The following is a 72,089-nucleotide window of genomic DNA, read 5'->3' as shown; positions in this document are numbered from 1 at the left end:
AATAATTGCCATTATTAGTTTTTAAATGGATATAAATAATTGCATTTAAATGACTGTCCAAAATCTGTTGTATGTAAATGATCAACGTTATTGTTTTTTCATCAGAAAACCCGGTTTCCACGTCTACCTGTATTAGTTTAAATGGCACTTTTGCCACTCGCAGTATGGCGGATGTGCTGACGTATCGTGTCGACTGGGCAACACAGTGAATGCGGCGTCTACCTATATATATCTATGCTCCTACCTTTCTGTCAATCATCAAGCCCCCTATGTTTTTCTGACACTCATTTTGGAAAGCTCTGGTCTAATAACTATAACAAAGCATTACATTCTCAAACAAATTGGTTTCATTAAGTGAATTTCCATCCTTTAATCCATTTTCTTAACTCACTTATCCAAGTCTTGGCTGCAGGCCAGCTAGAGCCTATTCCAGCAAGCATCAGGCACAAGACAGGAACAACATTTGAACTGGTCGTCACTCCATTGTAGGGTCAAATAGCCGTTAATTATAAATCAGTTACTTAAACGACAGGAATCTAAAAGAAGCCCTGAGGCACTGTCCAAGCGCCCTCTCTAGTTAATTCTATGGCTGCAAGTTTATATTCTTCTTTACTTTATTTTTGTATGCTTGTTGTTTTTCAGTTTTTGTTTTCTTGTGTAAAGGTGTCAAAAGTCTTTTTCAGTGTATTTAGGATTTTTTTTTCTTTTAACTTCAAAATTCAAGTTTACAGTTAAACATTTCCCAGTTCTAATTTTTTTAGATATTTCTCAAAAACAAATATTTTTAATTAGGTTATTTTGTGTTTTTTGACTTCAAGATTTCTTAATCATGTTTTCCTTTTAAAAGAAAATGTATTTTCTCCCCGATTGTGATGGACTGGTGCCCTGTCCAGGGTTTATTGCTTATTTGTGCCCTATGCTAACTGGGACTGGCTCCAACACAACGCTGGTCTGGATTAAATGGGTTGGAAAATGACATGATAGTCAAATTCTAGTGTTCAAGAGTCTTTTCCCCTTTTTAATTATATTTGGTTTTAATTGCTTCTTTTGTTAATAAACTTCATTATTCAGATAGTGCTTTCTTTGATTTATTAAGATGTTACCAAGGTGTCTGTTTAAGTGTAATCATACTATTATGTCTATGGACTGGACCTGAGACAGATGAGTTGCTCATTTTTCCATGGGTCATCAAAAGGGGCAGAGTTACATGTAGTTGCCAGCCTTAAACCAAGCTGGTGAAGAGCATGGGAAGGGACAGAAGGACAAAGGCATTTACCTGTAAGCACTTTGGTGGCACTTCTCCACTGCTATAATCCTTTGCCTTGGGTGTGCAGTTGCCACCAAGTCTAGTTAAGCATCCTGGCTCAGAGGAAGATGGTGTTATCTTTGATTCCCAATGAGAATTGTGAGGTACAGCTGGCAGTTTGAACATGTAAGCAGGCAATGGTTGAAGCAGTGTGGGCATAAGCAGCCACATGAAAAGAGCAGTGGAAGAGCAAGGCAGCAGCAACTGTGCCGGAGGACAACCAAAAAAGGAGACAATGATTTCATTTGTGGAATAATCAACAGACCTTTTAAGGGCCACCGACTATAAATGTTGTGTGAGCACTGAATCCTTACCTCTGTCTTCCCACAGAGTCATTACAATACTTTACTATGACTGTGTTGGTCCTCAGACCATTACAATTAAGAAACAGAGCATATTACAGCAACATATGGTACAGGGCATAAGGCAAAAGAGATGCCAGTTTATTAAAAGCCAACTGTAAACACACCATATCTTCTTTTGGTTAAACTGAAAAGGCTCAACTCTATTAATCTTTCTTCATAATTCATCCCATGTAGCCCTGGAATCAGCCAAGGCACTCTTCTCTGGATATTTTCTAGTGCTACTAGGTCCTTTTAGTAGCCGGGAGACCAAAACTGTACCCAATGCTCCAGATGATTATTAATTATTATAAATCTTAAGCATAATCTACTTGCACTCTACACATCATGCAATACAACATAACATCCTTTTAGCCTTCTTCATGGCTTGTAAACACTGTCTGGAAACTGATAGTCTCGAGTCCACTACAACACCTAAATCCCTCTCATAAGGTGTACTTTTGATTTTCATACCTCCCATTGTGTATTCAAACCTAACATTTTTACTTTCTATGCATAATATTTTGCATTTACTTACATTAAATTTCATCTGCCACAAATCATCCGAAGCCTGTATACTGTTCATGTCCCTGTGTAATGATTCAACAGGGCTTCAAATTGTCTGCCAATCTACCTATCTTGTTACCATCTGCAAGCTTAACCAGCTTGTTACTTAAATTCCTATCCAAATAATTTATATACACTAACAATAGCAGTGACCTTTGCTCTAACCCCTGTGGAACACCACTGTTAACATCAGCCAATTTTGATTAGGTTCCACACACCTTAGCCCTCTGCTTCCTTTGTATGAGCCAATTCTGCACCCATCTACAAACATCACCCTGAAATCTCACTTCTTTTGGTTTGATGCCCAGCCCCTCATGTTGCACCTTATCAAATGCTTTCTGAAAGTCCAGATTAATAATATCATATGCTCCACTTTGGCCATACCCTTTTGTTGTTTCCTCATAGAATTCCAGCATGTTAGTAACAATGACCTTCATATTTTGAACACATGCTGACTGTTTAATAATTCTCATGTTATGTGTTGTTCAGTCTTATGCTTAATAATGCAATCTATTATTTTTTTTTGATGCATGTTAATCTTACTGGCCGATAGCTGCTTGAATCTGCCCCATCAACCTTTTTATATATAGATAATATTTGCCATTTTCCAGTCCTTCTGAATTTCCCCTGTGCCCAGTGACTTCCAAAAAATATGTGTTTAGGGTTTACATCTATAATTGCTAAACTGCTTAAGAACTCAAGGGTAAATATAGTCTAGCCCTGGAGATTTGTTTGATTTTAGCCTATTTAATCTAAGCAGTAATTCTCATTCTACAATTTCTATATCACTCAGTACCTCCTTTAGTAGTCCCTTTTACTGCTGGAAGGTTATCTACTTCCTTATTTATGAAGACCTGAGAAAAACGCAAGTTTAAGGCATTTGCTATTTCACTGTCTGTATTTTTAAATTCCTCTTTACTATTTGTGATGCACTGCACTTCCTCCTTGACTGTTCTTTTACTATTAAGACATTAAAAGAATCTTTGGTCATCTTTTGCCTTATCTATATTTCTCTCTAGTTATCTTTTAGCCTCCCTGATATACTTCTTAATGGGGGCCCTCATGTTTTCTTACGCCCTATAATTCACATTGGAGTTAATAGTCTATTATGCCTTAAACAGCTGTGTTTTGCCATGCAGCTTCTTTTTCAACTCTTTATTAAACCACTGTGAAGTTTTTTAAATGTCCTACTAATTCATATTTTAAGTATGCACCTGTCCTGTATTACATGTAAAACTTTTTAAAACCTATTCCCTGCTACTTGAGTGACTCCACACTTAAATGCTTACCCCAGTCCAGTGGTTCTCAAACTGTGGGGTGGCCCCCCCTAGGGCAGGGGTCCTCAAGCACAGTCCTGGAGGGCCGCAGTGGCTGCAGGTTTTTGTTCTAACCTGGTTGCTTAATTAGAAAGCAATTCTTGCCAATAATTTGATTTCATGGCTTGTTAGTGCTTTAACTCTGCCATGTCAGGTAATTCTCATATCCTAGATATTTTTCCCCTTTCTAAGGATAACATCCAAATGATTTGGAGGATAAAATGGATGAGATATTCTCAGTCCTTCACTTTTTTCTCTTCACTTTCCTTCCAAGTATTTAATTAAACCCAATAGTGTATGATAAATACACACCGGTGTAAATAGTAACAAGCTAAATGGAGAAATGCTGGTTTCTTTTGTCATTTGCCTGTTATTGCTAATTAGGAGCAATTAAAAACCAAGAATACAGCTGCTTAAGATTAAATTAAGCAATAAGGTTCAAAATTTTAACGAGTGAGACAACTAAAGTGAAGCAGAAGTGTTACTTGAGCAATAGGTGCTTCTTATTAAGCAGTTCGGTTGGAGCAAAAACCTGCAGCCACTGTGGCCCTCCAGGGCCGTGATTGAGGACCCCTGCCCTAGGGGGGTGGGAAGATGTGAAAAAAAGAAAACAAGAATCAAAAATATGAAAAAAACAGCTGTTGAAACCAAAACAAATGAACTTAAACTACATTCTGATACTAGAACAATAAATATAGAGTTAGATAAATGTTGGTAAAAGTTATCTAGCTATAATAAAATATGCATCACATTTCAAAAAAATGTTAGGGGGGCGCGATTAAAATTGTTATGAAAACTCGGGTCAAAAAAACTTAAAGGTTGAGAAACGCTGCCCCAGTCTATTCTCCTTAGGCTTTGTTGCATCTGTTCAAAATTTACCCTACCAAAGTTAAACTTAATTGTTTTAGTCTTAGCATCCACATTCTTCCGAAACATTAAGAAATCTATCATATTATAGTCACTTGTCCCTACTGGTTCATTCGCCTCTACACCCTTGATTCTATTGTGATTATTACAAAGCACTAAATCTAGACAGGCTTCCCCTCCATGCCATTGCTTAAAAATATGTGTTAAAAAACAGTCACTGATTACTTCTAAAACCTTCTGATCTTGTGCTCCAATATTTGCAAGATTACACCAGTTAATATTCAGGTAGGTAAAGTCCCCTACAACTATAATATTCCCCCATAAATTTGCCATCTTAATATTACTAAAAAGATGTGTGTTGAAATTACTGTCTACATTCAATGGTCTATAACAAACTCCTAAAATAGGACCTCTTTCAGTAATGTTTTCCAGGCTAAGCCAAATGTCCTCACTTAGATGGAGTTCATCATCCAAATGCAGAGAACTTGTGAACTTGGCAGATGAGGATAAAATACACAAAGAAAGGGGATGCTGAAAAGGTGCTCAGTGCTTTTATTAAAATAAATCAAAACAATAGTTTCCAAAAGTGCAGTGCAAAATAATCCATGAAAACGGGTGAGATATGGACATTAAAATGATCAAAGTTCCATAAAAATGAGGTTAAAACAACTGTTAGGTAACTGTCGTGTTACAGGCCTAGTTCCTCTTCTTAAACCAACACCTCCTCTGTGTACCCTGGAAGGAACCTCACAGTGGAGGAGACATTTTGCCGGCAAGTGCAGCTAACCATCCACTATGAGTCTGGGTCCCAACCCAGACCATGGCCCGACAGCAGGGCTCCTGATCTGGACTCAGGCTTAGGTCCTACCTGGAACAAGGCTCCAAAGAGGCTTCCCCTCGGAACCTTTCACTCCCGCTGCCTCCACGGAGAATGTCTATTAGCACTAGTCCTCCAGCACCAGGAAATCACTCAGCTAGAGTGACCCGCTTCACCAACCTCCAAATGCCTGCAGTACACTCAATTCAATCCAGGCTGCCTGTCTCTCTCTCTCGAGCTCGCTCATTCATTCATCCCAGCACTGGATCCCCTGCTCCTCGCTTGCTCACTCGTGCCTTCTTTCTCCATCCTTTAACTTCCTTTCATTTTCCTCTGTTCTCCTTTCCTTATAATTCTCTCCTCCTCTCACTTGCGCTTCCCTTTTTAAAGTGGGGATGTGGCACAGCTGTAACAGTCAGTAACTCCAGGTAACAATTAGGGTCATGGGGGATCCTGCACCTGTGCACTAAGTGTAGGACCATCCGCTCCTTGCTACCACGCCTCCACCTGAAGACGCGACTTTTGTGATTATTTATTTTAAAGACAGTAATCAGCCGCAGACCTCACTCTACCACACTTTATCTGCTTTTCTGTTCTGTCTATTCTTCCTACAAAATATGTATTCGTCTATGTTATACTCATTACAATGCATTTTTATTTTTACACTATTGTTTGTTCTTCCATGTACAAGTCTAAACCTGGCCTGTTCTAAACTCCCTGCCTCCCATACCCTAGTTTAATCAATCCTCTACTAACCTAGTCATAAGCCTCACAAACACATTGGTGCCCCTCTGGTTCAGATATGAGCCGTTTTGGTAGAGCAAGTCCCAATGCCCCATAAACCTATACACATCTACACTACACCAAGATTTGAGCCACGCGTTAAGCCTTCTAATATCCTCAATCTTACCTGGACTAACGAGTGTCAAAAGCAGAACTTCAGAGATCACTACCTTGTCAGTTCTGCTCTTCAGCCTCCTCAGCCTTAAAATTGGACTGACAGACTACCTTTAAAGATGTCATTTGCTTCGACATGGACAATGAACATTGGACTCACCCCTGCTCAGGCCAACAGCCTTTCTAATCTGTATACCTGGAAGGCAACACACCATACAAGACTCTCCGTCTCTGAAGCAAACCTGCACTTCAACCTACCCAATGATTGAGTCCCCAGCTTTCAGTATGTCTCTTTTTCAATGACCTGATTTCGAATTAGGCCACTGGGGCTTCTTATGCCAGCCTACCATCTCAGAATCTTCAGAGATACTGTCCAGCTCTGCAAGGACATGAAAAAGGTTTGACACTTTCTATTCTGTGGTTGATACCCCCAGAATATGTGCACCCTTTACATTACTTCTTGTGACTGTGATCCACCTATCTATACTTATCTTTTCTGGAATATCCTCCCATACCACCTTAGGGGAGCACACTATCTCTCTAAAGGACATCTGGGTCAGGTCTGCCAAGTCTCTACTACAACACGGGCCAGCCAACTCCTCCGGCAGTTCAGCAACCATGAGCTTGAGGTTTTGGATCGGTTGGCATCTCCTGCAGATATAACCCTTATAGAAGAGTGGCTCCTCCAAGCAGTCATCTAAAAAGTCCAACATCCAACATGACTTGCATTGCACTGGCCTCATTATTGAAATTTAAGTTAGGATTACTAAAACTGCCTTAACTTTTCTTCTATTTTATTAAAATTAAATGATTAACTTAAATGGTAAAATAAAAAAATTAAGCCAAAGAAATTAAAGAGCTGCTACATTTATTTTACACCTTCTGGCCCTTAAGCTCCTAATATATTCACCTATTGTATTTCTTTTCTATGAGGTTTAGTTTACGTTTCTCTTTCTGCTCTCTTGCACTCCTCTTACTGTTTACTTAAAAGCTCTCCACTTGCACCATTTGTACTCCTTTGTATTAATGAGCCCTTACGCTGTCACCCTCTTAACTGCTTTACCTTCCTGAACGCTAAGAACTGTTCAATCTAGAACAGGGGTGGCGAACTCCAGGCCTGGAGTGCCACAGTGGCTACAGTTTTTCATTGAAATCCTTTTCCTAATCAGTCACGAGTTTTCACTGCTAATTAACTTTTTCCCCATCACTTTAATAGCCCTGTTAGAAAAGTTCAGCCATTTCTTCATTAAATGACAGCCCAGCAGAAATGAGATGTGAAATGAGCTAACAGATGACCAGCTAAACTGGGGCTTCAAACTCCAACAATTTTACTCCAATCACTTTCTTAATGATAAGCCAATTCTTACTGTTAATTAAACTTGTTATTTAATTCCATGGCTTGTTGTCGCTCTCATTCTGCCACAGTACACATTTGGAAAACTGTTGTTTTTCTGTTCTTCCTAAGAGCACCGTCAAGGTGTTTTGGTGACCTGAGAGATCATCCTAACCAAGACCATCACCTCTCTTTAATTTCAGATATTGTGTGATGGGCACAGGGGAGCTGGTCATGTGGTGGCTTGTTTTGTGTCTCATTATTCTTTGGCTGCTAATTAAAGAAAAGGAAACAACTATGGGGCCTGAGTCAAGTTAATTAAAAGAAGTAATCAGCAGCAAAAACTGGTCTCTAATTAAGAAGATGGTAAAAATGAAAACCTGCAGCCACTGCAGCACTCGAGGCCTGGAGTTCGCCACCCCTGATCTACAGTAGAATAACTTGCTTAGTGAATATCTGCTTCTCAGTAATTTCTTACAGCCACATGTGCTTCATTGCCATCTGGCCATCTGCCATTGCTTGCTGGCTGTCTATGTACTGCTGAACCCTTCTCTTCACCGCTTGGAAGTCAGCTGCTGCCATTCTTATTTTTCCCCACTGTTTGTGTCATTTATAACTATTCGTCACTATGACACTGGTGATTTACTTACAGAGATGCTTTTATCAACTTACTGCTGCTTACTGCCTTGCCTTGCTGACAAAAGTTTGAATACATATAACAACGAACAAGTATAAGTAACAAGTAACAAATAACTTTTCCAAACACACCCCCATACACATACACTTACTGTACCCGTGCAGGCAAAAAAAAAGCAAAAACCCTTCTAAAGGAAAAAAAAGGTTTAACCATTCCCACACGCTCCTTAGTGGCAACTAAAACACAAGTTTTTAGGAGCAAAATGTATTTTTTAATTAACTTTCACACCACATAAAGCAACAACTCTCAGCTGCTGCTATCTTGTTTGCAAAGATGACATCAGTACATCTCGAGTATGCCAGCTCATCCTGAAGTAATCTAGATACGTAGGATTTGGTCATCCTTTCTCAAAGACAACTTTACTTTGTTAAAATTAAAAGTGCTTTCAGAGCTCATATGTTTCTGCAATTTGAGTCTTAAATGACATTATAATATACAATTATCATAATTGTAGATATTAACAATATGTTTCAAAGTGCAACAACACCAGAAGCACATTAACAAAGCAATGCTTCAGAAAACAAATGCAATTTTGTACAGTCCTTTAACTCAAGTCATTTGTTTTCTGCATATTTGAATTTTTGAACATATTTTGATCCCTAAACACTGTGGGAGAATATGACAAATTTTTATCAGTGCTAAAAATGCACCTAATTCAACAAATGGTGTGATGACCAGATTCCTGAAACATTAAAACAACCAAAACAAAGTTTAAGCTATATTTAGAGGCCAGAGAGAAACTTACAAAAAATGTAAAATCAGTGCCACTCCATGACATATATTCACTGATACTGGTCCAATCTTTGAGAAAGTAAGCTAGCATACATGACAAAACTTGAGAAGGGTTGAGGTAGCTTGCAAACCTAGAGAATACACAGTACATCAGTACAAATGGAAACTGTATTTAAAAATCTTTAAAATGGTTAAAAATCTTTCCTGCCTAATTTTCAGATATTTCATAAAAGAAAAACTATGCCTTTCTTTTTCTCTATACTTATGAAAACACTTCACACTACAAAATTGATTGACTCAAATTTACTACGATTGTTAATTTTAATAGCAAGGTCAGCAGTAGCAATTTTTTTTTAAAAAATTAGGATATTACTTTTCAGTTATGTGAAGCACTGCTTTCTGATATTAGGACCAAACCAATGTTATGGTACATTTATGCTTGATTCCTGCTTTGCTATATACTGTTTGGCTGAAATTTGAATAACGGCCTGCTATGAAAGAACTCTCAATGATTGCAATTAATTTCAACATCAATGATTTCTTGCAGTACAAGTGTGATCACGGGGTCTCCAAATGTACATGTTTCAGCAAATGTAAACAATGCCATAGAAATAACATTTCCAAACCTACATAAGCCAAATAAGGATCATGGGTTTCTGTAGTCTATTTGAATGTCCTGAAGTGCAAGGCAGGAACCCACCCTGAATGGGAGGCGATCACAGAGTTCATGCTCCAACACATCTATTCTCACACAGGGCCATTTTTGAGTCCCCAGCTAATGTAACAAGTACTAACCAATTATTACACTATCATTTGTCAAGAAATTACTAGTTGTGTAACACCCATTCTTTGCCGATGTTTCAATCCTGATACAAGTGCACACACAATTAAACTGAGTAACAGATAATAAAGTGTAATTGTGTTTTGGCTAGATAGTACTCTGTTAGGGCAGATCAGTAGCATGGTGGTGCTGGGTGAATCAAATTGTATTAATCTATGAATACAGAATCTGTTTATATAATAGGCTAAGGTGTCTTTTCAACATGTTTTTCAACTAAAATCACTAACGAATTGAAAGTTCATCATTATTAACAATTCCCTTTGCATAGAACTTCTTATTTATCACAGCCATTACATTCTTATTTAATGGATAAATGTCAAATGAAATAGTTACAATATCACCGAAAGTGTGTGTGCACCCTTTCTCACTTCTGCATTATTGCCTATATTATCAAGAGTGCATTTTTCAAATATATATTTTGGTTGTGACTGCATAAAAGTGGAACAAAACATATTTTGTTTTCAATTTTTTACTTACTTAAGAAAGATATGAAATACTTATTATCTCCTGAGAAAAAAATGAATAACCCCCCTTGAACTTGACACCTGGCTGTAACTGCCACCAGATTGTTATTGTTATTATTGATCAGTCTGTGACAGAGCCATGCAGCAATTTTGGCCCAGACCTCCAAACTAACTAACTAATATGGCCACATGGTATAACACATACTAAATGCCTGACCTTGTTCTGTCAAATAAAGTGTGCATTAATGAGTGTATGGCAGGCACTTGTTTAAGTATGTAGGTATATTTAATGAATGAGTAATTAATGCTAGTAACAATCTTAAATTCATAAAATTAATTATAATAAATTGCAAATATTAAAATTGTATTCAGTATGGAAGCAAAAAAAGGTAAATTTCATGTTTTCTTGGGTAAACATGACTAAGTAAAGAAACCTTGAAAGTTTGAACCTTGGAACTGCAATAATTGTACTTTAAGGTACTTCACAGGTCCTCCATATCACCTTGGCACTAGTAATGTGTAAAGCAATTCTTTTTAGTGATTTAATTAATTTCATTCTAATATGCTGTTAGTGTATGCTGCAGTTGAAACGTAGGCTAACAAAGTTGTATTGTTCAAATTGTAATTGTACATTTATAAATGTAGTTGCATAAAAATATTAGCAGTTTCCAGTAGATGGCCCTTTGATGCGTCCTCCAGTCAGTCAATGAAATGAGGTTCAATGTACTGTGTAACATGTGTCTGCAGTTTGTTCCTCCATTCAGTACACAAACTGATTCTTTTGGTGAACTAGTTCAGTGTAGGCTACTGACCTGGGGCCTCATGTATAAACGGTGCGTACGCACAGAAATGTTGCGTAAGAACTTTTCCACGTTCAAATCGCGATGTATAAAACCTACACTTGGCGTAAAGCCACGCACTTTTCCACGGTACCTCATGCCTTGTCGTACGGAAGTTCTCCGCTCGGTTTTGCAAACTGGCGGCACCCAGTGTCAAAGCAGTGCTACCCTTCCTGTGTGATCACTCATTATTTTCATGACGCGGCTTTATAAATACACAGAAACTAACCGCATATTGTTTATTAGTGTAATGCATCTGATTGTAATTAACTCGTAACAATATAATGGTCCAGGGAACAGCCATAGTATTCCAAATACCATAACTGCTCTCACTTCTTCTTCTTCTTCTTCTTCTTCTTTCAGCTCCTCCCGTTAGGATTTGCCACAGCGGATCATCTTTTTCAATATTTCTCTCACTGCACCACTCGGAGTATTTTTATCACTGTATCTGAGTGTGAATCACAGCAGCAGCTGATCGGAAAGAGAATTATCGGTATACAGCTTTAAGGACACGCTGTCTCAGCCACGGCAAAACGTTTTAAAGCCTTTCCTGTACGGACCTCGCGGTTCAGAAACAGTTTAATCCCAAGAACTTTAAATGCACTCAATCAATTGCTCCTTGTAGAACTGTTTGTACTTATAAGTACAATCACCCCACTGTAAACTTGCACTACAGTTATAATATCTCACAACCTGCCACTTTATAAAGCGTATTTACATATGATGACGATATCATTTTTAAGGTGAAATGCAGCAAAATATGTTTGTTAAATTATACACATAAAACTTTAACTTCATTTAAATAATCTATATTCTTCACTGGGAGTGTCGTGAAGGATAGAATAATTAAACATGTACTACGAAGATATTTCAATGTTCTTTAAACGTTTTGAAGAATCGGCGCTAAGCTTACAGATGGCTTAACGTCTATTACAGAGCTGATTGTATGGCGATCGGTTATTTGGGGAAAGAAAAGCACTGACTGCAGTGACGGCTATGCCAATACAGTATATATTGAATATAAAACAGAAAGAGAAAATAACAACACAGCTAAAAACGCAGCGACAAATTTCGACAATAAATTATTTCATCGAAGTGAAACACATGTTTAATAACGTGCTTTAACTCCTATCATCATGAAAATGACATCACGTATACATCTTATTATTTTAGTTATTCAGAGAGCTGTAATATCACGAATGTAATGGATTCTGTGTCCAGTTGGAGGAAAAGAGACAGTTTAAGAAGCAGGTAGTGATTCACACACATAGAGCACATACGAGTAGAAGATCAAATACAAAACAAAGCATTTAACGTGCTACTTTAATTACGATGTGATTTGAGAAACTGGTTAATTAAACGATTTTAAGATGAAGTTTATAATGTTCTACTAAATGACAAAATAAACTACGTGATTAAAGTGGAAATGTCGAGATTGAAGTTGACATTTTGTGCTTTTTCCCCACCGTGTGCCTTTTTTCTCTGTACCCTAATAAGCTTTCATATGACACTCAGACAGTGGGCTTACAACTCTTCTTTTCACGGCAACTTTGATATGTGACTTCTTTTTTATTTCCGGCACTGTGCGATTTTGTGAATGTGAGCTTTCAACTTTCTCCAACACGCTATGTCACTCGATCAACTTCATTTTGTTGATTATACCACGGTTTATTTGAACAAATAGCATGTTTTTCCTTTGCCTCCACTTGGTATTCGCTGAAATTCTTATATTTTCCCCGTGCTTTTCCCATTGTCTTTTCACAGAAGACTTAAGGGCGATTTATATTGATTTGCATATTCAAATAGGCGTAATTCTGGGAGGATTTGGGGCGTTACATAATGCGCGTGCACGAGCGTTAGTTTTCACGCTGATCGGGATTTATGTAACGGAAGAACGTGGAAGTTGGAGTACGCACAGATTCCTGCATCTGGATTTTTCTGTGCGTAAGCACATTTCGGCTTTTGTGCTTACGCCATGTTATAGTGCGAGTTCTACGCACGGCGTTATACATGAGGCCCCAGGTACTCCAACTTCCACGTTTTAAGACTCAACTACGGGTCGCTACAATATATATTGGCGTAGCCGTCACTGCAGTCAGTGTTTTTCTTTACCCAAGTAACCGATCGCCATACAATCAGCTCTGTAATAGACGTTAAGTATGAGGGGCCAAACAGGCCATAAATCATATATTTCTGTGTGTAATCTATTGGTTCACGTGTGAACACTATTGGTTTATGAATATTTACTATCGGTTTGCGTGCATACTTAATTGGTTTGCCTGCGTACAATACTGGTTTCATTCATATGAACTATATTGGTTTGTGCCCGTATATTATCCGTTTGTACGTGTATGTCACTGGTTTGCATATGAACTATATTGATTTGCGTGTGTATATCACTGGTTCCAGTACGTTTGTTATTGGTTTGTGAGTGAACTGCATTGGTTTACACTTGCATGTTATCAGTTTGCGTATGAATTATATTGGCTTGCGTTCTGTGTCGGTCTAACAATGAATTTGCGTATGCACTATATTGGTTTCATGCACGTCTTATACTGGTTTCATGTGGGTAACCTGTCGATTTTGCGCTTGAACTCTATTGGTTGTATGTGTGCACTATATCGGTTTCGCGTATGAAACATATTGGTTATGCGTGCGCACACTATCGCAACTCTGTGTATGAACTATATCGGTTTTGCGTGTGAACTATATTGGTTGTTCACGTGATCTTCAGAGGAAATGGGCGGGGCAAGAAACAGGAACTCAAGGGCCGGTAGAGTCATTGAGACTAAAGAGAAATGTCTAGGAGACGCATCTGCGTTTAAGCGGCACTGTATATTTTTTCCGCACCATACGTTTGCGAAAGGACTTGGTGGTAATTATTACTATTTAACAGAATCTACCCTTGAGTCTGTAATGAACACAAGGCTGAAGTTAGGTACGTATATTCGGTCCCATCTACATGCTTGCTTGCAACCCGCAGTTGTACTTGTTCACACAGTATTTGCAAAATTGTTACTTATTCTAAAGGCAAAATATTCAACATTTACGATTGACGTCTTTATGCAACATAACATTTAGTTACTACTAGTTACATTTATTATGCCCGGTGACCCCGCACCGCACAGACAGGTGAAGTGACTTGCTCAGGGTCACACAGTGTCAGTCTCAGAACTTGAGCCCACGAACAAAGGGTTGAAAGTGCAAAGCCATAACCGCAATGCTTGCACATCTATAACGTGTATATTAATTGACTAAACGTGTCCATTCTATGAAAAGCTAAACATTTAACATTTAAGACCTGCATGGGTCAGTTACATCATATTGGGCCACCTTACCTTTCACAGTTTTGTGAAAAGACAGATGCGTTTTTTAAGATGCAGCGGAGTTTTGCTCTGCCCAGTGGGAGTATCAGGGTGAAACTGACAATGTATTTCCACTTCAAGATCAGATAAATGGGATTTACTGTGATATTTAATGGGCACTGTAAAGTGTTAAATGGCGTTGGGCTACCTTAATTTTCATAGTTTTGTGACATTGGCATATATAAACTTGTCCAGGATAGATTCCTTTGTTAAATTAGAGTTTAACAATTTTGACCCGTGCAGGACCAAAATGTGGAATATTTATTTTTCAAATAATGGATCAGTCTGTAATGATGCCGATTAATGTACACGCTGTAGAGTATTTTGCATCACTGTTATAATAGAATAAGAAGCTGCTTTGCAAAAGCTGTGTGAATAAGTAGCTGACTGCAAGCTTATACTGGGAGTAGCTGGGAGTGAATAAAATGCCAGCCGAATGCGAACCTAACTTCAGCCCTGTGATCATTTCAGAATTAAGGGAAAATACTGGTAAAAAGAATTACCACCAAGCCCTTTCACAAACATACAGTGACGTGCAAAAGTATTCAATCCCTTTAAAAGTCATCCTAATTTTCTGCATGACAAAAGATTTGTCCACATATTTATCCATTTGTTTTTTTTAATGTGAACTCTTGTGTTGTAACAAAACATTATCAAACTCCAAATAACTTAACTAAAGAAAAACTCCAAAGTGATTGTTTGCTTAAGCATTCAAGCTCAACATATTCATACTTTGTCAAGAACCTTTTTGCTGCAGTAACAGCCTTTATTCTTTTGGGGTACATAAATATACCCCAGTTCTGCACATTGCTCAGGCGTGATTCTTCCCTATTCTTCTTGGCATGATTTCTAGGTACCCTCTATGTTGGTGGGATGGTATCTCTGAACAGCAGTTTTCAAACAGTGCCCCAGATTCTCAACAGGGTTAAGATCAGGGCTTTGACTGGGCCATTCAAACATTCACCTGTCTGTTTTTGAGCCATCCCAGTGTCACTTTGGTCTAATGCTTAGGGTCATTGTCATCTTGAAAGCTTTAAATTCATAGTAGACTGGAACGAGTTCACTTGCAATATTGTGTGGTATTTGTGCCCATCAATTGTCCCTTCAACTCTGACAAGATTCTCAGTCCCAGGACATGAAAAACATCCCCGAAGCAAGATGCTGCCACCACCATATTCCACTGTAGGTCTGGTGTTTCTTGTGGCATGGGCAGTGTTTGTTTTATGCCACACATTCTGTACCTCTTTGAAGTCTGAGAAAAAGTTCTATTTTAGTTACATTTGACCATAAACCCTTCTCCCCACATTTAACTGGAAACACGCCATATGTGTTTTTATGTGGACCATCATAAGGAATGGGTTCCTTCTTGCCACCTTCCTGTAGAGGCCTGTTTAATGGAGCGCTCTTGAAATTGTGGACCCCTACACCTTCACTCCAGTTTCAGCCAAAAAGCATTGCAAACATCTTAGAGTGATGTTTGGATTTCTAGTTTCCTCTCTCTCCAGTTGATGTCTAACTCTGATGTTCAGTCTTCAGGGACGGCCTGTTCTAGTAAGAGTCAGGGTGCTGTGATGAACCTTCCACTTTCTGATGATGGATCCAGCAGTGCACAATGGGACATCAGACTCTTGATATTTTTATAATTATTTCCTGCTACCTTGTGCATTTCAATAACTTTATTTCTCACATCAGCAGAATGCTCCTCTCTCTTGATTTTTTCAGTGACTGTCCAGCAAAGACTGGCCCCTACGAAGGGGGCTTTTAATATCCAGAGAGAAAGGAGCACCTCATTATGTTTAATATGACTGTCAAATGTCTGCCACCTTTGTAATTAACTTGTCATTGGTGTAAACCTGGAGCTTCCAAAGCACAACTGCAGAGGTTTAAACACTTATGTAAACACTAACTTTGGAGATTTTCTTCTTCAATTAAATGTCTACATAAAATAGTTTATTTTGACTTTGGAAATGTTTTGTTACAGCATAAGAAAAAATATGGAATGAATAAATATGTGTACAAATATTTTGTCTTGCATAAAATTATGACAACTTTCATGGAGATTGAATACTTTTGCACGTCACAGTATGTTTGTGAAAGGGTTTGGTGGTAATTATTTTTAAGTTAGGTTCACATTCAGCTGCCTTTTTATTCACTTCTAGCTACATCCAGTATAAGTTTACAGTCAGCTACTTATTCACAAGCCTTCTTCTATATTAACAGCAAGGCAAAATATTCTAGTGTGTACATTAATCCGCAAACTGATCCATTATTTGAAAAAATAAATATTTGAGATTTTCAACCAAAACTTGAACAGGTTGAAAATGTTAAACTCAACTTTAACAATGGAATCTGTCCTGGACAAGTTTATATTAGGCACAGTGTTTAAGACTGCACTTTTAAACTGAGTTCGTGGGTTCAAGTCCTGATAATGACACTATGTGACCATAAACAAGTCACTTCACCTGTCTGTCCAGCACTGGGCGAATCTAACCAGTTGTATCTAAATGTTGTATGTTGGATAAAGGCGTTAGTAAATGTAGAATATTTTGCCTTCAGAATGAATAACTGGTTTCAAAAGTTGTGTGAAAACGTACTGTGGCTGGGTTCGAGCAAACATGATCCAGGAAGCAAATAAGAAGACGGCCCAATACGTACCTAACTTCAGCCTTGTGTTCATTACAAACTCAAGGGTAGATTATGTTAAATAGTAATAATTACCACCAAGTCCTTTTGCAGACGTATTGTTCGGAAAAAAATATACAGTGCCGTTTAAACGCAGATGCGTCTCCTAGACATTTCTCTTTACACTCCATGACTCTACTGGCCCCTGAGGTCCTGTTTCTTGCCCCGCCCATTTCCTCTGAAGATCACGTGAACAACCAATATAGTTCACACGCAGAACTGATATAGTTCATACACAGAGTTGCGATAGGGTGCGCACGCATAACCAATATGTTTCATACGCGAAACCGACATAGTGCACGCATACAACCAATAGAGTTCAAGCGCAAAATCGACAGGTTACCCACATGAAACCAATATAAGACGTGCATGAAACCAATATAGTGCATACGCAAATCCATTGTTAGACCGACACAGAACGCAAGCCAATATAATTCATAGGCAAACCGATAACATGCAAGCGTAAACCAATGCAGTTCACTCACAAACCAATAACAAATCGTACTGGAACCAGTGATATACACATGCAAATCAATATAGTTCATATGCAAACCAGTGCTATGCATATACAAACGGATATAGTTCACACACAAACTGATAATATACGGACACGAACCAATATAGTTCATATTGTAGCGACCCGGCAGTCAGCGCTGCCGGAGTGATGCATTGTGGGAAGGTTGTACGTTCACTGATTGTTCTAATGTTTTTCCTGTTGTATTTATTAATTTATTAACTTGTAAATAATGTTGTGTTTGTGTTCAATTAGTGGGGTGGGTTTGGGTCATCGCCGTCCGGGGTTATTTATTTTGTAAAAAGTACCGGTTATGTGAAATGTGTCTTCGTGCATGACCTTGACCATGGCAGTGCAATAATGTTGAGCTTTGTTTACTGGCTATCTGTGAATAAAGAGATACAACAGGACAGAGCTGTTATTCATTGCTATGATTTCATCTCAGCACTTAATGCCGAGACACTCGGAGTCGTGCGGTGTATGGGACACGAGTGCTCGTTACTTAAGAAGCTGGGTACAGCTGCGTGCTGCCGAGACACTCGTAGTCGTGCGGTGTATGGGACACGAGTGCTCGTTACTTAAAGAGCTGGGTACAGCTGCGTGCACAACGCTGGCAATCCGCTAGCCGACAGCTTAGGAGAGGTGCACGGCAGAGATCGGCTTTAAAAACTTCAAGACTCGACCACGGGTCGCTACATTGGTGTCAGAAGTGGGAGACCAGGCTGTTTAGAAGACGCCGTTATGGAACAGAGTCTTGAAGAATTAGAGTGTGCCATCTTAGAGAACAGCGTTACGTTAGAGCGCCTGATCAGCGGAGCTGTGCGGAGAAAAGCGGCAGACCGGCCTGATGGTACCAGTATTCCCCGGACAGTGTTGCGATCTTCTGAGCACGGCCAGAGGGGGCCGTCGGCTGCCGCAGCGATACCCCAGGTTACCAGTCGGACGGTCCGCTTCTCACGGTCACCTGCTAAGCTGCCGCGATACAGCGGATTGACTCCTTTAGAACCATACCTCGCACAAGTGGATCTGGCCGCGATACACAATGAGTGGAACCGCGAGGAAGCTGCGACACACTTGGCCCTTGCCTTGGAGGGTCCCGCACTTCAGGTACTCATTGATCTGTCATCGGAAGAGTGTCGTGATCTTCAGGCTCTCACCGCTGCTCTCACCCGTCGCTTTGGACAAAGAACTTCAGCAGAATGCAGCAGAGACAAGCTGACTAGCCGACGTCGGCATGAAGGTGAGAGTATAGGAGCCTTTGCCGCTGACGTCAGGGTATATACACGAAAAGGTTACCCTACTTTCTCGACAGCAGTGAGGGAAGAACTCGGTCTTCATGCTTTCCGGCGGGGCCTCACACCAGAACGTCTTCGCCAGCATGTCTGTCTATCATCACCCCGAGATTTGAGCGAGGCACTAAAAGAGGCTGAGCGGGTTGAAGACGTACTACAGGCTGAGTCACCGACAAGACGAACGCCACGACCGAGTCGACTAACAAGAGCCGTTGAATGAAGGGCGGAAGGGGACCTGTCTGAGGTAGTGGAGGTCAGCCGCGCCCAATCAACATCAACCCCCCGACAGAGACAACGAGTGGACTGCTGTTTTCGATGCGGAGAACCAGGGCACTTTGCCAGGGATTGCCCTGCCCCAAGTCCGTTGCCTCGCATACAGCATCACGCAGGGAAACGACATCGGGTGAGGCCGTGAGGGGACCCTCGCTCTGTTTTCAGCACCCTCAACAAAGACTGCTTCAAAGTTGGGCGCTGTGGATTTTCCACTGGACTATACCTAGACTGCACTATTGATGGACGGCCATGCCGTGCCTTAGTGGACACGGGTCCACTATTTGTTTGCTAAGAAAAGGAGTGTTGCCAGAAACAGCTAGTCTTCTTCCCGAGGGCTGGACCCCCACAAATAGCGAACTACGCACGGTTACGGGTGAACGGACAGTAATGCCCGGAAAGAAACTGTTATCTGTGTTGGTAGGGACGAGCCAGACCAACCACGAATTCTGGCTTGCAGACATTAAAGACCAGTGCATTATTGGGTTGGACTTGTTGGCCCACTGGGGAGCATGTGTTGATGTGTCTAGGGCCGTCCTCTGCCTAGGTAATGAGACTGTGTCGCTCCAATCGGGCTGGAACCGTCCTGAAAGGGCTGCTGGCTTGGATTTGCCTGGATACCACGGCTCACTGGCTTCCGACCGTTGTTCGGAAGATGCAGAGACTCAAGGGGACCCCAGGAGAATGTTGCAGCTCAGACCAGTGCTTCCCAACGGTTTTCCTCACGCGACCACCCATCAGCTGAGACAGTTGCCGCTGTAGAGGAATTGGGCCGTCAAAGTGGGGAACATCTGAACGCCACAGCAGGAGCAACTTCAACAACTATTGAGAGACTTTGTGGACATTTCTGCAGCTCGAGAGGAGGACTGTACTAGAACGAATTTAGTGAAACACCACATAGACACTGGCCATGCCGCTCCCATTCGTTTGTGCCCACACCGATTGCCTCTTGCGAAGCGTCAAGCTGCCGAGGAAATGATTTGTGAGATGGCAGCCAACGGCGTTATTGAGCCTTCGGACAGCCCCTGGGCTGCACCAATGGTCATGGTACGGAAGAAAACAGGGGGTTGGCGCCTGTGTGGACTTTCGGAGGTTAAACGAAGTCACTCGAAAAGACTCATACCCACTGCCACGCATCGATGATGCATTGGATTATGTGGCTGGATCCTGTTGGTTCAGCACCTTGGACTTGCGCAGTGGGTATTGGCAAGTGGAACTGGCACCAGAGGACCGACACAAAACCGCATTCACCATAGGACAAGGGCTGTGGCAATTCAAGGTGATGCCGTTTGGACTGTGTAACGACCGCCACCTTTGAAAGACTGATGGAGCGGGTCCTAAAAGACATTCCCCGAACCCGATGTGTGGTCTATCTGGACGATCTGTTAATCCATGCCAGAGACTTTGATCAGGCTGTCCACAATTTAAGGGAAGTCTTGACAGCCATTCAGAGCGCGGGTTGCGGTTGAACCCGCAAATGTAACCTCCTCTCCGACAGACTCAGTTTCTGGGACATGTGGTTAGCGAGAGTGGAGTGGCTACCGACCCAGCGAAGGTGACTGCCGTGAGCAACTGGCCCCCACCAGCCAACATCACCGAGCTGCGGAGCTTTCTGGGCTTAGCCTCATACTACCGGAGATTCGTGAGAAACTTTGCAACCATTGCTAGCCCCTTGCACCAGCTGACGAGTAAGGGCCAACAGTTTGGGTGGACGGAGGACTGCGCCCGCTTTTCAACAACTAAAAGCTGCTCTTACCAGTGCACCTGTCCTGGCTTACCCTGACCCCAACCAACCCTTTATTTTGGACACTGACGCTAGTAATGTGGGGGTTGGCGCAGTACTCTCCCAGAGGGGAGACCAGAGAGAGAGTGGTGGCCTACTATAGCTGCAGCCTCAGTCGACCGGAGAAAAATTACTGCGTTACCCGGCGGGAGCTATTGGCAGTGATTCTGGCAGTACGACACTTCAAGCCTTACCTTTTGGGCACTAAGTTTACGATTCGAACTGACCATGCTAGCCTTACATGGCTGTTAAACTTCCGCAACCTGAGGGCCAGGTGGCAAGGTGGATAGAAATACTTCAGGAGTATGATTTGAGGTGCAACACCGACCAGGACGGCAGCATGCAAATGCTGATGCCCTCTCCAGGCGACCATGCATCCTCAACGACTGTCGATATTGCCGTAGGCAAGAAGAAAGGGGTATGGGACCATCATCAGCAGCAGCCGGGCTAGAGGACACTGATGGAGCAGGGGAACCATTCACCATCGACCAGTTACGGCAACTACAGGCAAACGACCCAGTGCTAGAGAAGGTAAGGGGTTGGCTGGAGTCCCAGGAATGCCCCGATTGGCAAACCGTGTCTTCCCAAGGGCCTGAACTCAAGTTGTTACATTCTCAGTGGGGCAGCCTGGAGTTGCACGATGGTGTGATCTACAGAAGATGGCAGGCACCAAGGGGGGGAACTGACCGTTTGCAACTTCTGGTTCCCCAGGCTTTACGTACAACGGTCCTCCGTTGGGTTCATGGAGCAGCTGGATCTGGGCACTTTGGAAATGCAAAGACAGTGCGTCGGCTGCGGCAGCGATTCTATTGGCCGGATGTCGACAAGATGCGGAGATGCACGTCCACTGCTGTGACGTTTGTACGGCGCAGAAAGGACCTGGCCAACGCTCTCACGCACCACTACAACAGTATCTTGTCGGGGCTCCCATGGAGAGGATTGGGGTAGATGTACTGGGTCCTTTCCCTATCACCGAGGCCGGAAATCGTTTTGTTTTGGTGGCGATGGACTACTTTACTAAATGGCCGGAGGCATATGCCATTCCAGATCAAAGTGCCTCCACAGCCGCTCAAAAATTGCTGGATGAGATGTTCACTTTCGATTGAGGTGCGAATGAACTGCACAGCGATCAAGGGCGGAACTTCGAGAGCCGTTTGTTTAAAGAGGTGTGTCAGCGGCTGGGGTGAAGAAGACCAACCACTCCCTTCACCCTCAAAGCGATGGACTGGTCGAACGGTTTAACCGCACCCAACTTGCATCCTCACTAGTCAACACCAGAGAGACTGGGATCAACATTTGCCTCTGGTCTTGTGGGCGTATAGGACGGCCGTTCAGGAATCGAGTCAGTGCACACCGGCAGGGCTGATGTTCGGAAGAGAGATGCGCACGCCGGTGGACTTGGTGTTTGGCTCGCCCCCTGAGCCTGAGCTTGTTGGCGGTCACGAAACGGACTATTTCCGACGATTAAAAGAGCGGCTGGACACCGTGCATCAACTGGCCAGGGAGGCCCTAGCGGGAGCTGGAGCCCATCAGAAACGGGCATATGACATTCGGGCTCATGGTCCAACTTTCAAGCAAGGGGACAAAGTGTGGGTCTTTTGCCCACAAAGGAAATGGGGGTTGTCCCCAAAACTGACACACCATTGGCAGGGACTGGGAGAAATTCTGGACATGATTTCGGAAGTTGTTTTTCGAGTCCGAATGCCTGGAGGGGCAGACGGGTGGTGCTACATAAAGATCGTTTAGCACCATACCACCCATTGGCCCCAGCACCAGAAGGAATTGGAATTCAAAGTGGCTCTCCAACCTCCACACTCGGTGTCGAGACAGACATTGAAAGTCTCCGGACTGAACCTGACACGAGTAGTGGCGAGTCAAGCAGGCCAAAGCGTGTTCATCGCCGACCGGGATATTTATTAGACTTTGAATGTAACGACTAGGGTTGTGAGGACACTAACCCCTCTTGGGAGGGGGCTATGTAGCGACCCGGCAGTCAGCGCTGCCAGAGTGATGCATTGTGGGAAGGTTGTACGTTCACTGATTGTTCTAATGTTTTTCCTGTTGTATTTATTAATTTATTAACTTGTAAATAATGTTGTGTTTGTGTTCAATTAGTGGGGTGGGTTTGGGTCATCGCCGTCCGGGGTTATTTATTTAGTAAAAAGTACCGGTTATGTGAAATGTGTCTTCGTGCATGACCTTGACCATGGCAGTGCAATAATGTCAAGCTTTGTTTACTGGCTATCTGTGAATAAAGAGATACAACAGGACAGAGCTGTTATTCATTGCTAAGATTTCATCTAAGCAATTAATGCCGAGATACTCGGAGTCGTGCGGTGTATGGGACACGAGTGCTCGTTACTTAAGAAGCTGGGTACAGCTGCGTGCTGCCGAGACACTCGTAGTCGTGCGGTGTATGGGACACGAGTGCTCGTTACTTAAAGAGCTGGGTACAGCTGCGTGCACAACGCTGGCAATCCGCTAGCCGACAGCTTGGGAGAGGTGCACGGCAGAGATCGGCTTTAAAAACTTCAAGACTCGACCATGGGTCGCTACAATATGAATGAAACCAGTATTGTACGCACGCAAACCAATTAAGTATGCATGCAAACCGATAGTAAATATTCATAAACCAATAGTGTTCACACGTAAACCAATAGATTACACACAGAAATATATGATTTATGGCCTGTTTGGCCCCTCATACAATGCCGGAGGCAGAGGAAAACACTAAAGTCAGATTATTCCTTTATCTTATTGGAGAGAGCAGCAGAGAATTGTGTCAGGCGCTGACCAGTGATGTAAGACCTGATGAGTTGACCATGAGCTTGATGATACGTAAATTTGATGAACGTTACAACCTGAAAATGTAAAGAGGTACAGATTTTTTTCAAGAAATCAGGCAAGGGGAGAAAATATAGACGACTATGTCACAGATCTGAGAGTGTTAGCAGGCACATGCAATTTCGTGGAGATTAAAAGTTCCCTTATACGTGACCGAATTGTGTGCGGAACCAGTGATGCAAGTTTAAAGAGGTGCATACAAATATGCAGAGCCACAGAACTGTCGAAGGAGAACAGCAGAACAGTCACACGGGGTTCCCTATTCTATACTTCTCCCGGTGCGTCTCTCTAAACCCTCCATGCGGGAACATTATCATAAGGCTTAACAATCCTATTGTTACACCTTCTACGTGCACCCAACCGTCCTTATTACTGAGTCTTCCTTGCTGTACCACTGGCTGCTTCTGTCCATTCACCTTCCCAGCTCTTTATTTAAACAGTTTTCCTTCTCACTTTTCCGCTCCTTCACTGTCTTCTCCTTTTTCGTTCAAAATACGCACCTCCTTGCCTTTAGCGATTTGGGTGGTGAACACTTCGATGAATGAAACCTGTTATCTTTACAACGGTTGACAAACACGGAATGTAACTTGAACACAACAAGTCCTCCAAATATGAACCTGATTGAAAGACATAATGATAATCAAATCCTTGATGACAGCAACACTCATAACAGTGACAAAACAATTACATTGACATTCAACAAGTTTCCATCCAGTTTTTTGCGACGTTTTGTTATCGACAAACAGAATATACTTAAAAAAATGTGCGAAATTTGCTGTCTCCAGCCTGTTTCCATCCAACTGGCTTTTTATCGATTAAATGGTGTGCGTGATGACGTCATGCCCTGCAAAACGAACTGTTGCATAAGTTTTGTTGTATCGCAAAAAAAAATCTGCCCTTGAGCCGTTTTTTATACATAATTTTGTGTATGTCGCAAATTATCTACCTTTTGTTTTCCACGTTACACCCCCTCCACTAAACAAAGAAACAAAGAAATGGAGAGATTATTCAGGCAGTTTTTTGAAATTTGCCAGCTTACTGTTATTTCAGTTTCACAAATAATTGGAATTGTACATAATATCCGAAGACGACAGCAGAATGAAGCAGTTGCTTGTCCAATAGCCCTAGAGCTCGAAGAAAGTACCCTAGTGCGACGAAACCCACAGGTATGGGAAACACGACGGAAGGTGGTGGAGAGACACTTCACAGAAAATCTCTGGCTGCAACATTTTAGAATGACACGGCCGATGTGTGAGATGTTGTGTGGATTCATCAGTCCTGATGTTGCGCCCATCACAGGTTGTCACCGACCACCTGTTCCAACCCCAAAGCGGATTGCCATCGCCCTTTACAAGCTGGCAACCTGCACCGAGTATAGAGTAGTTGGAGAAACTTTCGGGTTAGTAAACCTACCGTCCATCGATGTGTATATGCTGTGTGCACCGCTATTAAAGAAAAATTAATGCGGCGTTATATCAGACTTCCGACTGTAGCGGAGGCCAATGCATACCGCAATTCCTTGGTGCATTTTGTGCCACAGATTTACGGTGCGCTGGATGGCACGCATGTGCCTATTCTTCCCCTGCCGGAAGGCTACCGCGATTACATTAATCGCAAAGGGTGGCCATCTATTGTTCTCCAGGCCCTTGTTGATGACAGGTGCATGAAACGAGACATTTGCGTTGGCACTCCTGGAAGTGCTCATGATGCAGCTGTGTTTGCAGCATCGGATCTGTACAGGTGAGCCTACCTTTCAACATCCCTTCTCAGTGCGATAACAACTGAATTAGTACTGTAAGCTGCTTCCCTTAAGGTTTTTAATTAAAACTGAAATTTGAATTAATACAAAATAACGACATTCAATCAAAAAAAAACTAAAGTTAATATTAATGAGAGAATTTCTCATATATGCTAAAACATCTGCCATTTAATAATAAGAAAAAGATGTTTAGATAATGAAACACACGGTTTATTAAATATTTTGACTGGCACAGTAAATTACCTTTGCGGTTTTTGTATTATTTAGACATCCTGAGAGACACCCCCAGGCTACAGTTGATGTGGAGGGAGTTCAGGTACCCCTTTTAGTAGCAGGAGACCCAGCCTATCCGCTACTGCATTGTCTCATCACGAGAAATAACGAGTCTCTTCATCAGACCATGCGAACCGCTCCGCCATTCTCGTTTTGATTGCACATGATGAAAATGTGCGACACATTTATTTGCGTTAAAGCCCTTTTTTTCCGACAAAAAGTGTTTCCAATGTAGTTTTCGCGACATCTGAAGTATCGATATGGAATTTATGTGCTAAAGTTAAACGGAAAAATATTATGTCGACATGTACAACATTTTATCGATAATTAGCATTTCCATCAGCTAAAATTTGAAGCGCTAAATATTTTTTCGCAAAAACTCCTTGGATGGAAACCTGGTTAATGTTATTTTTAAAATGTTTCCTTTTCTTTTTCATAACTTCTTTAAGACACTACTTCTCCGCTGCGAAGCGCGGGTATTTTGCTAGTAACTTAATATTGTGGAGCTTACACAGCATTTTATGAACTGATCATTTCGAGAGGAAAACAAAACGTGCTTTGGCAGAACGAATTAATCTCCCCACAGCGGCAAACAAGATAGGATGGGGCAACAAACTCCAAGCTGCCCACATCCAACTATGAAAAAAGCATATAACAATACATGGGCAGGTCTGAATTTCTAACCCCATGTGTGTATGTGAACGCTGCTCTGAGCCAGGAAACCACCCACCTCAGGAGCCTTACACTTTGTTCAGACTTGATAATTGTACTCGGAATTTTCAGAAGCATAATTTTGATAAGCACAAGAGTAATTTCCAGAAGCAAGCGTAATTTTGAGTAGCGCAAGTGTAATTTTCAGAAGCAAGTGCAATTCTGAGAAGCACAAGCATAATTCACATGCGTGAAATGTAAATTTATTGTAAATTATTATGAGCTATTTTTGATAGCGACCTTACACCATAATTATCAGGCACAATTATTTAAAATGTATTGATGATAAACAAATATTCATTTTCACCTGACAGTTCGGTGCAGATTTTGAAACCTGTTGATGCCATGCGTAGTTCAAACAAAGCTCAATGAATAAGGATTCGAAACACCAAGCTGACATGCGCAGTGGAAATGAAGAAGTGGGTTAAATCCATAAGCTGACATGCACAGTGAAAATCCTCGTGACTCCACCCAGCATGTTTAGAACCAGTAAGCTGACATCCACAGTGGAAATGACCCCCACTCCACACTGAGTGGTTTAAAGCAATAAGTTAATATGCGCAGTGGAAATTGAAATGATGCATTGAGTGTGGTCTGAAGCACTGAACTGACATGCTCAATGGGAATGAAGTGTGGTTTGAAACACTGAGCAGACATGCACACTAGGAATAAAGTGTGGAGTGCGGTTTGAAACATTAAAGCTCTGAGCTGACATGCACATTGGAAATAAAGCGGGAAGTGTGGTTCAAAACATTGAGCAGACGTGTGCAGTATGAGTGAAATGTGGTGCACGGTTCAAAGCACTGAGCTGACATATACAATTCAAAGGGCACTTTGTGAAGCCTCGACACATCTGAAGCCTTTGCACTGTACATTGTTGTAAGTATACCAAACATTTGACACTTAACCCTCTAGTAATACTTTGTAATTAGTATTGACAATACACACTTCTGTTGATATAGTTCAGTGACAGATTCAAATGAAAATTCAGGTAGTGGCTGACATTTCATCATTGTGATTGTGGCTTGCTGTGATCCCCTTTGTTTGATACATAGTGTCAATGATATATTATATTATATGTTATATGTAAGTGAGGACTGGCCTTGGTATGGTAGGCTGGTGTAGGAAATGCGGTGAGATAGAGCCTTAAAGGCAGGAGACAAGATCAGATGTCTGGCTGCTACTATCTCCTCAGCTGTGTAATGTTTACTGCTATAAACTCTCCCTTTCAGGTGGTATATAGGTAATACATCACTCCAAAGCTTGAACTAAGAAAAGTCTTTAATCCCTTTTGCCGGGGTCTGGAAACAAAGTAAATAGACAAGCTAAGTTGCTGTGTTGCAAACAAGCATAAAATATAACACATCACCACAACTAAGTTTAACAAACACATTGAACCTCTTTAAACCATATTTAATAGAAATTACTTTACCACAGTGCCACACAGCATTAATGGTATGGGTGATATTGGAGAAAAGAAAACAACATGCAAAAAGTAAAACAGGAAATGGAAAGGCAGAAAAAAATTTGAATTGTAACCTGGAAGTAAGTAAAGAAAAAATTTGAAAAGTCATCCCAAAGGTCTACTGTTAGAGGTCACCATTTTCCTAGCAGAGGACTTTTTGAGAAAGCTGTCCACAAGTTTGGAACACAAATTTGTAGTTCAAGAAGGAAGTCTTTGCAATTCGTGTTTGCCAGCGTCTTCACCATCTTCAGGAGCTGGAAGCCTTACTAGCCTTACTTGACCTTTTACCTGACTCTTCACCATGAGTATGTGACCATCAGGACCTGGGTAAGTTTTAAATATTCTACCACTTTGCCATGATGGTCTTGGAGCTGTGCATCCATAATCAAAACTACCACTCCAGTCTTAAACTCATCACAGTTAGCTTGCCATTTCTAACAGATCTGAAATCCAGGTAAGTAATGTTTGCTGAAATTACTCTAGACGTGATCGGCTAAAATCTGACTGTAGTGCCATTGCCATCACCCCAAAAAGTCATCTTGAGAGTAAACTACCTGTGGCAGTGAAGTGTTTCACCACCCCATGACCAACATATTTGGAGTTATTGGGTCTGGATCCACTATGTCTGAGGATACATAACCAAGGGGACTGGAGTTTAGGATACCCTCAACTTCTATAAGAACAGTATCTAATAGAGTCTGAGTTACAATGTTGTTTCCAAAAACAACTCGTAGAGCACATTTCATTGACTGAATTTCCCATTCCCAGGTCCCCCCAAAATGTGGACTGCTTGGTGGGTTAAACTGAAATTTTACTTGCTGTTTAGCGAGTTGTTCCTGCAATGAGAGTACCATGGCTGCAACAGCTTCTCTTAACTCAGCTTCTCATCCTCGGAAATTTGTACCTCTGTCTGATAAAAGTTCAGCAGGCTGACCTCTTCTTGACACAAACTATGGAAAGCCATAAGGAATGCATCTGTATCTAAATTTTCAATTAAATCTAAATGAACACAACAAGTAGTCATGCATTTTAATATAATCCCCCAGCGTTTTTCCATCCCTTGGCCAATCAACACTGTAAAGTGGCCAAAACAGTCAAACAGTGGGCCAAAATTTGCTGGCTGAATTGGCACCATCAGAAGGGGAAAATCTGAGCCTATTAGAAACAGAAGATATACCGATCCATTTTAAGCAAAGGTAAATCTCAGAGATGCAAGTAGCGCTTCTTTAGCTCATGAATAGGATATGAGCATTCTGACAATCACAGACTGTTGGCAGTGAAAGCCTGCTGAATTGCAAACTTTTTGTTGGGTTCATCCACTGAGGAAACTTCAAAGTTTACTTTACTTCCCAGAACCCAGATAATGTGCTGACAGACTGTTCTTAAAGTCATTTCTTCTGGGCTTTGTAGTAACTTTAATGTACTAACTGCCAAAGTCATGATAATGGTCCTCTTTGACCCATCATCCAGGACAGCAATGGTCTGAACTGATTTCCCAGCATGGTGCACTAGAACTGTCACAACTTTAAGCAGTACTTATTTGTCCAGATTAATGTATATACCATCAGACGTTACTGCAGCCATGAGCACATCCTGACTTTTGATCTGTTGACCAAATAAAATGCTGACTGTGGTGATGTCAATGACGTCATGGAGCTAGCGCGCCTCAAAATCATGTGACAGACGCATTTAAAACATGTCTCAAAGTGGCAAATTGAACACCAGTGACTCGAAAGTCCACAACGATATTGGCACGTCAGTATCAAGCAGCCCATCGCTAGTTAAGATGGTGGCTCCAGATTGTAGCGGAGTGTAATATAAAATGTAGCACGCACAGAGCATGCCTCAAAAAGATTTGTTCCTAAATGTCATTGTACCAGTACGTTAGTTCAGGCATGTACAAAAGAACTAGCTTGTTTGTTCATTGCAGGTCACTACTACTTGGCACACCCCCTTGGAGGCAAACCCCACAGACTAAAAATCCTCGGCCGATAGAAAATGAACATGACAACTACCACAGTAATTGACTGGGCTAGTAGTAATAGTAAGAAAAATAATAAGAGATAAGCAATGTTGTACGACCAGAGTGCATTTCAAAATTCAAATGAAGAAGTGTTAAGATTGCATTAGCTTCTTGTCACAGGCATTGCTTATGTAAATACATGAAAGAGAGGAGATGAGTTTAATCAATTGTACATTCATGTTCATTTATGACTGGGGGCACCTGCTTGCTTAAGTAAAACAATAAGACATACATGTCCCTATCCTAAGACAGGCTAATATAGAGTAGCTCTTCCAGTGATACACCTTGGGTCTGCTTTATTTGGCCTCCAGTCTTTTGGAAAACCCACCTTGTGATACATATACTATTACACAGTGGATTCAGAAAGACCCTTTTATTTTCTGCACACTTTGTGTTGCAGATTTAATTTTAAATGATACATTTGCTATGTTTGCCCATGCACTCTACACTAAATAACCCAATGACAAAGTGAAAAAGTTTTCCAAAAGGTTTCCAATTAATTTAAAATTCAAAAATGAATGTCTCTCATCCTTTTGAGTATTCATTATTTTGTAGAAGCAATAACAGCTTCAAGTCTTTTTGGACAATTCTCTGCAAGCTTTTCACGGATGAATTTGGGGAGTTTATCCCATTCTTCCTGGTAGATCCTCTCAAGTTGTATTAGATTAAACTCAAAGCAACTGTAAACTGCCATATCCAAGTATCTTCATATGTTCTGTGGAGTTTCAGTTGGAGCTCTTTTGGGGCCATTCAAAGACATTCAGAGACTAGTCTCAAACACACTCTAGTCTTCACTTGACTGTATTATTCGGGTCATTGTTGTGATGAAAGTTAACCGTTGCCAAAGTCTGAGGTTGCGTGAACTCTGGAGCAGGCTTTCTTTAAGAACCTCTCCGTATTTGGTTGCATTCATCCTTCCCTCAATTCTGATCAGTCTCCCTGTCCCTGCTGCTGAGAACCAACCCCCAAGGCATAATGCCACCACCACCATGCTACACCATCCCCAACATCTAATTTATGTGCAGTTTTTCACCTTTGGCTCTCACCTTCTTTTGAATCAGTTGGAACATATCTTTAACCTGGGCTTATTATAACAGGGTACTGGGACATACCCTAACCGTGCTCAGCCCACAGCCATTGACCACACCAGCACACTATGATGTAGCTGTTACTCTGCATAGTCTATTTAAGCTTGTACCCTCCATATCCTCCTAGACCTTATATTAATGTTGGCCTGGGAGACTTACAGGTCACTGGACTTTTCTGAACTGTAGTACCTCTCTCACATGGGTAACCATAACTTCTTCACCCAAGGCACTGATCAGGAGTCTCAGCTTGTTCTTATTCCCATACAGTGCTCTGCTCCTCAGGCTCTATGGCAGGCCTACCCACCTGTAGAAGCGAGGATTGATCCTTCTGTTAAAACCCTCATCACTGGATAGTGGAAACTCATACATGAGCAAGAGACAAAAAATTATGGGCAAAATTACATGCTGGTATGTCCAGGATTTAAATTCAACACAACTTAACTGCTGCTGTCAGCCATGCCTCCAGCTCCTGGTTTGTGACCTTGATGGATGCAGTATCCTTCAGAATGCACTTGAATGTCTTTCTAAAACTCTTAATGGGTTTTTAAGTAATTGATGGAATCTAGATGCCTCCCAGAGAGAAAGAGAACCCATCAGCCTCCTTGTTTCTCTTCAGTACCAGGGATCTGGACTTTACAGGCTTAAAACTCATCCAAGCCTATGTTATAAACCTCTGATGTTCCATCATCAAATGTTTTTTCATACTCATGTAATGAGATGGTAGTAAATCCTACTTATGCAAATCTCAAGCTTCCAGTCCTGAACTTCAGGGTTCAAGTGAAGTCTTAACTTGTACAGTAAGGATTACATTTAAGCATGTGCAGTAGCTCACTGGTTTTACTCAGATAAAGTATAAGCTGAGACGACTTGAGTAAAGTACAGCTTACATTTTCACCACTATCTGCAATTAATCTAATTATAATATTGTGTGACTTATACTACATCTAGGAATAGACTTTCTTTGAGAAAAAAATTCTTAACAAGAATTAACATTGATTGATATATAAAATAATGGTTTTACTTTGAAGTAATTTGCATAAATACTGTATTCTTGACATTCCATTGTTTCCTCAAAGTAGCACTGTGTCTAATAGACACAATATTTAAAGAAAATAAATTTTGAAAAGCTATGTTACTTCAGAGTACCCATCCATCCATTTTCAAACCCACTATGCCCTCAGTAGGGTCACAGGAACAATCACTGGACAGGTTGCCAGTCCATTGCATTGTGAATACACTCACACAGACACACACTTAGAGTTAATTTAGGATATTCAATTTACTGTACCTACCTTGCATGTCTTTGGACTGTGAAAGGAAACTGCAGCACCCAAAGGAAACCCTTGAAGATGTGGTGAGAAAATGGAAGCTCCACATAGGGAGAGCCTGGGACATGAACTCCTGCCTCCTTGTTGTATGGTACCCACTAGAATGTAGTTACATAATCAATTCTCATTTTCTTTACGTAATTCTGCATATTTAATAATCAACTAATAATTGTTGACACTGTTGCTAATTATGACAGCAGAACTGTACAAATTGAGAGAAAATGAAACAATTTTTCTAACTGATAACCAAAATGTGTTAACATAGCATACTAATGGTTTGGTTGCATGCAAGCCAGATTAGGGGGAATACCCCCATTTTTAGGGTAAACAAGGGTGTTAATAGACTAATGTACTTTTCACATTGCCCTATCCTCAAATGACTGAATAAACTATCATCCAATAATATAAAGCACCTCAAAGCTCATGTGTAATTGGTCAGGCTCAGTATATGTTTAGAGTGGAATTTATATGTTATGAGAAGTTTATATGCAGTATATTCATTAAACTTAAATATTATTAAAATATATATTAGCATTGTTTATCAAGTCAAATGTTTTAACCTGTTTTGGATAACAAAAAGTACCCATCATTTAATAATATCCTTCGTTTAGTGCAAAAGATGGCATTATTTTACAGATGGTACATCATAATGCACCTTGAAAGCTGAAAGGGGTATTTCATTAAAATAATTAACCTTAGCAGATGGATAATTACGCTTCTTTGAATATGCAAATCAATATAAATAGCCCCTAAGCTCAGTTTTCTGTGAAGAGGCAATGGCAAAAGCACGAGGGAAAATAGAATTTCAGTGAATACCAAGTAGAGGCAAGGAAACCATAGTATTTGTTGGTTTAAACAGTGGTATAAACAACAAAAGGAAGTTAATCGAGTGACATAGCGTGTCGGAGAAACTCGAAAGCTCAAGTTCACAAAGTCGCACAGTGCCCGAAATAAAAATGAAGTTGTCAGATATCAAAGTCACTGTGAAAAGGTGAGTCGTAGCCCACCATCTGAGTGTCATATGAAAGCTTATTAGGGTACAGAGAAAAAAAAAGGCACACAGTGGGAAAAAAGCATGAAATGTCAATTTTAATCTCAAAATTTCCACTTTAATCACGTAGTTTATTTTGTCATTAAAGTAGAACATCATAAACTTCATCTTAAAATTTTTTAATTTATTAGTTTCTCAAATTCCATCGTAACTAAAGTAGCATGTTAAATGCTTTGTTTTGTATTTGATCTTCTACGTGCTTCCGGGCTTTCTCTTCCTCACAGGACACAGAAGCCATTACATTTGTGATATTACAGCTCTCAGAATAACTAAAATACTGAGATGTGTATGTGATATTTTCATGATGATAGGAGTTAAAGCATGTCATTAAACATGGGTACACAGTGCCGCAGTGATTGTTCATGTCTCACGCAAGAAAAATACTTTATTGTAGCAGTACTGTCTCTTTCAAACATACTAACCTCCAATTCCTGTCCTTACTTTCATTACTCCAAATACCCAATCGACACACAATCAGCTCTGTAATAGACGTTAAGCTTATCTGTAAGCTTAGAATGCCAATTCTTCAAAACATTTAAGGAACATTGAAATATCTTCAGTATACGTGTTTAATCTATCTATCTATCTATCTATCTATCTATCTATCTATCTATCTATCTATCTATCTATCCATCCAGTGTTGCGCCAGCCCAAGCAAATATTCACCGCGAGGCAGGAACAATCCGTGAACGGATGCTGTGGCACAGTATCCTCACATGTTTAATTATTAACAATATAGATTATTTAAATGAAGTTAAAGTTTTATCTGTATAATACAACAAACATATTTTGCTGCATTTCATCTTAAAAATGATATCGTCATCATATGTAAATACACACTTTATAAAGTGGCTCAGGTTGTGCAATATTATAACTGTATCGCAAGTTTACAGTGAAGTAATTGTACTTATAAGTACAAACAGTTCTTCTTGGAGCACTTGATGTACTGATTGAATGCATTTGGAGTTCTTGGGATGAAACTGTTTCTGAACCGCGAGGAAAGGCTCTGAAGCGTTTGCCGTATGACAACAGTTCAATAGACAGCAAGGCTGAGGCAGTGTGTGCTTAATGCCAAATACCGATAATTCTCTTTCCGATCAGCTGTTGTACAGCTGTGATTCACACTCAGATACAATTATATAAATACTCCAAGTGGTGCAGTGAGAGTATTATGGAAAAAGGGAGCAGCTGAAAGAAGAAGAAGAAAGAGGTGCAGTGAGAGTAACAATGCTAAGGCAGCTATGGTATTTGGAATAGTTTGACCATTCTGTGGACCATTATATTGTTACAGGTTAATTACAATCAGATGCATTAAACTAATAAACAATATGCACTTAATTTCAGTGTCTTTATAAAGCCACATCAGGGATGTGCATATAAAAAAGAAGGAAAACCACACAGGAACAGTAGCACTGCTTTGACGATGGGTGCTGCCAGTTTGCAAAACCGAGCGCAGAACTTGCGTACAACAGGGTGTGAGCTACCATGGAAATGTGCGTGGCTTTACGGCAAGTTTAGGTTTTATACATCGCGATTTGAACGTGGGAACGTTCTTACGCAACATTTTTGTGCATACGCACCGTTTATACATGAGGCCCGAGGTGTCTCATTTACACAACTTTCCATGGATTTAAGTGTGAAAAAATGTGTACATCACAAACAAATACAATTTATAAAAACCTGGCATACACACATTTCTCCTCAGTTTACCTTAATAAATCACAATCATTTTCTAAACATACATACATGAATGTGCCTAGAACTCCAGTTGGTTGTCACCATAAAGCAACCACATATGGACTATACTAATGAATCTCATATATATTCAATCACAATGCTGAAGAACTTCATTGGCTTTTGAGCATCCTCACTCCTGATGCATCAAGACACTGTCACCTGTATTTCAAGAGTGTCCATCCATCCATCCTCTTCTGCTTATTCAAGATCGGGTCATGGGGGCAGCAGCTTAAGCAAAGATACCCAGACTTCCCTCTCCCTGACCACTTTTTCTAGCTCTTCTGGGGGAATCCCAAGGCGTTCCCAGGCCAGCCAAGAGACATAGTCCCTCCAGCGTGTCCAGGGTCTTCCCCGGGGCTTCCTCCCGGTTAGACGTGCACGGAACACCTCACCAGGGAGGCGTCCAGGAGGCATCCTGATCAGATTCCTGAGCCACCTCATGTGACTCCTCTCAATGCAGAGAAGCAGCGGCACTACTGTGAGGCCCTCCCGGATGACTGAAGTTCTCATCCTATCTTTAAGGGAAAGCCCAGACACCCTGCAGATGAAACTAATTTCAGCCGCTTGTATTCGCAATCTCATTCTTTCGGTCACTACCCATAGCTCATGACCATAGATGAGAGTAGGAACATAGATCAACTGGTAAATTGAGAGCTTTGCCTTATGGCTCAGCTTCTTTTTCACCATGGCAGACCAATGCAGAGCCCGCATCATTGCGGATGCCGCACCAATCCGCCTGTCAATCTCATGCGCCATTCTTCCCTCACTCGTGAACAAGACCCCGAGATATTTGAAGTCCTCCACTTGGGGCAGGATCTCACTCCCAACCCTGACAGGGCACTCCACCCTTTTCCAGCTGAGGAGCATTCCCATCCCAGCCGCTTCACACTCAGCTGTAAACCGATCCAGAGAGAGCTGAAGATCATGGCCTGATGAAGCAAACAGGACAGCATCATCTGCAAAAAGCAGTGACCCAATCCTGAGTCCACCAAACTGGACCCCCTCGACACCCTGGCTGCGCCTAGAAATTCTGTCCATAAAATTTAAGAACAGAATCGGTGACAAGGAACTCCCTGGTGGAGTCCAACTCTCACTGGAAACAGGTTTGACTTACTGCCGGCAATGTGGACCAAGCTCTGACAACAATCGTACAGGGATCGAACAGCCTTTATCAGGGGGTCCGGTACCCCATACTCTCGGAGTATGCCCCACAGGATTCTTCGAGGAACACAGTCGAACGCCTTTTCCAAGTCCACAAAACACATGTAGACTGGTTGGGCAAACTCCCATACACCCTCCAGGACCCTGCTAACAGTGTAGAGCTGGTCCACTGTTCCGCGACCATGACGATAAACAAACTGTTCCTCCTGAATCCGAGGTTCGACTACCTGACCGACCCTCCTCTCCAGGACCCCTGAATAGACTCCCAGGGAGGCTGAGAAGTGTGATCCTTCTGTAGTTGGAACACACCCTCTGGTCTCCCTTCTTAAAGAGGGGGACCACCACCCCAGTCTGCCAATCCAGAGGCACTGTCCTTGATATCCATGCGATGGCCAAGACAGTTCTACAACATCCAGAGCCTTGAGGAACTCCGGACGTATCTCATCCACCCCCAGGGCCCTGCCAACAAGGAGTTTATTGACCACCTCAGTGACCGCAGTCACAGATATGGGGGAGCCCACCTCCGAGTCCCCAGGCTCTGCTTTCTCATTTGAAGGCATGTTAGTGGGATTGAGGAGGTCTTTGAAGTACTCCCCCCACCGACCCAAAACATCCCGAGTCGAAGTCAACATCGCACCATATACAGTGCTGACACTGACCTGCTTTCCCCTCCTGAGACGCTGGATGGTGGACCAGAATCTTCTTGAAGCCATCCGAAAGTCGTTCTCCATGGCCTTCCCAAACTCCTCCCATACCTGAGTTTTTGCCTCTGCAGCTACCAAATCCGCATTCCGCTTGGCCTGCCGGTACCTATCAGCTGCCTCCAGAGTCCCACAGGACAAAAGGGTCCTGTAGGACTCCTTCTTCAGCTTGATGGCATCCCTCAGCGCCCGTATCCACCAACGGGTTCGGGGATTGCCGCTACAACAGGCAGCGACCAAGTTACAGCCACAGCTTCGGTCAGCCACTTCAACAATAAAGGCATGAAACATGGCCCATTCAGATTCAATGTCCCTACATCCCTCGGGATGTGGTCGAAGTTCTGCCGGAGGTGAGAGTTGAAGTTACTTCTGACAGGGGACTTTGCCAGACTTTCCCAGCAGACCCTCATAGCACGTTTGGGCCTACCAGCCTACCAGGCCTGACCGGCATCCTCCCCCACCATTGAAGCCAACTCACCACCAGGTGGGGATCAGTTGACAGCTCCGCCCCGCTCTTTACCTGAGTTTCCAAGACATGTGGTCGCAGGTCCAACGACACAACTACAAAGTCGATCATCGAACTGAGGCCTAGGGTGTTCTGCTGCCAAGTGTATAAATAAACACCCTTATTTCAAGAGTGTATGCTACACTAATCAAATGAGCATGCATGAGGATGGGCGGCATTATCAAACCTCTCTATTCTGTTCTGCAGGTTGTGGAAATGTGTAAGGTACCAGTTTTTGAGTGAAAGGCCATTATCACCTGGTACAGCAATTGTAGGATTGCTGTTACAATGAATAGTACAGCACAATTGATAAACTGTGGGTTCAGCCATTTACTTTGCCAATAAGCCACACATGTATACAGCAGCATTATGATTGCCAAGCCTACTTTGCATAAAAATAAATAATCATGGGTTTATCAAGGCTACTGAGCCACAGTGTTTGTCATGTTCTTTTTAACAGCCTGAGTAAACCTATTGATAGTAGTAAAGAGAGAAAGGAGTCTTTTCCCCCAATACACAGTAAAAGCTTATTCTAAAATATTATCGATTAGGTCCTGCCAGGTTTTAAAAAGCTTTGAACAGATTCTGTAAGTGAGAATTGATCTTTTCCAATTTCAAATAGGTATATAACATCAGTTACCCACTGGGTTAGGATTCTTCCAGTTGAGCAACACATGTCTATGTGCTAGTAGTGAAGTAAAGGCAATTATAGTTTGTTTGTCCTTCTCCACTTTAAGTTCATCTGGGAGTACACCAAACACAGCTGTTAATGGGTTAGGAGTGATTGTGACTACAAGGCTTTCTTATAGTAATTTAAAAAATTTTGTTCAGAAAAATGTTCATTTGGTACATGCCCAAAACATGTGGCCTAGTGAAGCTGGAGCTCGACTGCAACATTTTTAGGTTAGGTCTTGCCCTGAAAACATTTTGGACAATTATAAGCGAGATAGATGTGATCGATAAAAGATTTTAAGTTGAATAATTGAATGCTTTGCACTTATAAAGCTAGAGTGAATTCTATGTGTGGCTGCCTTCCAATCCGTTTCTGAAATATTGAGTAAGACATCCTTTGCCCACTATAATCTGGGATGTTTAAAAGGAAGGGACTTTAAAATGTTTTTATACTGTATACTATAGAAATGCTGTCAGACTACCCAAGACTGATCAGTATCTCTTCTGGAATAGAAATAGGTGTGAGGTGAAGAAAATTGTGCATATTTCGCTTAGCAAAGTTTCTAATTTGGAGATAGTGGAAAAATTTTGTTGATGGCTCTAAATTTGGAGTGTATGGATCATAGAATGTAAAGACATTATTTATTTACAAATCTCTAAATGATTTATTTGAATGGATTTTTTTTTCCCAAACATTAAAAACTGTGTAAGGTTGAAAAGGTGGTTATCATGTATAGGTGCCACAGATAAAATATTCTCTAAATTAAAGTGCTTCCTACATTGGTTCCATATTCTGAGTGAATTAAGGACAATTGGGTTGTTAGTATATTGACAATTGTATTTACTAGAGTACAAAGCAAGGAATATAAATAAGTACTACAGGATTTAATTTCTATTGCAGACCAAGCTAGTGTGTGTTCATATATTTGTGTCAGTGTCCAGGTTTTTTTAGCTTGTATGTTTTCTGACCAGTAATGAAATTGAAAATTAGGGTCGCCTTTTGAATGCATGGGTTTTTCGAATTCCAAATAAATGAGGTTATGATTGATTGACTGAAAAATGATTAACATCATTATTCAGAAGTGAGATTGGTATGTATGATGCACATTGTAATAAGTTCTTATTTTCATTAGGAAAAATGATAATTAATGCTTGGCAAAAAGTTTGAGGTAGATTTTTTAGTATCTGGTTTATATAGCTGTTGCTAATAAAGAGAGGAGCTAATTTAACAGAATTTTTTATAAAGTTAAGCAGGCTAGCAATCAGGACCTGGTGCTTTCCCACTATGAAGTGAGTTTATAGTCTCTTGTAATTCTGATAGTGTCAGAGCTTTATCCAGTTCCTCTGCACTGTATCTAGCTGTGGTATCCATAATATATAAAAAAAAAGCTTTAGGATGTATCTTGTGTTATTTAAATTAAGTAGAATATAAGGATATACAGTAGTCTGTAAATGTGTGAATTATATTTTAATGGCCAATTATTCTATCTCTGTCTGTGTTTGTGATTACTGATATTACATTGCAAACTTCTTGCTTATGGATTAGTTGTGCTAAGATCTTGTTAGCATTCTCTTTGTGTTCATAGTAATGATGTTCTTGGTTTCTAATTTATTTTTGTGGGAAAGATATGAGATAATCTGTCTTTTTAAAAATGCCTTCAGAGTTTCCCAGAGTATTCATGCAGAAACCTCATATGATGCATTTGTCTCTAAAAAAGTGAATTTTCTTGGATATAAATTCTGTAAAGTTCTCATCTGCTATTAACAGGGGGTTAAGACACCAGCTGTGAAATGAGTTGTGGGGCATAGTGATGTGAGCTCCATGATCAGAGGGGCATGGTCAGAGTTAACAATAGCATAGTATTTGCCAGATTTGATCGTGGACAAGAGATTGTTATCAATAAAGAAATAATCAATTCTTGAGTAACAATGATGTACTGGTGAGAAGAAGGAATATACTCTTAAGTATGAATTTAGTAATCTCAATGAGTCTGATAAGTTATGATGAATTAAAAACTGTGTGATTATTTTGGCAATGTTAGATGTTGTCACCCCTGTAGCTGAAGACCTGTCCAGGTCTGGATTTAAAACACAATTAGTGCCTCCAGCCATTATAATTTTGTGAGTGTTCAAGATAAGAATGGATGCAAACACATTTTGGATGAAGTCTCCATCATCCACATTGGGTGGATAAATATTTCTCAAAATCACTTTACAATTAAATAAATTAAACCTAACCATCACATGTTGTAGCCATTCAGGAACTGATACTACATCTGATACTACAAATTAAATTGTTTTGTGAATTAAGATTCCCACACCTCTAGTTATTCCAATACAAGTGCAGTAAATTTCTCCAATTAGTTGAAGTTGATTATGTTAGAAAATTGAGACTACTGCAAGTTGCCTTTTATGTTGGCAAGAACTTGTTATGTTTTGTGTATGTACAGCCAATCCATATGAAAATTGAATGCAGTGTCTCATTGATTGGTTAATGCCTTCAAGCACAGTGTGATGCAGCTGAAGTTTGGCTGAAATATTCCTGATCTGTTGGCCAGTTCCCTAAAAAGTGACAACAGGTAGCCTGTATAAACTCTTGAAAAACCAGAAAAGCTCTTCAGTTCCAATACACAGCATTAACGTAATTAAAAGGCAACTAAAATATAGTCTCTACATCATATTCATCACTTTAATGCACATAATAGCAGATCACTAATATGAATTACTATGCAAGTGAGTCATCATTTAGCTGGTTTGGCTTAATTTTCCTACTTGATCAAAGGTGTCTTCATCTACCAGTTCTCTGAAATATTGTATACATATTAGTGATAGTTGTCATAAATATATGCACATTCTCATTCCAAATTTTCTTTTAATAAATCCTGAGTTTTGCATGGTGTGGGCGCTGTTGTCTCTTAAAACCAACAGACAGACACGCAGGACACTAGGTAAAAGCACTAAGAAGTTGCTTTTATTCTTTTGTCAGTGCTCTCCCAGCAGCAAAACCATCATAGACAATCAAATAAACCCAATAAGACCAATATTCTTCTCTCTTTTTCTCCTCCACACCTCCCAGCAAGCTTCATCCACCTCTACCTAACTCTGGCTCACTTGCTAGATCTTCAGCAGTCCTTTAAATAGTGCCCAGCCTGGAAGTTTTTCTGTCCATATGACTTGCCAGCACTTCTGGGTCAGATGAAGAACTCAAATTCTTTAATCAGCCCGGAAGTACTTCTGGGCTATAAGGAAAGCATGACTCCCCAGGTCCTTTCACAGCACTCCCTGGTGGCACACACAGCACCCAACAGGGCTGATAAACTGAATTCCAAGTCCCAGGATGCTCTGTGGGAATCCGGGGCACCACTGCACTCCAGGGGAACTAATATCTAGCGTTTTGGGGGAATTCAGTGTCCACAAGTAGCAGCCTTCTCCCATCCTTCCATTTCAGGGGCGTTCCAGCTGGGCTCAGCTGCCGGCTGTCTCTCACAATGGAAAGATGCATCCACACAAAAAGTGGAGCAAATTCTGACCCCAGATCCTACATCTCAGCCTTGAGACACTTCAGCAACTCCTCAAAAGTGCCAAACAGGTTAATTGCAGGTCTTTGTGGCACCTTGCTAAATCGGACAATAGATCATATCTTTGTTCCTTTCCTGACACCAAGGTAGTGCCAGTGCTGAGAGTCAGAATGGACCCTTTCACTCTTTACATAACTGTTTTAGGTGGCTTGCTATCCTTAAATGGACTTTTGGCTGGTGCTGCACTAGACAGAATTCTGTTTGCATCTTTGCAGCCTTTCCATTTTTATAGATACACCTGCCACTAGCTATGAAGCTGCTTATTTGCATGATTATAATGCAAGGTATTACTATGCTTGACTTCTCCCTGGCAGAGTCAACTTGTGAGTCCCATTATAGTATGAAAACTGAAACTGCAGTGACGTTGCACAATAATCAGTATGTTTATGCTTAAGATTTATAGGGTCATTATTATCTCCTGTCCAGAGCACAGTAACATTTCTAGTTGCAAAACAAGGTGACTGGAAATGTATTATAAAGCTACAACCTGTGTAGAGATCTCCCACCTTGAAATGTAACGTGTAAGCTGGTATCTAGTATTTTTGCATTTGACTATTGCATACTAATACAAATGGCATGACACTGCTCTCTATTTTAATTGATCTGCTTCTGGGCTATTTTAAGGAGATAAATTCCAAGTTCAATACGTGGCATACCGAAATGGGAAGGAAGAAACACGATTAAAGTGAACATTACGAGTGGATTGCATGCTCTTGTTTTGATTTTGATTTCTCGTTTCATTAAAATATTCAGTTGTTTATTGAGTTCAATATTTGGAAAAACAAACATCAGCCAGTTTGTTTTGTTTACTTTCATTCAGTGCATCTGCGCTTTTCAGCTTCATCCTTGATAGATATGTGTGGCTGATAGTATTCATGTTAAAACTTAATCTTAACAAAATTAAGATTCCTACTGTTAATGCATTTTAAAATCTAAAACAACGTGTTTCTACCCTCATTCTACAAATTCAAAATCTCAAAACTATAAAATTTTATTTTTTCAATGTAATACAGTATAAGAACAATCTAGCTTCTAGCTTAGCAGTGGAGCTTGAGAAACAGAATGGTCACCTGTCTATCCATTGTCTAAGCCAAATATTAAGTTCAGTGTCATGGGGAGCTGGAGCCTATCCCAGTGACACTGAGCACAAAGCAGGAACCAATCCTGGATGGTAACTAAAAGCAGACCTCACTCACACTGCAGCCACATACACTATCAGTCAAAAGTTTTAGAACATCTCAGTTTTTCTTTAAATTTAATCAGTTGAAATGCAATGAATGACTTCAAATAGTGAAAAGGTAAGCAGTTAACTGCCAGAGGTTTAAATTTAAAGTTTAGGTTAGTAAAAACTGAAAAAAGTAAACAACTAACAGGTTTCAACCTTAAGATGTTCTGCAGCAATTAAAGTAAATTGCAAATTGAAGCAAATAAAATAAAATTGCAAATTTATTTATTTATTTCAATTTTATTGATTTTATTGTAGTCGTTGTTGTAGCCATACAAATAGGTCCATTTTTACAAAAAATAGGATTGAAAACAAATCAACCCCCACAACTGAGAAAGAAAGCATGGCCAACTGAGTAAAACTTAAAGCTTGTACAGTAAATATGTATAAATTGATGAGTTTAATAGGCGGGTAAAGATAAATGGAGAAGTAAAAGAAATGTGAAGAGAATTACTTCCTCAGTGCTTTAAGTGCTTATTCTAAAATATTATAGATTAGGTTTTGAAAAAGTTCTGCACAGATCCTCTAAATGAGAATTTGATTTTTTCCAATTTCAAACAGTATAAAACATCAGTTACCCACTGACTTAAAAGAGGAGAGTTAGGATTCTTCCAGTTTAGCAAAATAAGTCTGCGTGCCAATAGTGTAGTGAAGGCAATCACAGTTTGTTTGTCCTTCTCCGCTTTAAGCCCATCTGGAAGAACACCAAACACAGCTGTTGATGGGTTAGGAGGGATTGTGACACCAAGGCAGTCTGAAAGGCACTCAAAAATTTTTGTCCAGAATGATGTTAATTTAGTGCAGGCCCAAAACATGTGACCCAGTGAGGCCAGAACTTGATTGCAGCATTCGCAGGTTGGATCTTGCCCTGGAAACATTTTGGACAGTTTTAAGCGAGACAGATGTGCTCGATATATAATTTTGAGTTGAATAATTGTATGCTTTGCACATATGGAGCTCGAGTGAATTCTCTGCATTGCTACCTCGAAACTGAGCAATATGTTTTTCAGCATGGAGGAAGGTGCGAGATGAGGAAAATCAGGTAGGTTCTGTTTAACAAAGTTTCTAATTTGAAAATAGTTAAAGAAATATGTTGCTGGAAAGTTACATTTGGAATGTAATTGTTCATAGGATGCAAAGATGTTGTCTATAAAAAGGTCTCTAAGTGATTTAATTCGAAAACTTTTCCAGATATTAAAAACTGCATATGTTTGCGAGGGTTGAAAAAGGTGGTTCTCATGCAGAGGTGCCTCAGATAAAATATTCTCAATCCTAAACTGATTTCTACATTGGTTCCATATTCTGAGTGAGTGAAGCACAATTGGGTTATTAGTATATTGGTGATAACTTGCATTTATTGGGGCACAAAGCAGGGAATATAAAGAAGTACTGCAGGATTTTACTTCTATTGTGGACCAAGCCTATGTATGTTCATCTATTTGTGCCCAGGTTTTTATAAATTGCATGTTTCCTGCCCAGTAACAAAACTAAAAGTTAGGTTTAGCCATGCCACTTTCTTCCTTTGGTCTTTGTTGGGTTGCTCTTTTTATACGTGGATGTTTTGAGTTACAAATAAATGAGGTTATGGTTGAATCTAATTGCTTAAAAAATTATTTATTGATGTATACTGGAATGTTTTGAAATAAAATTTGGTTGATAAAGAGCTTTATGTTTGTTTGTAATATTTACTCCTAGGTATTTAAACTGATCTGCAATGATAAAAGGGAAGGTGTCCAATCTAATATTGTCCATCCATCCATCCATTTTCCAACCCTCTGAATCCGAATACAGGGTCACGGGGGTCTGCTGGAGCCAATCCCAGCCAACACAGGGCACAAGGCAGGAACCAATCCTGGGCAGGGTGCCAACCCACCGCAGATCTAATATTGTATGCTTGAGAATTCACTGGAAAGAGCACAATTTTATTCAGATTAATTCTGAGACCAGAGATCTTTTGACATTCTGTGAGTGCTTTTAAGACTGCAGGCACAGTTTTTTGTGGATCTGATATATACAGTACCATATCATCTGCATGTAGAGAAATTTTCTGTTCCAGTCTTTCTCTTATAATCCCCTTTATCTCATAAGCATTTCGACAGTGAACTGCCAGTGGCTCAATGGCGATTACAAAGAGCAGTGGTGACAAAGGGGCATCCTTGTCTGGTACCACGTTCAATTTTAAAGTAGTCTGAACAGATGTTGTTAATACAAACTGAAGCTTCTGAATTGGTATACAGTAGTTTGATCCATGAACAAATATTCGGCCCAAACCCAAATTTCTCTAATGTAGTGAAAAGGTAGTTCCATTCAATCATGTCAAATGCTTTTTCTGCATCCAACAATAATATTATCTCTGGGGTGTTTGACTTTGCTGGTGAATATATTACATTAAACAAGCGTCGAAGATTGGAAGCTAAGTGTCGACCTTTAATAAATCCAGTTTGATCTTGTGATATTACCGAAGGCAGCACTTTCTCCATCCTTCTAGCCATGATTTTTGAGAATATCTTAACATCATTATTCAGAAGTGAAATTGGTCTGTATAATGCACATTGTAATAAGTCCTTGTTTTGTTTAGGAAAGATGGTGATTAATGCTTGACAAAACGTTTGAGGTAGAATTTGATAGTCTCTGGCTTCTGCAAAAATTGCAAATTTAAGCAAACAACTTGCAAAGGTGTCCCAAACTCAGCTGAGTTTTTTATAATGCTATTTTAAATGCATTCTTTTTTAAAGAGGATACTTACAGATATTTGTAAGAGGAAGTTTAATTTTTATCACTAAAATGATTACAGATCAGATTATCAGTGGAAGAACTTGAACAGCAGGTTGCCCCAGGTTATTTTGAAACATTTTTATTATAATCAACTGTATTGTTTGCATTTTTTTGTGTGTATGATGTAGGGGTGTCATGGTGGCACAATGGTAGAGCTGCTGCCTTGCAGTAAAGAGACCTGGGTTCGCTTACTGGGTCCTCCCTGTATTGAGTTTGCATGTTCTCCCCATGTCTGCATGGGTGTGCTCTGGTTTCCTCCCAGAGTCCAAAGACATGGAAGTTAGGTGCATTGGTGATCCTTAATTGTCCCTGTGGTGGGCTGGCCCCTGCCCGGGCTTTGTTCCTGCCGTACGCCCTGTGTTGGCTGGGATTGGCTCCAGCACACCCCAGTGACCCTCTTTTTGGATATAGCGGGTTGGATGATGGATGGATGGATGATGTATATTCCTGGAATGTTTTGTTGAGAACTGATTATGAAATGTAAGGTATTTTATTGATATGACCTTAATTTGTATTATGATTTAAAAGTTTTGTGTAAATGACTAGCTATTCTGCCTCATACTCCTAGGTTTAAATTCCTGCAAGGTTACTGCCTGTGTAGAGTGAGCATGTTTCCCCATGTTTGATTTGATTTTGATATCCTGTGTGTGCTTTCCTCAATAATTCTAAAAACAACTAAATTATTTGACTGAGAACTCTAAAGCTGACTCTTCCCACACTGGCTCCTGCCTTGTGCCTGGTGCTGCCAGGATGGGCTTGGGCTCCTGTGAACATAAACTGGATTTAATAAGTTTGATAATAGGTTAAGACGGCTTGGTGGTGCAGTGGGTAGCGCCGCTGCCTCGCAGTTCGGAGACCCGGGTTCGCTTCCTGGGTCCTCCCTGCGTGGAGTTTGCATGTTCTCCCTGTGTATGTGTGGGTTTCCTCCCACAGTCCAAAGAAATGTAGATTAGGTGTATTGGCGATTCTAAATTGTCCCTAGTGTGCTTGGTGTTTGTGTGCACGCCCTGTGGTGGGCTGGCACCCTGCCGGGGTTTGTTTCCTGCCTTGCGCCCTGGGATTGGCTCCAGCAGACCCCGTGACCCTGTAGTTAGGATATAGCGGGTTGGATAATGGATGGATGTATAATAGGTTAATCTGTGAAAACAAATAATGACTGAATTCAGAAGTAAGAATGTGACTAAATCAAAAACATATAGACAATTTAATTTTTCATAACAGGCCTAATGGGCTTCAATTTATAGTACCTCTTGGTTTAGTAGAACATACTTCATACATAACGTTAGTATGCATTCTGAAAGCTGCACCTGAAAAATTAATGAAAGAGGTTTTATGTATGCCATTAATCAAAAGATGATGTGCCAGGTGTCACCTCCCAGGGACATAGGGTGTTCACTGGCAAATGGCAGGAAACACCATAAATGGGCTGAGAGCATGAAGTTTGGCACTGAAACTGGAACTCAAGTTTGTAATTACTGTAAGAAGTGCCACCACACTGCCTTTGCCATAATGAACTTCAGAAGAAGAGTGGTCTCATTGAGCAGCAATGCCATCTGATATACCTGTAGAAGTTTGAACTTAGGGACCCCATCAAAATCATTTAAAGACTTGAGGAATTTGTGTCCTGCTAGACTTGCATGGCATAAAGCCTGCTAGGTTGGATCCTTCTGTGAAGAAGGATTACTGGCAGCTCATTAATTTGAGTCCATTAATTTTAATGCTAGTTGTAAATGTAATCCAGCTAAAGTGTACAAAGATACAACCCATATATGAAACACACTTAAAAGGAGGTCTTTGAGAAAACAAATCATCTTTGCATTCTACAGATAACATATATTGATAAAACAGTCTTTTTAAAACGATAAGTTTGACACCATTGATGTAGCTTGATTTTTAGTAATTTTACAGCTATTTTATAATTATTTTTAGTCTTCTGGTCTGATTGGACATTTGTTGTGGTTCCTTAGTGAGTTGCAGCCCCTTGGTTAAGAACCATTAGCTTACAGTTGGCACCACAGCCTCACTGCTCCAAAGTCCAGGATCAAAATCCAGGCTTGACTCAGTTTGGAGTTTTCACTGTAAAGCCTTATTAAATCAAAAAATGTGCATGATAAGTTCATTTTTGATTCCATGGTGAAATTATTTGGTGCTTGTCTTGTACACAATGCTGATGGTAAAGTCTTTGGCTCCCGTGACTTTAAATTTTAGTAATGAGTACAGACAAGAATGATTAGGTAACCTTATCACCGAAATATATTTTATAAGGAAATATAATAAATACAGCACAAATATGCAAAGCTATTGCATTCCTCACATTTGTATGCAATCTTTTCACCTGTGAAATGGTAAGGTAAATAATGCAAATAAATGAAAAATCAGAAGATATGGCAGGAAACAATGACACCAGCTAATGTGAAAATGCATACATAAAATTAGATGGGTTATCTGAAAATTGAAGAAGGGAGGAAATAGAATGCATGTGCATCTGTATTATAGTATGTTCTGCCCCAAATAGCCTTATTATGCATATAGATCAATTAATTTAAACTTTATTATATAGCATATAGACATGTTTATTTGTAATTCTGCATTTAGCATTGATTTGACTAAAGAGAGACAGCTACAAATAAGATTCAAAATTAATTTATCTGTTTGTGTTTTCTCTTCTCACCCAAAACTAGGCCGCATCTTAAAAGCTTCATGAAGTGGCTGCACAGCTCCCTTTGATCTGCAAACTGCTTGTCATTAGGCTTCCTGCAGGAAATATCCAATTATTGTTCCCTCACCTTCATGAAAAATGAATGCTTCAGTGCCTTTATCTGCTTCATTCCCAAAAGATTCCTGCAGCCGATAAGTCAAAGCAAGTGCTTGGTGTTTTTTGGCGCTCTGTTCATATTTTTTTTTCTGTTGCATTTCCTGATTACTAGCCAGGATGGCACCATCTTTACTGCACACAATCTTATCTGGAAATTGTCATTTGGAGAAAGGGAAGATCTACCTGGGAACAAGAGTGGTAACATCTCTACTCCACAATCCATTAACATTCTTATCTGGAAATGGCCATTTGGACAAAGGGAAGATGTACCTGTGAATGTATGTGCCAGCCGCTATGGCTTCCATGATTGCTACCTGACAGATAACCAGTCTGCCTTTAACTAGTCTGATGTTGTGGTCTTCCATCATAATGACATTGGTCCTTCTATAGAAACATTACCTATGAAGAAGTGGCGACCCCACCTACAGAAATGGTTTTGGTTTTCTATGGAGTCTCCAAGCCACAACAGAAAGATCAACCAGCTAAATGGAATCTTTAATTGGACAATGAGCTATAGGCAAGATTCAGATATTTTTGTACCCTATGGACAGCTTATACCAAATGTTGGCCATCCTTATACCATTCCCAAAAAGATCTCTTGCTTGGCTACGTGGGTGGTCAGCAATTATATGGAACACCACAAAAGGACTGCCATTTCCCACGATTTACAAAAATACATTACAATTGACATATATGGCAGGGCTAATGGAAAACCGTTGAACCAGGATAGCCTCCTACAAACTATTTCCCAGTATCCCTTCTATCTAGCATTTGAGTTAATTCCATACATCGGGACTATATATACCTGAAAAGCTATGGAGAAATTCCTTTATGTCAGGCTCAGTGCCTGTAGTCTTGGGGCCACCACGAAGCAACTATGAAAAGTTTATACCCGCAGGGTCATTCATTCATGTGGATGACTTCCCAAGCACCCAAGAACTGGCAGAATACCTCAAGACAGTGGCAAACAATGAGACTCTTTATAAGCAATACTTTGAGTGGAAAAAACAATTCACAGTCAAGTTGTGGAATGACTGGACGGAGTTGTTTTGTCAAATCTGTAAAAAGTATAAAACCCTGCCCCAGAGGAAAGTCTATGACAACTTTGAAGAGTGGATGAATAGCTAATGGTGCTTTGTAAAGTTACAATTAGGGGATTTCAAATAATTTCCAATATAAGTCAGAATGTGTAAGATGATCATTATTTAGGTGATAAATTATTGAAACATGTACATTTTCAGGATAAATTCATTATTTTTTATTATGATCATTTAGATGTTGCTTTCTATACCTATGTTTTGTTTCTGTGGATTATTTGATGGTACTTGTACCAGACTAAGGACAGATTAGTAGATTCATTGAACCAATAACAGGTTAAATGGCAGGGACTAGTCAAAGGACCTATATAATAAAATGTATTTCTTGTAATTTGTCATGTACTTGAAGGTAATAGAGTAGTGAGTGAGAGACAGGGCTACACTAGTTCATATAATATCCAAAATGAGAGTGGATGGAATGGGCATTTCAGAATTCATTCCCTGATCTAATTGTATCCCAAAGTGTCATGCACATGCACCATTTTAGAATAGTTTTAAACCCAAATGAAATATGATTAAACCAAACACTTAGGACAATACTAGTTTAATTTCAAAAACATGATAGTAAAGTTAACTTAATATAGTTGCCTTTTCAGTTACCAGATTGCAATCCAAATCAACCTCAACACCAGTCACAAATGTCTGTAATTTGAGATGCAATGAGGTATCTTGGATTGCAAGGCAACAGAACACAAAATTGACATAGGAGAGTTTCCTTATCCTACCCTTTTCATCTTTACTAGTTTTCATGTCCAGAAGAACTCAGGTTCAGAAAAGGGACCAACTAGTTATTAGATGGGCATACCCTGTAAAGTGACTGTTCATTATTGATGTTTCATACAAAAGATTCTACACTTTAACTCTGCTTCAAAAAAGACCCCATTTTAGAACTGACACTACTTCTGAATTTTATACAATGACATATTCACTCTAAAATGTTACATTTCCTTTTAAGTATTTTGAAATTTCGAATAAATATATGAACATAGGTCAGCAGAGACCTGGGTTCACTCCCCAGGCCCTCCTTGTGTGGAGTGCATGTTCTCCCCGTGTCTGGATGGGTTTCCTCCTGGTGCTCCGGTTTCCTCCCACAGTCCAAAGACATGCAGCTTAGGTGCATTGGCGATCCTAAATTGTCCCTGCGTGTGCTTGGTGTGTGGGTGTGTGTGCCCTGTGGTGGGTTGGCGCCCTGCCGGGGTTTGTTTCCTGCCTTGCGCCCTGTACTGGCTAGGATTGGCTCCAGCAGACCCCCATAGTTAGGATATAGCAGGTTGGATAATGGATGGATGGATATATGAACATATCACTTAGTTATTAAATTAAATGTTACAGGGAGCACTGTCAAAAACAAATAAATCAAATATAGCCATGGGCATAATACTCAATTGTAAAACAATCTAATCAACAAATTTAGAAATAATACTTGAACCAACATTTAGACTTAACTGATGACTGATACAAATGCTAAGTATTCATCCTATGATTTAAGCCTATGGATGCTGGTGAAGATTGCACTTATTTAGAAGATCAATAACAGCTGGAATGAAAGAATAATTGAACTAGTTGCTTTTTATCCCTGAAACCTTGAACCTTTGACCTGATGGCAAAAACTGAAATTCAGAATGTAATGGGTGAGTCCAGTCGGGCAAAATAGATTCTTCTTTCTCTAATATTTGCTTGTTAAACAGGTCTGTCAGTTGAGACCTTGTTATTTTACTGGTCCATTTAAAAATTTGTTGTATTAAGACTTCCAAACCAGGCACAGCAGAACATATGTAAATACAGACTCGATACAAAGTTTATAAAATTGTGACATAATGGAAGGACTCACTCCTTATACAGTAGAGGTGCTGCTGCCCCTTTGTGGTTTCTGTGTTTTCCTAAATAGATGTTTCTGATTCTATAATTGTTCCAATATACTGTATATACACAGCTTTGAAAGAACATAGCCTTGAGGGGTTCCTGTGAATGAGGATAGCATGTCAGATAGAGAACCATTGATTTTCACTCTTTGTCTTTTAGAAAGTCAATTGCCCATTAGTCTGCTATGATGATCTGCTATTAGTCTTTTTGCAAGAATGTGGGGCTGGATAATGTTAAAAGTTGAAGACAATACTACAAACAAGACCCTCTCGTGAGTTTTGGTGCCCTTCAGGTGCTTGTACAGTATAACAAATGAGGCAACGTGACAATGGCATCCTTAGTGCCTCTGTTAGATTGGCAGGCAAACTGAAATGGACTTAATAAACTTTTAGTTTCCTCTTTATCAGTTTTTCAAATGATTTCATAGCCAGTGACGTCAGAGTCATTTATGTTTTTAGTTACCAGAATTACTGTAGCCTGTTTCCATAGCTGTTCTAATGACAGACTAAAAGTAAACTAAAACACGCAGTAGAGCTGCACAGGATTTCTATAGCCTACCACTATGAAGGTCTGGTCCAGGACTTATTTGTTTTCAGATTTTCTAAAGACATTTTCTACATCCTTTTAAACAAAAATCTTTCTCTTATCTGAAATCATTTGCTTCAGGTTTTGTGTGGTTAAGTAAAATCAAACTGCTCAGATCTTAGTTAGTATTCATTAAAGAGATGGAGTTAAAACCAGAAAACCTTACATGGTTATTATTTTTTCATTGATAATGACCAGCTAAGGATTTAATGCCTGACCAAACCGAGCTGAAATTTTGTGTGAACAATTTCGATTCAATTTTATCCTTATAAAAAAAATATAGCTTTTTAAATATCAAGTCTTAATTTCCTAAGTGTAGGATGTGTTTCATTAATATTGTCTTGTCTAAAATCTCTTTTCTTTTTATATAATGATATTACCAATTTGCTGACTCAGTTATCTTATCAGTTTGTTGTTAGGATAGACTTTTGCATATTTAGTTGAGAGAAGCACACTGAACAAAAAAATCTATACAAATCCAGTAAAAAGCACTGCAGCAATAGATGCCAACCAAAAACCTTAAAATGACAATCATTTGATATATTTAAAAAAACATCAAGTACCTGTAAGTCAAAGTAATTTCTATTAGATCACTAAATGACTGTTAATTCATATTCCTTGCATTCACAAGATAAATGTTTGTTAAAAAACGTTTTCACATATTAATAAGTTTTATGATTTTTTTATAGTGTATAATTTTGTGCTTATTTTTTAATGCTTTTTTTTCTGTAATGCTACTTGAATTACCAAATATAACTACGTTTACAGATGTAAAAAGAGAGGATATCTTTGTATTTTATAATGATAAACAAAAACTTGTTAAATAAAGAAAACATTAAATTGAATTTCAATGCTGTTTTTGTCTGTGAAAAAAAAATATGTACATGTGTATGTATATACTGCAATTATTATACTGTCTGATAACATCAGCAGGCAATATTCCAATTTGTGCCCAGAAAACATCCTTGCAGAATATGAACAGAATGTTCACTCCAGATCTTTGCGTGGATTCAAGTGTGAAATTTTATGCCTGTCAAAATAAAAAAAAAAAAAAACAGGAACATGTGTATGCAAAAAAAAAAAAAACAGATTTATAATGCCCATTTCTACACAACTTACCATTTATAAATTACAATCAAGCTGTAAATGTGCATTCATGAACATGCCTTAGTGCTAATTCACATTGATGATACCTCACTTCGGTACTACACACTAACCACACACACCACTAACCTTTTTTCATATATTTTTTTATTCACAACTACTGTATATAAGTATAAAATTACAAATATAAATACAATAATGAAAACTGAAACCTGAAAGAAGTATAAATTATCTGATAAACTGACTTTACAGCAGAAAATAAATACACTAGAATCAAGAAAAACTATTGTTTGCTTTATATTTAAAAAACTTTAGACCCATTTCTAATCAGCCTTTTAAAGTAAAATTATAGAAGAAGAGTTTTTTTCAGCAATTAAATGATTAGTTGAATTTTTGGAGATTTAGTCAGATGTTTTCTCGTGGCTAGAGTGCAGCATTTGACTACCTAAACCACAGAATATTCATAAATCTTCTTAGACAATGGGTGGGATCTTCATGTAGTGCCTTACTTTAGTTCCTGTCTTATTTAACATGTAGAAAATTCTTTATTGTGGTAATTGTATTTTGTGAATCACTTATATTGGTTATGGGGTGTTATATATGGAGAATTATTTTAGGTCTCCTATTATTTTCAACGTGCAAGTATCTGTTAAGCCAGATTATCCCTAAACACAAGGGGCCTCATGTATAACGCCGTGCGTAGAACTCGCACTATAACATAGCGTAAGCACAAAAGCTGAAATGTGCTTACGCACAGAAAAATCCAGATGCAGGAATCTGTGCGTACTCCAACTTCCACGTTCTTCCGCTACATAAATCCCGATCAGCGTGAAAACTAACGCTCGTGCACACGCCTTATGTCCTGCCTCAACACCTCCCAGAATTACGCCTCTTTGAATATGCAAATCAATATAAATCGCCCTTAAGCGCAGCCTTCTGTGAAAAGACAATGGGAAAAGCACGGGGAAATATAAGAATTTCAGCGAATACCAAGTGGAGGCAAAGGAAAAACATACTATGTGTTCAAATAAACCGTAGTATAATCAACAAAATAAAGTTGATCGAGTGACATAGCGTGTTGGAGAAACTTGAAAGCTCACATTCACAGATCGCACAGTGCCGGAAATAAAAAAGAAGTCACATATCAAAGTCGCCGTGAAAGCCGAGTTGTAAGCCCACTGTCTGAGTGTCATATGAAAGTTTATTAGGGTACATAGAAAAAAGGCACACAGTGGGGAAAAAGCACGAAATGTCAACTTCAATCTCGACATTTCCACTTTAATCACGTATTTTATTTTGTCATTTAGTAGAACATTATAAACTTCATCTTAAAATCGTTTAATTAACCAGTTTCTCAAATGACATCGTAATTAAAGTAGCACGTTAAATGCTTTGTTTTGTATTTGATTTTCTATGTGCTCTATGTGTGTGAATCACTACGTGCTTCTTAAACTGGCTCTCTTCCTCCAACTAGACACAGAATCCATTACATTTGTGATATTACAGCTCTCTGAATAACTAAAATACTGAGATGTATACGTGATGTCATTATCATGATGATAGGAGCTAAAGCACATTATTAAACATGTGTTTCATGAGCCTCGTGCTCATGACAAGCATTTATCTTTTGTCGAAATTTGTCGCTGCGTTTTTAGCTGTGTTGTTATTTTCTCTTTCTGTTTTATATTCAATATATATTGGCGTGGCCGCCCCAAGAGTCCTTGCTTTTCTTTCCCCAAGTAATCGATCGCCATAAAATCAGCTCTGTAATAGACGTTAAGCCATCTGTAAGCTTAGCGCCGATTCTTCAAAACGTTTAAAGAACATTGAAATATCTTCGTAGTACATGTTTAATTATTCTATCCTTCACGACACTCCCAGTGAAGAATATAGATTATTTAAATGAAGTTAAAGTTTTATGTGTATAATTTAACAAACATATTTTGCTGCATTTCACCTTAAAAATGATATCGTCATCATATGTAAATACGCGCTTTATAAAGTGGCGCAGGTTGTGAGATATTATAACTGTAGTGCAAGTTTACAGTGAGGTGATTGTACTTATAAGTACAAACAGTTCTACAAGGAGCAATTGATTGAGTGCATTTAAAGTTCTTGGGATTAAACTGTTTCTGAACCGCGAGGTCAGTACAGGAAAGGCTTTGAAACGTTTTGCAGTGGCTGAGACAGCGTGTCCTTAAAGCTGTCTACCGATAATTCTCTTTCCGATCAGCTGCTGCTGTGATTCACACTCAGATACAGTGATATAAATTCTCCGAGTCGTGCAGTGAGAGTAATATTGAAAAAGATGATCCGCTGTGGCAACTCCTAACGGGAGGAGCTGAAAGAAGAAGGAAAAGTGAGAGTAACAACGCTAAAGCAGTTATGGCATTTGGAATGCTATGGCTGTTCCCTGGACCATTATATTGTTACGAGTTAATTACAATCAGATGCATTACACTAATAAACAATATGCGGTTAGTTTCTGTGTATTTATAAAGCCGCGTCATGAAAATAATGAGTAATCACACAAGAACAGTATCTTTGCTTTGACGCTGGGTGCCGCCAGTTTGCAAAACCGAGTGGAGAACTTGCGTACGACAAGGCATGAGGTACCGTGGAAAAGTGCGTGGCTTTACGCCAAGTGTAGGTTTTATACATCGCGATTTGAACGTGGAAAAGTTCTTACGCAACGTTTTTGTGCGTACGCACCGTTTATACATGAGGCCCAAGGTGAACTACCACAGATATGCAGATGACATACAGTTTTACTTATCAATAGCACCTGATCACACTGAAGCTTTGAGCTCTCTGACCGAATGTCTGTCTTGTATTTCTGACTGGATGAATACTACTTTTCTCAAGCTTAATAAAGAAAAACAGAAATCTTAGTTGTTAGCAAAAATTAAAATAGTGAAGGTCTTAGAAATAAACTTGATGCCCTAGCATTTAAAGTCAAGGCCAAAAAAAAAATAGAATTAGGTGCAATCATGGACTCTGAACTAAACTTTAAGTTGCACATTAACTATATTATCAGGACTGCATTTTTCATTTAAGGAACATTTCAAAAGTTAGACCTCTTATAAAATTTTCCAGATCCTGAGAAATTAACACTTTTGTCTTAATTTGACGAAAGTACTGTAATGCACTCCTAACAGGACCACCTAAGAAAGACATCAGTCATTTGCAATTAGTTCAGAATGCATCAGCAAGAATCTTAACGGGAAAAAGAAAATCTGAGCACATTTCACCAGTTCTCTCATTATTACATTAGTTACACATGTCCTTTAGAATTGATTTCAAAATATTTTTATTAGTATCGTCACACACAATCACTTGGGTGCTATTTTAAAGGCTCTAAAAAGGTAAACAATACCATCCTGTCCAGGAGGGCTTACCATCGTTAATACATTCTCCTTCCTTATTCTTTCTTGAGGCTTTAAGAATGAAGGACCACTTATGTCACCTCATCCAGAACCCCCCACTTCCTGCCCTCCAACATAAAAAGAGCCATGCCATCATTAGTCCCTGTTCATTCTGGACCTGAAGACTGTCCTGAACATTAAAACCCTTCATCTTTGTTTTCTACAACTGTGGCTCTGCTTTTTGCACCCTTCTTTGTTATTTATTTTTGCCTGTTTTTCATTAGACCTACATTAAACGGCTTTGTCACTTGACTCCTCAAATATTTGTGGTCATGAACCCATGTCTTTATCTTAAGGTATATAAATCATGCGCCTTCCTATATATTGGAGATCCTATCCTGTTACATTTTCAGTCATAACCTTGGATCTTGTAAAAGTGGGTATGCATCAAAAATATCCATCCATTATCCAATCTGCTATATCCTAACTACAGAGTCACAGGGGTCTACTGGAGCCAATCCCAGCCAACACAGGGCAGGAAACAAACCCTGGGCAGGGTGCCAGCACACCACAGGGCACACACACACACACTAGGGACAATTTAGAATCGCCAATGCACCTAACCTGTCTGTCTTTGGACTGTGGGAGGAAACTGGAGCACCCAGAGGAAACCCACACAGAGAATATGCAAACTGCATGCAGGGAGAACTCAGGAAACGAACCCGGGTCTCCTAACTGCAAGGTAGCAGCGCTACCCACTGTGCCACTATGCTGCCCACACCAAAAGTATGGAATATTTAACTGACAAAGAGATATGCCAGACTAATATCATGGGACATTTTTTAAAAAACATATAAAAACCCACTTTTTAAATTTGTATTCTTAATATCTGCATTTTATCTCATCTTTTAACAGATTATACGTGCACAGAATTATATTCTTCATTGATTTGCAACTATTATTAATTTCTACTTTTCTCTGCTTTCTTTTCTGGATTTTAACACCATCACCAGATGATCAAAGTGCCGTAAAGCTACCTGTGATATTGAAACATAAGTGAATACCCCAGCTGCATCAAATCCCCTAGGATGAAACCTAAAGAATAATAAGGAACTATTTTAGTACATTAACGTTAGGTAGAATTCCCAGTGGCTCTGAGCAGCTTTGTGGGCACAAGACCCCATACAGATTTTGTTTTTTTCTCCAGCATCATGCCCCACCGGGAATTTTTTCTTTATTTTTTCCATCCTGCCTGACCATTAGACCATAGTATTGGATATATCTTTAGTGACTTAAAGAGGAATATATTTAATAAGACTCCACTTTTTCTAATACTTGTGTACAGTATCTATGTTATATGTGTATTAAGTAATACTTAACTACTCTTTTTGGTATTTCACTCCCAGTCTTATTTTTTATCAGTCTAATTAGTTTTTTTCTTGTAACTATTTCTTTGACATCTTGTAAAGCACTTTGAGATACATCATTTGTATGAAAATGTACTATAGAAGTAAATGTAAAATCAATAAGTTCATTATTCAGCCTGCTTAATTTCAGGTATTTTTAAACCTATTTGTATATCCAATACATTTACATAGGCTGTCACCAAAGCAATTATATCAAGACACCTTGGAAAGAATAGTTTTGGCGTGGTACAAAGCGAACCCTAGAGTGGTCTTTGTGAGGTTTGAATGTAATCCGAGACCAGGCTGATTTAGCTGTGAAGTACATTATGGGAAATATTTATTTAATATGTGTGGTTGCAATGAAGCACTATATATGCCAGTAATTAGGAAATCTCAGCATAAAAAAATTTCTCTAGTGATAAGTAAATCCTTTTGAATTTGCTTAACCATGAGTTCAGCAAAAGCACAGAAATGTTTATGGATTTTGGCAAACTCATTGAAATACTTTTTTAAGTCAATATGGTAGGAGAAACTGAATTAATTTTGAATGGATTAAAATGGTGCAGTTGTCTATTAAGTATCCCTGAGGGCTACAGAAGCATCTGCTAACTATACTAGACCAATTATTGTGGGCGAAAATTTGACCTGAGCTGTGAAGCTGCAATACTAACCACTGCACCATCATGCCTCCTGGAGAAAATATTATACACTGAATCCACGATTCTGAGTCCTTTACCTCTAACTCACCCACAGAAACTGTGATGCAAGGGATCAGCATTATATACTGTACTCAGAGGTGCTGTCTCTGCCACTACATAGTGAGAAGCGTAACATCTTAAATCAACAGTGAAGAGGCAATGCACAATTAACTTATATGAGTTCCCTGTGTGACTGATGATCAAACTCTCTAATACCTGTATTACACTGCAGGAGAGATGTGCCTAGGTGGTCATTCTCTCAATGAGATTGCATGCCTGGCACTATGCAGATACTTGAGGCACAAAATGTACTGCATGTTAAACAAACACTCCAAAATGAACATTATCAACAAATATTTACAGGCCTAAAAACAGTACACATTATTTAAGATTAAATAGAGGTGACATTCATATAGAAGGCTACTAGAGAGCAAATATGCAACATCATATATACAGTGACATTATATTCATATGATAACGTTTATAACGTGCACTTATAATGTTCCTTGCATCACCCATTGACGACAGGCACTTATAGCACGACGATGGGCTCAGATTCACATTCGCTTAATTAGCTTTCATTCTATTCCATCCATAACCTTTGCTATTATAAAAATAACTTTGCAAACTAAAATAAATTTTCAACCTTTTCCCCCTTAGAAGAGATGTGGAGCAAAAGAATATTGGTGAATGAAAACTCCAACACTCTCCCATTAATATTACAACTTGATAAGAGCCAAATGTTATAATTCTCCCACAGAGAACACAAATACTTCCAGAAGTGGCAAACAAAAACAAACAAAAAGAGAAAACAGAGTGGTGTGGTGGATATTACTTACAGAGCCATGTTCTATGGAGGCTCTGTAGAAATTATAAAGTACAGATTTGTTTGTCTCTATATTTGTTGTACCCTTCCCATTAATGGATGGCAAAGCAGTGTCCTCCAGAGAACATCTTACAGACAGCCTAGCAAGCAGAAATCAATGAAGAATTCCACATTTTGGACTAGTAAATTCCAAATTATTTTAGAAATAAAATCAAAATAAATTAGAACAGTTAGGCTCCACATTCCCTTTCCCAATTATATAATATTGTTCAAATATGTGAAGTCTTAAAATTTAAATCATTTACAAAAGAAATGTGTATTTCACTATGTACTTATCACTTAACTTATTTATTTCAAAGGTTATTTAGATCACCAGAAATTATCTTAAAATACATTTGTTATTATTCTTTAAGCTAATTAAATTGATGCATACTGTACATTTCTACCTATGGCTTCATTATTTTAACAAAGTGTCCGGAATTTTTCAGTGGGATATCATATTGTAGGAAATTAAACTAAACCTCCCATTAGCTATGTAGTCATTCAAAGATAAACATTCTATAATATTTATCTAAAATAAAATCTTTCTCCATTATATCTTTGTTCTTTAATACTGCTTGAATTCACCTCTTGCTCTGTTATAAGAGCTGTATATGTGCCTACTAACAAGTCTTACTAGGTGCATGACAGAACATTACATCAGTAAGTTTCTTGAACCATCCCCTGGAGCATTCCACCTGTTTACTTGACCATTTCAGCACTCTCTTTATGACATTTTTAAAACAAATGTTTACATATTTCAATGTGCACTGCAAATCAAAATACTTAACTACTGTTATCTTTAAATTATTTTCTCACACCTACTAAAAATGAAACCACTCCCAGGGAAACAATTTATATTTTAATGATATCTTGCCAAAACAAATATATAAGAGAGCACATATGACTTTTCACAAATGACATTAATAGCTACTTAAATACTTTAGGTGTTACCATGCCTTGATGGAAAGAAGAACATACCCTTCCAACCCTAAGCCTAACCCTACCCTTAACCCTGAAAAGGAGGAATAAATCCATTTATAAATACTACCCAAGGAGAACCACACTAAGTTCACATTTTGCATGTATAAAATTTAAAATACTCATTAGTCACTTTCTCATCCATTCAACAGACTATTAACAAATCTTGCCAATTGCTTACTTTGGGCCAGAGTTACAACTGCCTTTGCAAGAATCAAAATGTAAACTTTTATGACTCATTACCCATCGCAAAACCTCTCCGTACCACCCCAAGACAGAAGGATTAGTAAAGTAATTCAACCAGACACTGCTTGTCATATTTGCCTTTCAGGAAGTACCGTAGGTCTTGTTTTAATTTTTCCATGGGAGACAGTCCTGAACTCTGCTCAATTTCATCTGGGAGGGATGAGAGGAGGAAAAATTGCTCTTCTTACAAAACATTCTCAATTTTGTTGTGATGTTACATGACCACTTCGCAGAGCGTGAAGGAGTACCTCAAAGCTGCTCAGTGATCCCAGGCCTGGCTGTATAATTGCAGCACCCACCTGTACGAGTTCTGCCTGGAAAAAAGGTTATGGTCCTAGTCCCCACATCTCACTCAAAACCCCTAGCCGATTGGTAGGGCTCCTTTAATGTCTGTGTAAGGGAAGGGCTAGTGGACTACGTGATTTTCCAATCCAACTGGAGTCTGAAATAGTACATGTATCGTGTAAACCTAATGAAGCCGTGGTGAGAACACAACAACAGTAATGCTACAGCTGCTCCTGCGCCAAATTAAGCTAAACTTCAAGAACACCCTTATGTTTTAGCATAGAAAAGTGCTAGGGGCTGTAACAGCCTCGTCCATAGGGCAGTAGACCCCAAGCTAATTGTTGATTGCCCATGATATAGCTACACTTCCAGGGATCATGGTTAGGGAATGGCCGTACCAACGGCCATAAGCCAAAAGGGCAGAGGTGGAGCTAGAGGTGCAACAGAGGCTGGATCTCAGCATAATAGAGACCAGCCACAGCAAGCAAGTTGGCACTTCTGTAACGACTTCTGTTAGATAAACCAGGTCTCTTGCTTTGATGCCTACTCCATGCCCAGGTCGGAAGACCTGCTGGAACACCTCGGGGGTGCCTGGTACCTTTCCTTCGAAATGTCCAAGGGTCATTGGCAGATTCCCCTGACAGACTTGGCAAAAAAAAGCATGTTTAGCACCCCTATTGGCCACTGGCAGTACTGTGCCCTACCATTTTGACTGTGAGGAGCCCCAGTAACCTTACAGTGTCTGGTGAACAGTGTGCATTGTCCCTATAATGCCTATAATGATACCTGCTGCATGTCCCTGATGGCTCTTACAAAGAAGAAAGCTATCAATACAGTAGTATGGACCCCAGAAACTGAGGCTGCTTTTGTACATAAAATCAGTCCTTATTTCAGCCCTGGGGCCTCATGTATAACGCCGTGCGTAGAACTCGCACCATAACATGGCGTAAGCACAAAAGCCGAAATGTGCTTACGCAAAGAAAAATCCAGATGCAGGAATCTGTGCGCACTCCAACTTCCACGTTCTTCCGCTACATAAATCCCGATCAGCGTAAAACTAACGCTCGTGCACGCGCTTTATGTAACGCCCCAACTCCTCCCAGAATTACGCCTCTTTGAATATGCAAAATAATATAAATCGCCCTTAAGCGCAGCCTTCTGTGAAAAGACAATGGGAAAAGCACGGGGGAAATATAAGAATTTCAGCGAATACCAAGTGGAGGCAAAGGAAATACATACTATTTGTTCAAATAAACCGTGGTATAATCAACAAAAGGAAGTTGATCGAGTGACATAGTGTGTTGGAGAAACTTGAAAGCTCACGTTCACAAAATCGCACAGTGCCGGAAATAAAAAAGAAGTCACATATCAAAGTCGCCGTGAAAAGCCGAGTTGTAGCCCACTGTCTGAGTGTCATATGAAAGCTTATTAGGGTACAGAGAAAAAAAGGCACACAGTGGGGAAAAAGCACGAAATGTCAACTTCAATCTCAACATTTCCACTTTAATCACGTAGTTTATTTTGTCATTAAAGTAGAACATCATAAACTTCATCTTAAAATCGTTTAATTAACCAGTTTCTCAAATCACATCGTAATTAAAGTAGCATGTTAAATGCTTTGTTTTGTATTTGATCTTCTATGTGCTCTGTGCGTGTGAATCATTACTTGCTTCTTAAACCGGCTCTCTTCCTCCAACTGGACACAGAATCCATTACATTCGTGATATTACAGCTCTCTGAATAACTAAAATACTGAGATGTATACTTGATGTAATTTTCATGATAGGAGTTAAAGCACGTTATTAAACATGTGTTTCACTTCAATGAAATAATTTATTGCAGCAGTACTCAGGGGCGGCTTGTGGTGGCACTGGGCAGAGGAAGAATCGGTGGCTCCTTCGCCCGCCAATGTCATGCACGGTGGATGGCCACGTCCGTTGCAAACACTGCATAGCCGCCTTGTGCTCATGACACAAGCATTTAACTTTTGCCGAAATTTGTCGCTGCGTTTTTTGCTGTGTTGTTATTTTCTCTTTCTGTTTTATATTCAATATATATTGCCGTAGCTGTCACTGCAGTCAGTGCTTTTCTTTCCCCATGTAACCAATCGCCATACAATCAGCTCTGTAATAGACGTTAAGCCATCTGTAAGCTTAGCGCCGATTCTTCAAAACGTTTAAAGAACATTGAAATATCTTCGTAGTACATGTTTAATTATTCTATCCTTAACGACACTCCCAGTGAAGAATATAGATTATTTAAATGAAGTTAAAGTTTTATCTGTATAAATTAACAAACATATTTTGCTGCATTTCACCTTAAAAATGATATCGTCATCATATGTAAATACGCGCTTTATAAAGTGGCTCAGGTTGTGAGATATTATAACTGTAGTGCAAGTTTACAGTGGGGTGATTGTACTTATAAGTACAAACAGTTCTACAAGGAGCACTTGATTGACTGCATTTAAAGTTCTTGGGATTAAACTGTTTCTGAACCGCGAGGTCTGTACAGGAAAGGCTTTAAAACATTTTGCTGTGGCTGAGACAGCGTGTCCTTGAAGCTGTATACCGATAATTCTCTTTCCGATCAGCTGCTGCTGTGATTCACACTCAGATACAGTGATATAAATACTCCGAGTGGTGCAGTGAGAGTAATATGGAAAAAGATGATCCGCTGTGGCAACTCCTAACGGGAGGAGCTGAAAGAAGAAGAAGAAAAATAAGAAGAAGAGGAAGGTGCAGTGAGAGTAACAACGCTAAAGCAGTTATGGCATTTGGAATACTATGGCTGTTCCCTGGACCATTATATTGTTACAAGTTAATTACAATCAGATGCATTACACTAATAAACAATATGCGGTTAGTTTCGGTGTATTTATAAAGCCGCGTCATGAAAATAATGAGTAATCACACAGGAACAGTACCATTGCTTTGACGCTGGGTGCCGCCAGTCTGCAAAACCGAGCGGAGAACTTGCGTACGACAAGGCATGAGGTAACGTGGAAAAGTGCGTGGCTTTACGCCAAGTGTAGGTTTTATACATCGCGATTTGAACGTGGAAAAGTTCTTACGCAACATTTCTGTGTGTACGCACCATTTATACATGAGGCCCCTGGTCTTTTTTAAAGTCTGAGAATGTGTGGACTGATAATTTAGAGTTAGGGTTAGTCTGCAAAGTTACTCTGAGCAAATCTTACATGCCAGAAAACCTTAAATGATGCTTAGCTATTACTGTGAATAAATATGTGAAAGAAAGAGTGAATTAGAACATATGAGTCTAGCATAAAGCTTTCTCAACAGTATTTAGAGTATTTTAAATTTGAGAACTGAACCCTACAACCTAAGTATTTGTAACTTTTTTTATAACAATCAACACTTGGAATGTTTATTCGAATAAATGTCATCTGTTCACAATAGTTATCCAACACTGACCCACTTGATGCAAATTTGTACTAAACGCTCAGTTTAATGGGTGTTGGGGGAAGATGAACTGTGCAGCTGATCAAGCATCGATCAGGAGATGAAGATCCTCAATTTCACAATGATATCTTCACATTTTTAAAAGAATTATGTAGTCAAATACATAGCTGATTCCCTTTGTCGCAGGAAGGTATTCTTACCAAACTAAGACTCTTTGATCCAAAATCTATAACAGATATAACCTCACAAATAGACAGGCCATCTATGGTCCTTCCCACTCTGCACTTTCCATCACTAAGATGAGGAAAGGCTTTAGGTGAACTAGGAGAATAGTGGAGAACACCACACTTTGCTCAAGAAACTGCCAGCCACTTAGATGGTTTGAAAACACTGTCTTTTTGGAATGGTCCTAAGCAAGGATTGCATGATAATCAGAAAAAAAATCTTGACTTTTATTTAACTTCCTTTGTCACCTGCTGGCATTGTCACGCTCTTCAATGATTGATTTAAAAGTCTTTTATCATTTGAATCAAAGTAGAGGAACAGGATGAATTCCAACACCGTAGCCAACAGACTGATAGCAATAGAGGACGTTAATTATATAGATGCTTCCTGCTAAACTTATAAGTAGCAAAAACTGCCATCAAGAGGTTAAAAAAGCATGCCATATATGATATTGCGAGAAACTCCAAACGTACAAACAGGAAAATTAAGCTGAAGTTGTTGACTTCAGTGAGGATGAGTCCTGTTTGATATTCTGCTCCTGAATGTGTCATTTACTGCTAAGCAGGGATATGATTTAGTTTTTTGATTCTTTGATTTATTTGGTAGACATGTGCTGCTGTTGTACTTAATCAGAAATTTCCCAGTAAACCATATTAAACATGTTCATGTTTTTTTGTGCTTTTTTGTTTACATGTTCATGTTTTTCTATGCTTTTTTGTTTACATGGTCTTTGTTTTTCCTCAAAGTTAAGGTGGAAACACTGGCTTTATATAGAGCATACAAACAAACCTGGTATGTTTAAACTGGTAGTAGCTGTAAGCCCATTGCCTTCGGCACATTTAATTCTGTTCAGCCTCTCTCATTACATGGTAGAAACCTTCTGACTTGAACATGCATGCAGCAACTGCGATTTACGCAAACATTCACTGCAATGATCAAGCAAAAATTCCCTGCAATGCTTATGTTACTATTATGTTTACAGATGACAATATGTTGTACAAGAAAAAAGTAGATGACAGCTCTCGACTTCAGATGTGTTAGCTAAGTATACTGTCTCTGTCCAGGTTTTGCTGGGTAGTGTCTATTTTTATACCATCCCTGACTGTTATTCCTTCTACTCAGTGCTGACATTAATAGAATGGTGTAGCCATAACACACAATGGAGCATTTTGTTGCTCTTATTGATGGTAACTCCTCACTGCTGTCCAAAAGGTACTGAGTATTCTTTATTTTTGCCTTGTTGCTGCAGCGTTGGGTAACTATAGTTTACAATTAAATTTTCCAATGAAGCAGCTATCCCTGCACATCTCACTTTATGCCAGAAGCTTTCTTTGCCTTGTCTCTACTCAATCTATACCACCTGTCTAATTTTATCCTCATTTTACTAGATGGGTTCACAAACTGAAGTTAGATACCTTTCTACAGGCAACAGGTAAAAATATTGTTTCTTTCAAAGCACCAATCATTTAAAATTTAAAAAAATACCTTTTTTCTTCTGAATGCTATTTCTTAACTGGTATTTCTAATGAAGAAACCTTTTGCTCTTCAGTAAATATTTCCAGCCTTCCTTACTTTCTCGTACATGTTGGACAGAGAAAGTATCGTAATTGCAAAAAAATTTGACTTTGAGATTTTTATGAATCTCCATGTTTCATGCACATCTGAATGCATTTTGACCATTTTTGCAATTATGTCTGTGTGTATGTGTGTGTGCGTGCGTGCGTGTGTGTGTGTGTGTGTGTGTGTGTGGATAAGTAAGAAAACATGATAACTTGAGAACGCTTTGAGCTAGTTAAATGAAATTTGGCACATGAGTGTTATATCAAATTGTTAGTTTTCTATCAACTTTTGGGCAACATATGTCAACCGGAAGTGGTACTTTACCTGAACACATTTCGGTATTTTTCACTGGTACATAGTTTAGATAAACAATTAATTGAAATGTTGTATAGTGGTTTTTCATATGAAATTGCATTATAAGAAGAGAAAAATAATTGAAATTTTAAATTGTCATTAGTTAGGGTAAGAAACACATGGATACAGAATTTCACCTTAATCGGATAAGTGGAAATCATATCTTAACAGGTATCAGCACTATTACATATGCATTACTACCATTATATAAATAGAGATAAATAATTTAAATTTTGCATGATCATTGCTTATCGTCAGATATAAAATTTGACCTTGATCAGGTACTGGAAGTGGTATATTACTGATCACAAAAAACAATCAGATTTGAAATTTCAATTTGATCAGATTAACGGAAGTAGTTCTTTGCCATATATACTTGCATTATTAACAAAGATAAGTGATTTAAATTTTGTAAGAAATACACAGATATGAATTTTCATTATAATCAGACAACCGGAAGTGGTATCTGCTTTACCTGAACAAGTATAAAGACAGTTAAGTGGAGAACAATCCAGATTTGTTATGCTTTTTGTGAAATTCTTTACAAAAGGCTGGCATATTGACACTCATCAATGCACCTTAACAAAATAACTAACTATAATTAGTGTATGGAAGTATACCGATATTTGGTATGAATCATTGTGACACATATGATATAATAAAATTTTATTGCCTCGTAGGATTGACGTTTTTATGGGCATCAAATTTGTGTCTACCTTTTTTACCCAGAACTAGAGATTTTCTAGAATTTACCCCACCACTTTGATCAACATTTCAATATTCTTTCTTGACAATTGATTCTGTGATGTTGCTGAAGCAGGTTTATCTGGTAAACAAATGATCACATTTTGACATTTAGATACTTGTTACTGTCTTTCTTCAGGCAAATTGTGTTCCACAATTGTTTTGAGCTGTGTCAGTCAGTCAGTCATTATCCAACCCGCTATATCCTAACACATTGTCAGGGGGGTCTGCTGGAGCCAATCCCAGCCAACACAGGGCGCAAGGCAGGAACAAATCCTGGGCAGGGTGCCAGCCAAATGCAGGGCACACACACATATGCCAAGCAAACATCCATCCATCCATCCATCCATTATCCAACCCACTATATCCTAACTACAGGGTCACAAGGGTCTGCTGGAGCCAATCCCAGCCAACATAGGGCACAAGGTAGGAAACAAACCCCGGGCAGGGAGCCAGCCCACCGCAGAGTGTGCACACACACGCACACACACACACCCACACACCAGGGACAATTTAGAATCGCCAATGCACCTAACCTGCATGTCTTTGGTCTGTGGGAGGAAACCCACACAGACACTGGGAGAACATGCAAACTCCATGCAGGGAGGACCCGGGAATTGAACCTAGATCTCCTTACTGCAAGGTATTAGCACTGTGCCACTGTGCCCCCTGTTTTGAGCTGTGGTTTTTTGAAATTTACTTTTTGCTTTTTTTGGTTTTATGCTTAAAATAGAATACTTTTAGTGATTTAATAGTGTTTGTGAAATTTTCTTTATTCTGCTGGTTCTGAATTTCCACAAAACGTTATTAATTCATTGGTGAAATTATGCAACTTAGTGTTAATAAGTATTTGTGTTCAATGCTTATCACATATGATTGGCTACATATGAACACTAACAGCTGGAAAATTTGTTTTTAATTGTAACACATTAGGTTTCAACAAAATTAATTTGTTTAATTGGTAAATACGGTGGTTATTTGAACTAATTTAATACATTCTATTAAAATGAATGAAATAATTGTTTTATAATTTTTCTGGTAAGACATTTTGAATAAATTTTTAATTAAAGTATAGATTTCTTTCAAATTTAAAATTTTGAAATTTACATACCGCACCTTTCTGATTTGGGCTACACATTTACTTCTTTCTCCTTATATTTAATTGCATGGATTGTATTTCATATATGTTTTGATCTTTCATGAATTTTGTACTGTTTGTGAATTAACTGACATTTCTTCTCGTTTTCCATATTTTTTGGAGTGCCTGAACTTTTCTTATTACCTACATTACATTTTTTTATTTGAAAATGACACTTAAAAAGCAAGCAGCATTTCAAAGTCAGAATAAAAGGTAATCAGTTGCATACACATTTACGCTCTGATTTTTCATATAAACAGAATGAAAGAGTTAAAGACAGGTCTAAAATAATATATAATTTTGGGAATACTGTATCCAATTATTCATATTATTTATTAACAGTTTATTAACTACGTTGCACATATTATTATTTTTAACTTTTATTTAATTTATCAACAATGCAAAGAAATTACATGGTACAAACACACAATAACACCATAATTGGAAATGTATCTATTCAGGTAAAAGAAATATCAAATAAACTTGAAATTTGAATAGGTACATGTTTTGTTTCACAAGTTGACATTTTCAAAAAATGATTATATAATCTCTACCTATACAAGAAAGTTGAGTGAAGAACACTCCAGATTTTTCATTTCACGTGAACTTTTATTCTAGTTATACTACTGGTCAAAGTTTTAGAACACATCCGTTTTTCCAGCTTTTCTTCAAATTTGATTAGTAGAAATGCAATGAATGACCTCAAATGGTGAAAAGGTAAGCAGTACCTTAAGGTTAGGTTATCAAAAACTTAAAAAAAGGAAATTCAGACTATTGCAAATGGGCCTTCTACAAGAGCTAATAGGTTACAACCTGCAGATGTTCTGCAACAATTAAAGTAAATTAAACTTTGCAGGTTGAAGTAAGCCATTTGTACAGGTCTCCCAACATTTGTCGATTACTTAAAAACCCTCTGTTTGTCTTAAAACAGAGTTAGAACAGACTGTGTGACTACACTCTGTGAAGTACTACTTGGGCAATATTGCACTGTAGAAAGCTGTAAATTCCAGTGATAACGGCAAGAAAATGACAATTAACAAATGAAATGAGAAAGAGCATTATTTCTCGTAGAAGTATAAAGCTTCAATTTATAGAAATTGCAAAAACAAAAAAAAAAATCAAAAGTGTCAATGAGTATGGTATTCTACATAATCCAAAGGCAATCTGAAACTTAAATAAACTCTGATAGGAAGAGATCTGGCAGACCCAAAGTCACCATCCAATCAGAGTCCATCCAATCAAGTTAGTAAAAACTGAAAAAAATGATTTTTCAGAATATTACAAATGGGCATTCTTCAGGGAACAACTAACAGATTAGGATGTTAATTAAGCAGTAGTATTAAGCCTTGCAAGTTGAAGCAAACAATTGGAACAGGTGTCCCAACTTCTGTTGATTACTTAAAAACTATCTGTAAATAAATATTATGGCTTTCAACATGATTTGGGGTTATAACCAGCTATTTACAAAAAACACTCAAACCATCCCTATAGAGGTGCTAGCACATTGTAGGGAACAATCAACCATTCTTGCTCATACAGGGTCAATAAGCCAAATTTTATGGTCATATATTGCAAAAGAGGTAGGTAATTGTAAAGAATTTCTCAGGGCAGGGGATGTGAACCCAAAGGTGGTGTTGTGGTAGGATTAGGGATTATAATAATGATAATACATTTTATTTATATTGCACTTTATATTTTAGCAATCTCAAAGTGCTACAGAGTAAAAAATAAAGTAATAAACAAGAAAATCTATAAAATACTTTAACAGAATGTCTTTCTAAAAAGATGAGTTTTTAGGTTTCGTTTAAAAGCACTAGTCGACTGTGGGGCTCTCAGGTAGTCAGGGAGGGCGTTCCACAGCCTCGGCGCCACAGATGAAAAAGCCCTATCACCCATGCTGCTGAGCTTGGTTCTAGGGACTTAGAGGGTGTTAGCGGGTACAGAACGGAGAGAGCACGAGGAGGTATGAGGAGTGAGAAGTTCCTGTAAATAAAGGGGAGCATGTCCATAAATGAACTGATGGGTGAGGAGGGAAATTTGTACTCTATTCTAAGTGGGACAGGACGCCAGTGAAGGGTTTTCAAGATGGGGGTGCTGTGGCCATGCTTTCGCACCCTTATCAGGATCCTGGCAGCGCTGTTCTGGATATACTGGAGTCTCTGGATACTCTTGCCAGGAATCCCGATAAGGAGCGCATTACATTAATCCAGCCTGGAGGAGACAAATGCATGATCTGTACTCTTGCTGGCTGCAGCAAAGCAAACTACGTAAAAATTAATTCTTCTATGCTAATGTTCACTTCAATATGCACAGATGTGTAATGTACTCACTGCAACAGAAGTCACACTATGTGAATATATACACTACATGAATAAAATACATTGAGGCATAATCTAAAATACAATGTGAGTAATGCACACCATGCAGTAATAAACTAGCACATACTGTAGAATGTATATAGTGTTTGGCTGCTGTAACAGCATGAAAATAAAAAGATTTTTGAGCTGCTTGTCAAACTAGAAATGCATAGAGAAGTCCACCCAAAAACAAAAAAATGTGAAAATTCCATATGGCAGCAGTGCTACCAGAGATTTCAGAAAAAGGCTGGGATTGACAAATAGGTTATCAAAAATGTATAAAAGTAACATGTCTATATACAGTGCAATAAGTTCTAAGAAACAGATGGAAAACTTAATCATGAGGCTTAGCCAACTTGTCCTTGAAATTATCTATGAGGGTATAATACCACTGCCTGGGGTTTGTTTCCTGCCTTGTGCCCTGTGTTGGCTGGCATTGGCTCCAGCAGACCCCCGTGACCCTGTAGTTAGGATATAGCGGGTTGGATAGTGGATGGATGGATGGATGGTATAATACCAAAGTAACAAAGCAAAGCAGGCAACCGGTGCTGGATGCTCAGGGTGATACGGGATATCAGAAATGTTATTTATTCATGGTTTTGTATTTTTATTTCAATTTAATGATTCTTATTCAAATCACAATCTTTGTGTTTCCTTTATTTATCCTTGTTGTTTAATGTTAGTAGCATTTTTAATCCGATGTTTCTTATTTAATATTTTTCAGTACTTTTATTCCTGATATGACCTTGTTAACACCCCTTAACATGCACACGTACCGGTCCCGGTACATAACGACGATTTTACGACGTCACAATCATGTCACAGCCATGTGTGCATGCCCCTCTGTCATGCACCTCGACATACTACACATCAAATGAAAATTCAGAGTCTCGTCTTTCCGATGATATAAACCATTTTGACACACAACAACCACAGCACTGACACTAAATCCTTTTTTACAGAGAAGTAAATACTTTTAAGAGCTGACTTTTCCTACCTTTGACTACCTTTGAAGGCTCTCTGCAAGTCAAACATCAATATTTCCGAGCAATATTGATCTCATTCTGTCCGTAAGGCTCCAGGGAATATAATCCAGTAAAACGATTAGGTCCAAAACACACGATAGATCCTCAAAGGGACAAAAACTCCAGAAAACGTTT

At 39.3% G+C, this 72,089-nt stretch overlaps 1 pseudogene; it reads left to right on the top strand.

Moving 5' to 3' along the window:
• Nucleotides 1-28,334: 28,334 nt before the first annotated feature.
• Nucleotides 28,335-49,762, top strand: LOC120534913 (annotated as a pseudogene).
• The last annotated feature ends 22,327 nt before the right edge of the window (nt 49,763-72,089 follow it).

This window comes from Polypterus senegalus, chromosome 9, assembly GCF_016835505.1.
Source record: "Polypterus senegalus isolate Bchr_013 chromosome 9, ASM1683550v1, whole genome shotgun sequence".
Classification (NCBI taxonomy): Eukaryota; Metazoa; Chordata; class Cladistia; order Polypteriformes; family Polypteridae; genus Polypterus; species Polypterus senegalus.
Note: the sequence above shows the minus strand (reverse complement) of the source record. Positions and strands in the feature narration are given on the sequence as shown.